General features: G+C 44.6%; 1 protein-coding gene, 1 long non-coding RNA gene and 1 pseudogene across 2 annotated transcripts; 2 read left to right on the top strand and 1 right to left on the bottom strand.

Moving 5' to 3' along the window:
* The first annotated feature begins 12,709 nt into the window (after positions 1-12,709).
* LOC103638934 (protease Do-like 9) lies at positions 12,710-40,618 on the top strand (annotated as a pseudogene).
* On the top strand, positions 25,726-26,502 carry LOC109943387 (uncharacterized). Its single transcript, XR_002266054.2, has 3 exons — positions 25,726-25,858; positions 26,008-26,066; positions 26,234-26,502. It is a non-coding gene; the product is annotated as an uncharacterized lncRNA (long non-coding RNA).
* A 1,528-nt stretch (positions 40,619-42,146) lies between the features above and the next one.
* LOC100240689 (uncharacterized) lies at positions 42,147-47,882 on the bottom strand. The gene is made up of 10 exons (NM_001144015.2): positions 47,510-47,882; positions 47,332-47,402; positions 46,894-47,004; positions 46,643-46,806; positions 46,465-46,550; positions 46,036-46,087; positions 45,881-45,946; positions 42,794-42,924; positions 42,576-42,687; positions 42,147-42,418 (listed from the first exon to the last, which is right to left on the bottom strand). Exons 1-9 carry the CDS (start codon positions 47,668-47,670, stop codon positions 42,594-42,596), a joined length of 936 nt encoding a protein of 311 aa, NP_001137487.2. The 5' UTR covers positions 47,671-47,882; the 3' UTR covers positions 42,147-42,418; positions 42,576-42,593.
* Positions 47,883-72,089: the final 24,207 nt, after the last annotated feature.

Genomic DNA, 72,089 nt, shown 5'->3' with positions numbered 1-72,089 from the left:
GTTGTAGAATTAAAATCTTGCAAACCCTCTACATCTACCATTGAGCATGTTTCCATTTGTACTAGATGTAGAGATATTGATATTAATGCTATTCATGATCACATGGCTTTAATTAAAAAACAGAATGATCATATAGCAATATTAGATGCTAAAATTGCCGAGCATAACTTAGAAAATGAAAAATTTAAATTTGCTAGAAGCATGCTTTATAATGGGAGACGCCCGAGCGTTAAGGATGGCATTGGCTTCCAAAGGGGAGACAATGTCAAAATTAGTGCCCCTCCTAAGAGATTGTCCAATTTTGTTAAGGGCAAGGCTCCCATGCCTCAGGATAACGAGGGTTACATTTTATACCCTGTCGGTTATCCCGAGGACAAAATTAAGAAAATTTATTCTAGGAAGTCTCACTCTGGCCCTAATCATGCTTTTATGTATAAGGGTGAGACATCTAGTTCTAGGCAATCAACCCGTGCTAAGTTGCCTAAGAAGAAAATTCCTAATGCATCAAATGATCATGCTATTTCATTTAAAACTTTTGATGCTTCTTATGTGTTGACTAATAAATCCGGCAAAGTAGTTGCCAAATATGTTGGGGGCAAGCACAAGGGGTCAAAGACTTGTGTTTGGGTACCCAAAGTTCTTGTGTCTAATGCCAAAGGACCCAAAACCATTTGGGTACCTAAAGTCAAGAACTAAATTTGTTTTGTAGGTTTATGCATCCGGGGGCTCAAGTTGGATACTCGACAGCGGGTGCACAAACCACATGACCGGGGAGAAAAGGATGTTCTCCTCCTACGAGAAAAACCAAGATCCCCAACGAGCTATCACATTCGGGGATGGAAATCAAGGTTTGGTCAAAGGATTGGGTAAAATTGCTATATCACCTGACCATACTATTTCCAATGTTTTTCTTGTTGATTCATTAGATTACAACTTGCTTTCTGTTTCCCAATTGTGTCAAATGGGCTACAACTGTCTTTTTACTAATGTAGGTGTCACTGTCTTTAGAAGAAGTGATGATTCAATAGCATTTAAGGGTGTGTTAGAGGGTCAGCTATACTTAGTAGATTTTGATAGAGCTGAACTCGACACATGCTTAATTGCTAAGACTAACATGGGTTGGCTCTGGCACCGCCGACTAGCCCATGTTGGAATGAAGAATCTTCATAAGCTTCTAAAGGGAGAGCACATTTTAGGATTAACGAATGTTCATTTTGAGAAAGACAGGATTTGTAGCGCATGCCAAGCAGGGAAGCAAGTTGGCAATCATCATCCACACAAGAACATAATGACGACTGACAGGCCACTGGAGCTCCTACACATGGATCTATTCGGGCCGATCGCTTACATAAGCATCGGCGGGAGTAAGTACTGTCTAGTTATTGTGGATGATTATTCTCGCTTCACTTGGGTATTCTTTTTACAGGAAAAATCTCAAACCCAAGAGACCTTAAAGGGATTCTTGAGACGGGCTCAAAATGAGTTTGACTTAAGGATCAAGAAAATAAGAAGCAACAACGGGACGGAGTTCAAGAACTCTCAAATTGAAGGCTTCCTTGAGGAGGAGGGCATCAAGCATGAGTTCTCTTCTCCCTACACGCCACAACAAAATGGTGTAGTGGAGAGGAAGAATAGAACTCTATTGGACATGGCAAGGACCATGCTTGATGAGTACAAAACTTCGGATCGATTTTGGGCCGAGGCGGTCAACACCGCCTGCTACGCCATCAACCGATTGTATCTACACCGAATCCTCAAGAAGACATCATATGAACTCCTGACCGGTAAAAAGCCCAACGTTTCATACTTTAGAGTTTTTGGTAGCAAATGCTTTATTCTTGTTAAAAGAGGTAGAAAATCTAAATTTGCTCCTAAAACTGTAGAAGGCTTTTTACTTGGTTATGACTCAAACACAAGGGCATATAGGGTCTTTAACAAGTCCACTGGACTAGTTGAAGTCTCATGTGACGTTGTGTTTGATGAAACTAACGGCTCTCAAGTAGAGCAAGTTGATCTTGATGAGATAGGTGATGAAGAGGCTCCATGCATCGCATTAAGGAACATGTCCATTGGGGATGTGTGTCCTAAGGAATCCGAAAGGCCTCCAAATGCACAAGATCAACCATCCTCCTCCATGCAAGCATCTCCACCAACTCAAGATGAGGAAGAGGCTCAAATCGATGAAGAAAAAGATCAATCAAATGAGCCACCTCAAGATGATGGCAATGATCAAGGGGGAGATGCAAATAATCAAGAAAAGGAGGATGAGCAAGAACCAAGGCCGCCACACCCAAGAGTCCACCAAGCAATCCAGCGAGATCACCCTGTCGACACCATCCTCGGCGACATTCATAAGGGGGTAACTACTCGATCTCGTGTTGCACATTTTTGTGAACATTACTCTTTTGTTTCCTCTATTGAGCCACACAGAGTAGAGGAAGCACTTCAAGATTCGGATTGGATGGTGGCGATGCAAGAGGAGCTCAACAACTTCACTAGAAATGAGGTATGGCATTTAGTTCCACGTCCTAATCAAAATGTTGTAGGAACCAAATGGGTCTTCCGCAACAAGCAAGACGAGCATGGTGTGGTGACAAGGAACAAAGCTCGACTTGTGGCCAAGGGATACTCCCAAGTCGAAGGTTTGGATTTTGGTGAAACCTATGCACCCGTAGCTAGGCTTGAGTCAATTCGCATATTATTGCCCTATGCTACTTACCATGGCTTTAAGCTTTATCAAATGGACGTGAAAAGTGCCTTCCTCAATGGACCAATCAAGGAAGAGGTCTATGTTGAGCAACCTCCCGGCTTTGAAGACAGTGAGTATCCTAACCATGTCTATAGGCTCTCTAAGGCGCTTTATGGGCTCAAGCAAGCCCCAAGAGCATCGTATGAATGCCTTAGAGATTTCCTTATTGCTAATGGCTTCAAAGTCGGCAAGGCCGATCCTACACTCTTTACTAAAACTCTTGAAAATGACTTGTTTGTATGCCAAATTTATGTTGATGATATTATATTTGGGTCTACTAACGAGTCTACATGTGAAGAGTTTAGTAGGATCATGACACAGAAATTCGAGATGTCTATGATGGGGGAGTTGAAGTATTTTCTAGGATTTCAAGTGAAGCAACTCCAAGAGGGCACCTTCATCAGCCAAACAAAGTACACTCAAGACATCCTAAGCAAGTTTGGAATGAAGGATGCCAAGCCCATCAAAACACCCATGGGAACAAATGGGCATCTCGACCTCGACACGGGAGGTAAGTCCGTGGATCAAAAGGTATACCGGTCGATGATTGGTTCATTGCTTTATTTATGTGCATCTCGACCGGACATTACGCTTTCCGTTTGCATGTGTGCAAGATTCCAATCCGACCCTAAGGAATCCCACCTTACGGCCGTAAAACGAATCTTGAGATATTTGGCTTATACACCTAAGTTTGGGCTTTGGTACCCTCGGGGATCCACGTTTGATTTGATTGGTTATTCGGATGCCGATTGGGCGGGGTGCAAAATTAATAGGAAGAGCACATCGGGGACTTGCCAGTTCTTGGGAAGATCCTTGGTGTCTTGGGCTTCAAAGAAGCAAAATTCGGTCGCTCTTTCCACCGCCGAAGCCGAGTACATTGCCGCAGGACATTGTTGCGCGCAATTGCTCTGGATGAGGCAAACCCTGCGGGACTATGGTTACAAATTAACCAAAGTCCCTTTGCTATGTGATAATGAGAGTGCAATCAAAATGGCCGACAATCCCGTCGAGCATAGCCGCACTAAGCACATAGCCATTCGGTATCATTTTCTTAGGGATCACCAACAAAAGGGGGATATCGAGATTTCTTACATTAATACTAAAGATCAATTAGCCGATATCTTTACCAAGCCACTTGATGAACAATCTTTTACCAGACTTAGGCATGAGCTCAATATTCTTGATTCTAGAAATTTCTTTTGCTAGCTTGCACACATAGCTCATTTGAATACCTTTGATCATATCTCTTTTATATGCTATGACTAATGTGTTTTCAAGTCTATTTCAAACCAAGTCATAGGTATATTGAAAGGGAATTGGAGTCTTCGGCGAAGACAAAGGCTTCCACTCTGTAACTCATCCTTCGCCATCACTCCAAGCATCTCTCTATTCTTTGGGGAGAAATGAGAATTCAAAGAAAAGGACGTCTCCTTTGGTATAATCTTAACTCATTTACTTATGACCAAAGGGGAAGAAATTACTTCGAGGGCTCTAATGATTCCGTTTTTGGCGATTCATGCCAAAAAGGGGGAGAAATGAGCCCAAAGCAAAAGGACCGCACCACCACCAATTTCAAAAACTTAGTGCTTTCCAAAAGTATTTATCAATGGGTATCCTATTGTGTTCAAAAGGGGGAGAAAGTAGTATTTCAAAAATGGTATATCAAAACCCTCTTGAACACTAAGAGGTGGATCTCTTTTAGGGGGAGTTTTGTTTAGTCAAAGGAAAAGCATTTGAAACAGGGGGAGGGAAATTTCAAATCTTGAAAATGCTTTTGCAAACTCTTATTCATTTACCTTTGACTATTTACAAAAGATCTTTGAAATGGATTTACAAAAGGATTTGCAAAAACAAAACATGAGGTGCAAACGTGGTCCAAAATGCTAAATAAGAAAGAAACATTCCATGCATATCTTGTAAGTAGTTTTATTGGCTCAATTCCAAGCAACCTTTACACTTACATTATGCAAACTAGTTCAATTATGCACTTCTATATTTGCTTTGGTTTGTGTTGGCATCAATCACCAAAAAGGGGGAGATTGAAAGGGAATTAGGCTTTCACCTAGTTCCCAAATAATTTTGGTGGTTGAATTGCCCAACGCAAATCTTTGGACTAACTAGTTTGCCCAAGTGTATAGATTATACAGGTGTTAAAGGTTCACATTCAGTCAATAAAAAGACCAAGTGTTGGATTCAACAAAGGAGCAATGAGGCAACCGAGGGCACCTCTGGCTGGAGGCACCGGACTGTCTGGTGTGCACCGGACAGTGTCCGGTGCGCCCAGAGGACACCAACTCAAACTCCTCGCCCTCGGGATTTCTCGGAAGCCGGCGCGCTATAATTCACCGGACTGTCCGGTGTGCACCGGACATGTCCGGTGCTCCAAGGAAGCGCAGTCTTCGGAACTCGTCAGCCTCGGGTTCGCGCGGCAGCCGCTCCGCTAAAATTCACCGGACTGTCCGGTGTGCACCGGACTGTCCGGTGTGCCAGCGGAGCAACGGCTCCCTGCGGCGCCAACGGCTCCCTGCGGTGCATTTAATGCGCGCGCAGCGCGCGCAGACGTCAGGCACGCCCATACCGGTGCACCGGACATCAAACAGTACATGTCCGGTGTGCACCAGACACCCAGGCGGGCCCACAAGTCAGAAGCTCCAACGGCTAGAATCCAACGGCAGTGATGACGTGGCAGGGGGCACCGGACTGTCCGGTGTGCACCGGACTGTCCGGTGCGCCATCGAACAGACAGCCTTCCAACGGCCACTTTTGGTGGTTGAGGCTATAAATACCCCAACCACCCCACCATTCATTGCATCCAAGTTTTCCACTTCTCAACTACTACAAGAGCTCTAGCATTCAATTCTAGACACACTAAAGAGATCAAATCCTCTCCAATTCCACACAAAGCCCTAGTGACTAGTGAGAGTGATTTGCCGTGTTCATTTGAGCTCTTGCGCTTGGATTGCTTCTTTTCTTTCTCACTTGTTCTTGAGATCAAAACTCCATTGTAATCAAGGCAAGAGGCACCAATTGTGTGGTGGCCCTTGCGGGGAAGTTTTGTTCCCGGCTTTGATTTGAGAAGAGAAGCTCACTCGATCCGTGGATCGTTTGAGAGAGGGAAGGGTTGAAAGAGACCCGGCCTTTGTGGCCTCCTCAACGGGGAGTAGGTTTGCAAGAACCGAACCTCGGTAAAACAAATCTCCGTGTCTCACTTGCTCATTCGCTTGGGATTTGTTTTGCGCCCTCTCTTGCGGACTCATTCCTTATTACTAACGCTAACCCCGGCTTGTAGTTGTGTTTATATTTGTAAATTTCAGTTTCGCCCTATTCACCCCCCCTCTAGGCGATTATCAGCGGCGAAATGCCCTGGGGAGGTATCAAGGATTCGGGGATAAAAGCCTCACCAGTGATCCCCCTCACCAAAATTTCCAACTGCTCCCAGGTTAGATCTGTCCCAGGCCCGCGCTGGATCCTGCCAATGTCGCTGGGGCCGGTAAACCAGCAACACAGGCGTGGCCTCCCCTGCAGCGGCATAACTCGGCGCTTCAGGAAATCTCCGAGTACGTGCATCAAGGTCAGGCCACCAACTGCCAGTTCCCTAATCCTGTCCAGGACAGGCTCAAACTTCGGCACGAGGCATGGTTTTACCCTCCATTGTTTCCGCTCGAGTCTGGGCCCATCACTCGGAAGGGCAAGGCAGTCGCTGACCTCTGCACTGGCGATCACCCAGTCATTTCGCCAGTTCTCCCACCTCGCACCGCCAAGGGAAGCGATGTAGGTCACCGTCGGATCTGTCCTTGACTGGAAGTAGTAGGCCCCGAGGTGATCCTTGCCCTTTCCAGACCTCACCAACACAAAAACCTGGCGGAAAAGGGAAGTGCAAGCCGCCACTCCCACGAACATCTCACAGAAATGGACAAAGATGGCCACCTGGAGGATGGAGTGGGGTGTGAGGTGCTGGAGTTGAAGTCCGAACTCCTCCAGCAGCAGCAGGAAGAACGGCGAAATCGGCAGCGCCAACCCACAGAAGAGATAGGAAACGAAGAGCACAAACTCCCCGGTGGCAAGATCGCCGAGGGGAGTAGTGCCGGCCCGGATCCTTCCGGCAAACGCAGGCGAGCCCCATCCGAGCAGGCGACGCACTGAGTTGAGCGCCTCCTCGGTCTGGTAATGATCAGGGCGAACCAGCATGGCCATGGCGACCGTGACGGCGAAAAACTGGGGAGCACGAACGCGGAGAGGCGTGGAAGGCTTGGAGGCGAAAGGGCAGAGCAGTTGAGGAAAGGGTGAAAGTGAAACCACTGCGCGCGGAAAACCCCCTTTTTCAAGAAGACTCCCCGCGCACCCTAGAAAAATCCGCCTGACGCACACCTAGCGTCTGAACAACTCAAGCACTGACAGAGGGGCCCGGACCCACAAGTCACGTGGCTGGGGCGCTGGCCTCCGTACGCAGGAGAGGCGAACCGCCGCACACGCTCCCACGTCGCCTCGGGGCCACCGCCGGAGGATATTCTTAACATGGGCGGGGCCAATGGGGCGCCCCACGCACGCAGGGCACGACCAAACCACCATGCGTGGGGGCCACACGCCAGTCGACCACGAAAACCGGCACGACGGTTAGTGTGACCAGTAGCAAGCTGACAACATGCGCGCGCTGGGTCAGTACGACGCGCGCTAAGAAGATGCCCCGGTCATGCTGTGCTTATGCGGGGTACAGGTTTTGGCCCCACCTGCAGGCTCGCACCCTCCCTTGAGGTGGGCCCGGGGGCCACTGTCGGTACCTTGAAACAGGGGTACCCACTTCTACAGTATGAAGACGCTACACCCGTACGACACCTCCAGGTCACACGGAGAGCGGCACCCGACCCCACCACATGAGCAGGCATAAGGGCACCACGTGGCGAGGAGGGATAATACATCCTAGGAAGCACCGTTGGGTCCGGACCTCCGCAGAGGAACACCGGACCCCTGTGAGGTACGAGTCCAGAGCTCCCGAGGAGACATGCCGGGTCCCCCGAGTGGATCCCAGGTCCCCCCGAGCGAGGTTCGGACCTTAGCAAGGTCCCGGGACGTGGAGGACCCCGGCACAGACAAGGGTCCGGTGCCGACACGTGTCCAGGCTTTGCCCTACGCTCCCCACTCAGGCGGAGACCCGCCGCGGCAGCATGGCTTGTGGCTCGTGACATAAGCCAACGGGTTGAGCCTGACGTAAGGCCCATACGGTTGTGCAGTCTTTGCATTTATTGCGGAGAGGACGCACCGCCTGCCACCACGCTGACGGGTGACGCGCCCTCTCAGCATTTAATGTGTCCTGTCTAATCCACCGGCAGACGGCGTCAGGGTCATCCAACAGACAGCGCGCCTGACCAGTCTGCTGGTGGACAGTGTGCCCGTGCCGAGCGGCGCACAGTACTCATCATCCCTTCTACAAGAAGCTTCCCCTGCACGCCGAGGATACGAAGATCTCGGGCGTCAGGGCACAGGAAGATTGCCCCAGCAGCAAACATTTGTGGCTCCAAGCGCTATATTCTTTATGTCCCTGGGCCCACCTGTCGGGGTCCAGTACCTTTGTGCATGCCCCCTTCAGCTATAAAAGGGGAGGCATGCGACGTTACACACAAGCTCAATCTTTCGGGCTCACTCAGACACTCACAAGTTCATACAAGCTCTCAAGCAATACATCACAAAGTGGAGTAGGGTATTACGCTCCGGCGGCCCGAACCACTCTAAATCCTTGTGTGCTCTTGTGTTTCTTCCCACTTTTCCAACTAACAAGCAAAATGCTTAGGCCCCTCCTTATCTTAGGATTTAGGGCGGGTGCTCTCCGCCACCCGGCCGGAGATTTGCTCTCCGACAGTGAAGCTATGGTGGACGCCCTCGTTAGGTTCATATAGGATAGTAGAGATTATATAAATATATAAAGTGATTTTACGATACAGTTTTACATCTGTCTTATTTAAATGGCAGGGGACACGCCTTTAATTTTGACGGTGATGCATGATGACTTCCTCTATGTCATTTCAAGATTAATCGGTTCAGTCTCAGTGGTACTTATAGGGTAGGGTGTCCAAAAAATTGTTACGAGCTAAGACTTTCTCGAGTAGGTAGTGTAAAATAAGGGACATAGAACTCTAGATGACATGGTTTGCAGAGTGTAATTTGAAATAGATGATAAGATAGGGGATGAAATAGGAGATCCGCTGAAGATAGCCTAAAACGTGAATACATTGTAATATATTTGATTGAAACAACTATGAAATATATCTCCGCTCTTTATCTTCTTTGAATTAGTTGTAAACTTTACGTTTGTTTCTACCTATTTGGCTATTTAGAAAAAGAAAAGGTTTAAGCCAAAAGTAGGGTCTAAGGTGTTGTCAAAATTATATCACAAGAAAGTAGCTCCTTATAGAGAATTTTAGCGTAAGACAACTAAAACACCTTATATTGGATGGAAAAGGTAATTCCTTAAAGAGTGGAGTTTGAAATATAGTATAAGATAGAAGGTGCATAGAGAGGCTGCTTGAGATAACTTTATATAGCTTAGACACTCTCTAACAACGTACTCTAAATTTTATACAGTAAAGAAATATTTCTCGTCACAATAAAATATTACATTCTCTATATCTCGTCATCTACAACATAGCAACTATATTAACAATATATTTTTTGTAACTGAACATATATATACTATTAAACAAAGACTTTTCATCAGTTTGTACATTTGTTTAGTATAGTTGGGAGCAGACTGCCGACGAGCGGCAGTCGAAAGAGAGCAGTGCGCCGAGTACGTACCGCGTGTGGACAGAGGATGCACTGGGGCATTCTCTAGTCTCTGGATGTAGCGGCTGCCCGAGAACGCGCTGTATTTTAGCGAACGATATAGCGGTTGTTGTTGTTATTGGATCTTGGATGGATTCAGGACGTCACGGAGCGCTAAATATAAGGTACCAGGATGAGTATTACGGGATCATGCCAAACAGCGCATCAAAAAATGAAACTCGATCAAGCATGTGTGCGCAGATGTTTGGATCGATGCGTGTCGTACGTTACATGCACATGATTGAGCACAACAGCGTGCACACACGCGCAGTTGTACGCACGCGCGCTTCCTCCTGCACGGATGTCTGCAGTGCGGTCGGTCCATGGAGTCGTGCAGCGCAGGCAGATCGAGAGTGGATCGGAGCCATCATTCGTTCAGAGCAAGCAAGCAAGATTGCCGGAGGCGGAGTCCGTGTGGCTGTGGAAGCATGGACGACGTCGACGTCGGCGGTAATCCTGTGGTGGTGGGCGGGCGAGAGTTACAGCACTGCTCCACGAATGAAAACGTAAAGAAAACGTCTGAGACAGTTGTCGCTACTAGTCCGATTTATGGTTTGGTACGTCAATCGAGACGCTTAGCTCCACGAATTTCTGTACCACTAACTGTCTGCAATAGCGCCGAAGCCAGCCCAGCCAGCCATCCCCGATCCTTTAGGCTATCCGCAACCGTTACCCCTAAATTTTTTTCCCTATATCACTTTTCCACCTATTTTCTCCCCTATTTTTTCATCTCCCGCAGCGGTTCCCCTAAATACTCCCCCTATACCCCACTACCACTATAAAATATCATTTTCTATACCAACTATCAATTTTTTATCTACTAACAATTACTCGTGGATCCACAGCACAGTGTTAAGGGTGATGAACAGTGACACGCTAAATCTGGGGGGAGAGAGAAGGGGACCGACACGTAGGGGGCGCTGTAGGGGGCACCGCTGCGGCTATAGGGTGCCCCCTACGCGCCGCATGCAAGGGGAGGGGGCTGCGTAGGGGGTTGCGCTGCGGTTAGTCTTATTCCCCTGTCTGTCTGAGCCGCGTCCACAAAATCTCCCGGTGGCGAGGTAGCTATACGTCGTCCACGTCGCTTTCGGCGCGCGCGGCGTTGTTTGTGTGAACCGTATCGAAAGGAGGGCGGGGGCGATGATGGACGGTCGTTCAGGAACAGCGCTGGTACGTACGTACGTCCTACGAATACCGAAGCCAGCGCTGCGACTGCGTCTGCGAGCGACGCAACGAACTGCTGCTGCCCACCCCACAGGAACAGGACCAGGACCAGGAGGCCAGCCAGTCCGCGGTGCACGTCCACCAGGTCCTCGCATCCCCCTCCGACGGCCGACCCCCCATGGCCATGCAAAAGCAAAGTAAGCGCACATTCGCCTTTGGCGCCGCGGACAGCGACGATGCTACGATTACAAGAGAAGCCCCGCGCCTGGTGGCACCGACACCGACACCGACACCGCATCGCATCAACCGAGAGCCCATGCCGTGCCGATCCTGCGGCGACCACGCGCGCGCACGTGGTGTGTGGGCCGGACCACTTACCTGGTCCGCGTCGCGCCACCGCCGCGCGGATCGGCTCCGGCTGCGAGGGGTGATCGATCTCCAGAGTACACTATACTACATTACTACTGTGTATAATATTTACTAATACAATGTCTATGACGGTATGTTAACCATATTTGATCATCGCTCACATACACATTCACACACACCGATCTAAGCACCAAATCTGAGTAGAACTAGACATTCTAGTGAGAATCTGCTTCTAATATCTGCATTTTTTTGCTCTTTGTGCTGCGTTCTACTCCTCCCTCTTTGTATTCTTGGAGTTGTTGGCTGTTGCTATTTGTACGGTTGCAAGAGACTTCGATCTATGGAGATCCTTGCGAGGAGAAAAAATATAAGAAGAAACCGTGGTCTCAAGTTGATAATTGGATCACTTGAGAAGAGTTGAGTGTAACCCTCGTCCTTTAGAACACCACAACATGGATGCAGACAAGCATTTTAGGCCCGACATATCAACTAACAATATAGTAGACATGATCATTTGAATCACAAAATCAAGTACAAAATACATATTGTGGAAACCCCATACCCCCACCAATATTGAAAGATGCTGAAATAGCATAATATCTTTGTGCTAGCATGAAAATTTTATCGAACCCAATATAATGTTATCACAAGGTCAACAACACTCAACATTAAATGGCAACATTATGCAAGTCCATGATTGAGAGAGAAAAGGTACCTTAATCCGAACCCACATGTCATATGTTAACGGATTTTCCTATCGGGTAGCGAGTATATTACAAGAGAGAACATGTCAACGCCCATCATACTCGATAGGTATAACAAATCATCTAATAAAATATTTATGGGTATCAAAATTCATCATACACATGTTCTAATATAGTCTTTAACCATCACCAAGTATCAGATTTCATCTACGTATTGCCACGCCTGCAGTGCAGGTCAGCTAGTCCATTGACACTACACGACGGTTGATATTTAGCGACCCTTATTAGGTACCAACTGTTGGTTGCTAAAGGTTATGGACTGACGGTCAGTCGCTAAATCCTTTTGTAGCAACGGTTGATTGGTCGCTAAAAGTTTAGAAATTTAACAACTTATGGTTGGTCGCTATAGATGTCGTCGGGGACTAGCGGTGGGTCGCTATAGAGCAAGGATCACTATCAAATCTTATAGCCTGAACATACCTGTAGATGTTAGTGACTAAAAATTAATTAAAACAAGTAAACATGATTTTTAGCGACCATGATTGATTCTTTTATGTGTTTGTTATGTATTTGCATTTGGAATAATTTTTTTATTGCGCATGATTGATTTTTGTTATTGAATAACATTTCTTCTTAAATAAAAATCCTAGTAAATAAAAAATATAATAATTATTAGCCCAAAAATTAATATTTTATTTATAAATAATTTTGGTTTAATTACTATAAATTGTAGGGTTATTTAAAAAACAACTGACAAAAACACTCCAGTCTGTGAAACAGTGGAACCCTGAATCAATCCAGCCCAATCCGGCCTGCACGGCCCGCCTCGAACTGAGCCGACACTCCTCATCTTCCCCGGTTCGGCACTTCGGCTCATCCTCCTCACGGCGAAACCCTAGCCCGCCCCATGGATGATCCCTCCTCCGCCTCCAACAAGCACAAGCGCGAGCGGGGGCGCAAGCCCAAGGCATCGCCGCCCTCCCCCGACCGCTCCTCCCCCTCTCCCTCGGTCGCCCCCGCTCTGGCTGGGCGCCGTGGCCGCAAGCCGCGACGTCATGAGGCCCTCGCCGACGCGGACGCCACGCGTGCTCCGTCCCCGCCCTGCCACGGGGAGCCGAAGCCGGTGGCAAACGGAGGCGATGTGGTGGCAGTGGCGGAGTCAGGCCCCGCGAGCTGGGATGAGGTGGTGAGGGTAGTGCCGTGCATGGACGCTGTGGTCAAGGTGTTCTGCGTGCACACGGAGCCCAACATCTCGCTACCGTGGCAGCGGAAGCGGCAGTACAGCTCCAACAGCAGCGGATTTATCATCAGCGGCCGCCGTGTCCTCACCAATTGAAAGGGAAATGTGCCCTTGGGCCATTTCTATAAGATTTTGGTGATTAAGTGCTCCACACAAATGCTTTGAGTAATATTTGTGCCAAAGACTCAAGAAGTGCAAATCAAGATTAAAGGTATGTTTCTAGACTTAGTACATTGTTTTGAAGACTAATGTATTGTGTCTAAGTGCTAGAAACAGGAGAAATCACTTTAGAGATAAGTTGGCTGTGTTCAGCCAAAAGGCTGCTCGGTCTGGGTGCATCGGACTGTCCGGTGGTGCACCGGACAGTGTCCGGTGTGCCAGGACCAGTCCAGATGAACAGCCTGCTCTCGAGACTCGACGGCGGCGTATGACTATAAATCACCGGACTGTTCGGTGAGTCATCTGCGGCGAAGTCGCCGCTCTCGGGAAGCAGTCAACAGCGTACGGCTAAAAATCACCGGACTGTCCGGTGGTGCACCGGACTGTCCGGTGAGCTAACGGTCGGCCGGGCCAACAGTCGGCCGCGCAATCCGCGCGTGACGCGTGACCGAGCCAACAGTCATATGGGGGCACCGGACAGTGTCCGGTGCGCCAACGGCTCCAAATCTTCAACGGTCGGTTGCGCAAGTTTAGGAAAGCAATCTGCACCGGACAGTGAACAGTGGATGTCCGGTGCGCCACCCGATAGAAGGCAAGAATTGCCTTCCTGGATTGCTTCCAACGGCTCCTAGCTGCCTTGGGGCTATAAAAGGGACCCCTAGGCGTATGGAGGAGCACACCAAGCACTCTTTGATCAACTCTAAGCACCAAGACTCCATTTCCGCGTATTTGATTCTTTGTGATAGCAACTAGAGCTCCATTTGAGTAGAGAATTCTTCGAGTTGTGTTGCAAGCTCAAGTTGTGACTTGTGTGCGTATTTGTGCTCTGATTTTGTGTCTTGTGTGCGTTGCTCTTCCCCCCTTACTTTCGTGTTTCTTTGTGATCATCATTTGTAAGGGCGAGAGGCTCCAAGTTGTGGAGATTCCTCGCAAACGGGAGATAGTAAACGAAAGCGAAACACTGTGGTATTCAAGTTGATCATTGGATCACTTGAAAGGGGTTGAGTGCAACCCTCGTCCATTGGGACGCCACAACGTGGAGTAGGCAAGTGTTGGACTTGACCGAACCAGAGGATAAACCACTGTGCCTCTCTGTGTTGATCTCTTTGTGGTTATTGTGTATCGCAAGAACTCCTCTCTAGCTACTTGGCTTTATTGCTCTAACACTTAATCAAGTTTGTGGCTTTAAGTTTTAAGTTTTTACAGGATCACCTATTCACCCCCCTCTAGGTGCTCTCAATTGGTATCAGAGCCGTTCTCTTCACGAAAGGGACTAATCACCCGAAGAGATGGATCCTAAGGGAAAGGGGATGGTGGTCAACGATAAGGAGAAGGAGTCCACCTTCAACGAGCCAAGAGACGATAAGCCCACCGACTCTGGCTCGAGTCACAAAAGGAAAGACGGGAAGAAGAAGAGGCGCATCAAGAAGATAGTCTACTAGGACAGCGATGAGTCTTCCTCTTCCCAAAAAGACGACGACGACTACGAGAAAAAGAAAACAGTCAACTCAAACTTTTCTTTTGATTATTCTCGTATTCCGCATAATTCAAATGCACATTTGCTTTCCATTCCGCTTGGTAAACCTCCACACTTTGATGGAGAGGACTACGGATTTTGGAGTCACAAAATGCGTAGCCACTTGTTCTCTCTTCATCCAAGTATATGGGAGATAGTAGAGAATGGAATGCAATTTGATAGTACGGATAATCCCTTGTTTATCAATGAACAAATTCACAAAAATGCACAAGCTACTACTGTTCTTTTAGCATCCTTGTGCAGGGAAGAATACCATAAGGTGAGCGGCTTGGATAACGCCAAGCAGATTTGGGACACCCTCAAGATCTCGCATGAGGGGAATGATGTCACCATGCTCACCAAGATGGAGTTGGTGGAGGGCGAACTAGGAAGGTTCGCAATGATCAGGGGGGAGGAGCCAACCCAAACATACAACAGGCTCAAGACCCTGGTCAACAAAATAAGGAGCTATGGAAGCACGATATGGACGGACCACGACGTAAGGTCTTTCACTGTCCTTGATCCACATCTTGTAAACTCTATTCGTGAAAATCCTTGGTACACCAAGATGTCGCCCGAGGAAATACTTGGAAAGTTCGTAAGCGGGCGAATGATGATCAAGGAGGTAAGGTATGTTGTTGAGGCGTTGAATGGCCCAATGCCAATCCACGAGCCTCAAACCGTTGCTCTCAAAGCAACAAGTAGCAGGGAGGCGCTACCTAGCAAGGTGGCGCAAGTTGAGGCGACTGGGCTAAATGAGGATGAAATGGCCCTCATCATCAAGCGCTTCAAGACGGCGCTCAAAGGTCGCAAGGAGCATCCCAACAAGAGCAAGATGAAGGGAAAGCGCTCCTGCTTCAAGTGTGGTAAGATTGGTCACTTTATTGCTAACTGTCCCGATAATGATAGTGACCAGGAAAAAGGAAAGAATGGGAAAAGAGAGAACAAGAAGGTTTACAAGAAGGCTAAGGGTGAGGCACACCTTGGAAAAGAGTGGGATTCGGATTGTTCTTCGTCTGACTCCGACGATGAAGGACTCGCCGCCACGGCCTTCAACAAATCGTCTCTCTTCCCCAACGAGCATCACACCTGCCTCATGGCAAAGGAGAAGAAGGTAAGCTCTCGAAATACTATTACATATGCTTCTTCAAGTGATGATGAATCTAGTGATGATGAAGTAGACTACGCAAGTTTATTCAAAGGTTTAGACAAAACTAAAATTGATAAGATAAATGAATTAATCGATGCTTTGAATGAGAAGAATAGATTGTTAGAAAAGCAAGAGGATCTTTTATATGAAGAGCATGATAAATTTGTAAGTGTGCAAAAGTCTCTTGCTTTAGAAGTTAAAAGAAATGAAATGCTTTCATGTGAAATTTCTGCTTGTCATGAGACTATTTCTAGTTTAAAGAGCATTAATGATAATTTAAATGCTAAATTAGTAGAAACAAATAAGACTAGTCCTCATGTGGAACATGTAGTAATTTGCAATAGGTGTAAGGATTTTAATGTTGATGCTTGCAATGAACATTTAATTTCCATTTCTAAATTAAATGATGAAGTAGCTAGTCTTAATGCCCAACTTAAGACTAGCAAAAATGAGTTTGATAAACTAAAATTTGCAAGGGATGCCTACACTATTGGTAGACATCCCTCAATTAAGGATGGGCTTGGCTTTCGAAGGGAAGCCAAGAACTTAACAAGTCAAAAGGCTCCCATTCCCAACAAAGAGAAAGGGAAGACCCCTATGACTAGTAGGAGTCAAAAGAATCATGCTTTCATGTATCATGATACAAAATATGCTAGGAATTTTCATTATAGTAGGAATTATAATGCTTATGACTCACATGCCATGATTGCTTCAAGTTCAAACTTTAATGGTAGATCTAGGAAGAATTTTGTGTCTCATGCTCCTAAGGAAGTGTATAATGGATCTACCACTGTATTTCATGCTTGCAATGCTAAATTTGTTCTTTCATATAAAAATGAAAAAGTGATTGCTAAAAAGGTGGGGGCCAAATGCAAGGGAGACAAGACTTGCTTTTGGGTCCCTAAGGCTATTGTTACTAACCTTGTAGGACCCAACAAGAGTTGGGTACCTAAAACCCAAGCCTAATTTGCCTTGCAGGTTTATGCATCCGGGGGCTCAAGCTGGATTATCAACAGCGGATGCACAAACCACATGACGGGGGAGAAGAAGATGTTCACATCCTACGTCAAGAACAAAGATTCCCAAGACTCAATCATATTCAGTGACGGGAATCAAGGCAAGGTTAAAGGACTAGGAAAAATAGCTATTTCTTCCGAGCATTCCATTTCTAATGTGTTTTTAGTAGAATCGCTTGGATATAACTTGTTGTCCGTTAGTCAATTATGTAATATGGGTTACAACTGCTTATTTACAAATGTAGATGTGTCTGTCTTTAGAAGAAATGATGGTTCATTAGCTTTTAAGGGTGTACTAGACGGCAAACTCTATTTAGTTGATTTTTCGAAGGAGGAGGCCGATCTAGATGCATGCTTAATCGCTAAGACTAGCATGGGCTGGCTGTGGCATCGCCGTCTAGCACATGTGGGGATGAAGAACCGTCACAAACTTCTAAAGGGAGAACATGTGTTAGGTCTAACAAATGTAACTTTCGAAAAAGATAGACCTTGTGCAGCTTGTCAAGCAGGTAAACAAGTGGGAAGTGCTCATCACAACAAGAATGTGATGACTACATCAAGACCTCTGGAGCTATTGCATATGGACCTCTTTGGACCCGTCACCTATCTTAGCATGGGGGGGAAGTAAGTATGGTCTTGTTATTGTTGATGTTTTTCCCGCTTCACTTGGGTATTCTTTTTGCAGGATAAATCAGAAACCCAAGGGACCCTCAAGCGCTTTCTAAGGTGAGCTCAAAACGAATTTGAGCTCAAGGTGAAAAAGGTTAGAAGTGACAACGGGTCCGAGTTCAAGAACCTTCAAGTGGAGGAGTTTCTTGAGGAGGAAGGAATCAAGCACGAGTTCTCTGCTCCCTACACACCACAGCAAAACGGTGTGGTAGAGAGGAAGAACAGGATGCTTATAGACATGGCGAGGACGATGCTTGGAGAATTCAAGACGCCCGAGCGGTTTTGGTCGGAAGCTGTGAACACAGCTTGCCACGCCATAAACCGGGTCTACCTTCATCGCCTCCTCAAGAAGACGTCGTACGAACTTCTAACCGGTAACAAACCCAACGTTTCATATTTTCGAGTTTTTGGGAGTAAATGCTACATTCTAGTGAAGAAAGGTAGGAATTCAACATTTGCTCCCAAAGCTGTAGAAGGGTTTTTGTTAGGTTATGACTCAAATACAAAGGCGTATAGAGTCTTCAACAAATCATCGGGTTTGGTTGAAGTCTCTAGCGACGTTGTATTTGATGAAACTAATGGCTCTCCGAGAGAGCAAGTTGATCTTGATGATGTAGATGAGGATGATGTTCCAATGGACGCAATACGCACCATGGCTATTGGAGATGTGCGACCACAGGAACACCAGGAGCAAGGTCAACCTTCTTCCTCAACAATGGTGCACCCCCCAACTCAAGATGACGAACAGGTCCCTCAAGAAGAGGCGTGTGATCAAGGAGGAGCACAGGATGTCCAAGTTGAGGAGGAAGAAGTACCACGGGCCCCTCCGACTCAAGTTCGAGCGATGATTCAAAGGGATCATCCCGTCGACCAGATATTTTGTGATATTAGCAAGGGAGTAACCACTCGCTCTATATTAGCTAATTTTTGTGAGCATTACTTTTTGTCTCTTCTATTGAGCCTTTTAGGGTAGAAGAGGCCTTGCTAGATCCGGACTGGGTGTTGGCCATGCAGGAAGAGCTCAACAACTTCAAGCGAAATGAAGTTTGGACACTGGTGCCGCGTCCCAAGCAAAACGTTGTGGGAACCAAGTGGGTGTTCCGCAACAAATAGGACGAGCACGGTGTGGTGACAAGGAACAAGGCTCGACTTGTGGCAAAAGGTTATGCCCAAGTCGCAGGTTTGGACTTTGAGGAGACTTTTGCTCCTATGGCTAGGCTAGGGTCGATTCGCATTTTGTTAGCCTATGTCGCTCACCATTCTTTCAGGTTGTTCCAAATGGACGTGAAGAGCGCTTTCCTCAATGGGCCAATCAAGGAGGAGGTGTACGTGGAGCAACCCCCTGGCTTTGAGGATGAACGGTACCCCGACCACGTGTGTAAGCTCCCTAAGGCGCTCTATGGACTTAAGCAAGCCCCAAGAGCATGGTATGAATGCCTAAGAGACTTTCTAATTGCTAATGCTTTCAAGGTTGGGAAAGCCGATCCAACTCTTTTTACTAAGGCTTGTGATGGTGACTTATTTGTGTGCCAAATTTATGTCGATGACATAATATTTTGTTCTACTAACCAAAAGTCTTGTGAAGAGTTTAGCAGGGTAATGACGTAGAAATTCGAGATGTCGATGATGGGTGAGTTGAACTACTTCCTTGGGTTCCAAGTGAAGCAACTCAAGGACGACACCTTCATCTCTCAAACGAAGTATACACAAGACTTGCTCAAGCGGTTTGGGATGAAGGATGCCAAGCCCGCAAAGACTCCAATGGGAACCGACGGACATGTCGACCTCAACAAAGGAGGTAAGTCCGTTGATCAAAAGGCATACCGGTCTATGATAGGGTCTTTACTTTATTTATGTGCTAGTAGACCGGATATTATGCTTAGTGTATGCATGTGTGCTAGATTTCAATCCGATCCAAGGGAGTGTCACCTTGTGACCGTTAAGCGAATTCTTAGATATTTAGTCGCTACGCCTTGCTTCGGGATCTGGTATCCAAAGGGGTCTACCTTTGACTTAATTGGATATTTAGACTCCGATTATGCTGGATGTAAGGTCGATAGGAAGAGTACATCAGGGACGTGCCAATTCCTAGGAAGGTCCCTCGTGTCGTGGAGTTCTAAGAAACAAACTTCCGTTGCCCTATCCACCGCTGAGGCCGAGTACGTTGCTGCAGGACAGTGTTGCGTGCAACTACTTTAGATGAGGCAAACCCTCTGGGACTTTGGCTACAATCTGAGCAAAGTCCCACTCCTATGTGACAAAGAGAGTGTTATCCGCATGGCGGACAATCCTGTTGAACACAACCACACAAAGCACATAGACATCCGGCATCACTTTTTGAGAGACCACCAGCAAAAGGGAGATATCGAAGTGTTTTATGTTAGCACCGAGAACCAGCTAGCTGATATCTTTACCAAGCCTTTAGATGAGAAGACCTTTTGCAGGCTACGTAGTGAGCTAAATGTCTTAGATTCGCGTAACTTGGATTGATATAGAGCATACATGTGCTTTATGCCTTTGATCATGTTCTTTTATGCATATTATTGTTTATTTGTGGTGCTCAAGTTGTACTCATGATCCCTGGACCTCACAAGTCCATTTGCAAGTGATGCACTTATTTAGGGGGAGGCATGCTACAACTTGACCCTTTAAGACTAACACTACTAGAGATATGCTTATTTAAGTCGCACATTTTAAGACGTATATCAATGCATTTTATAGAACCGTCTTTTATCATATGGTGATGAGTAAGTTAAGACGGTTTGTTGGAGATCCGTCTTTAATAAACAAGTGTTTTGAGACAGTTACATAGTAAGAAATGTCTTATATTGATTTAAGACGAATTGTTATTGAAAACCGTCTCAAATCAATATACCTTTTGAGTCATTAAGATTGCAAGAATTGTCTTAGATTTTGGTTAGTATATTAGACACTTTTGTATATGAAACCATCTCAAATAAAGATATTATTTGAGTCGTTTAGACAATAAGAATTGTCTTAGATGTTAGTGGGTGTACTAGACACTTCTAAATATGAAACTGTCTTCATATGATATTTCTAATTAGACATATTGTGAAAAAATGTAGTAAATAATGAATTCAACTTAGTTTGATGATATATCTCTTCAGGTTTTTTAAAACCTGAACCCTCCTCCCTCCATGTTAACGTTTGGCACGTACGACGATACCACATCGTGCTGACGTGTGAAAAATTATTTCTCATTTTCTTTTTGTGTCTTTAATTTCTCTCCTGACCACGAGCCCTCACTTGGCAGCTCCCAAACCCTAACCCATGGGTCCCTCCTCCCCTATGCTCCCGCATTGTTGTCGGTCCTACTGGTCGCGGCTCACCCATACTCTCGCGCGCCTGAACCCTAAGCATCCTCCTCACCGCTGGTGATTGCTGCCATGAGCCTCTACAAAGGGCATGCTACGAACATAGCCTCCTACCATGACCACATAGGGATGACAATTTTACCCATGAGTTTGAATATCCGTCAGATATCCGATCCATTAGATTCAGATTCAGGTATATAATTTGACCCACGGGTCTCGTTCGTATCTGACCAATGTTTAAAATAGCTGGATATAGCGGCCGCTATATCCAGATATAGCCGCTGGAGACGACTGGGGTTAAGATAATCATATTTTCGCGCTAAAGGATCAGAGAAGCTAATATCCGCTATTATCCAGCTAAAACAGCTAAAACCTATCACATTTAGTGCGCTAAAAGTTCTCACCACTCACTTTAGTTTCGGCTATGGGTGTGGCCATGTGGGCCGATTTGCCGAATGAAATTTGGGGCCCAAAATACTGAACCCTAGCCGACTTGCAGTTGCAGTCTTGCTCCTCTCCTCTAGTCCTCTCTATGATGCAGCGACGGCGTGATCACAGCTGGTGGGGCGAGCTCAAGGCAGCGGCTGCAAGGGCGGCTTCGGCCCTATCTACAGGGGTGCCGCCACGGAGAGCGCCAAGCCTGGACTCAAGCCATAGGAGGTCGTGAGGTCGCCGAGGCTCAGGGCTGCACAACAGATCTCTTGTTTCTCCCTTCTTTGATCCTCCCTTGTTTCTAAGGTTTCGATTCTTCCTTCTCTTGTTCTCCCCGAGCAGTCTGGCTATGGCGGCATCCATCCATTCTCTAATAGAAGCCAAGCAAACTGTTGCGTGCTCCGGCAACTCTGGTGGCGAGTGACGACTTCAATAGGCTGCTGGTGGTGACAGTCATGTCCCATCCTTATCCATAGCAATAGGCAGGCAAAGTCATTTTGAAGTATGTTTATTTGATCTACGCTTGCTACTTGTGCTACTGAAGTTCTAAACATTAAGCATTGAATGTCTAAACATTGTCTTCGATCGGTATTTGATGAATTGAACTATGTTATATGTTTGCTATCTTTGCTTGGGATTTCAGCTGAATGTATATTGTAGAGCCATCGGTTCTCCGTTACACAGGTCCTTGTAAATATGCCTCTGCGCTTTTTGAGTCTTGTCCTTTCTCTTGTGTGTTGATAGGTAGGTAATCAGGTATTTTCAGTTTTATGAAAAACCGCTAAATCATTTAGCTGCAGTTATATCTAGATATATCTTTTTGTAGTTGCTGAAAAAACTATGGATAAATACTTTAGCCCGCTATTTTAAACATTGTATCTGACACGTCTTAAATTCAGATCAGGTACAGATTGTATCTCTGCATTGTACATCCGAAATTAACGATTTCAGGTTTTCAACGCACGGGTTGCAGCCGGCCGCCTAGTGGAGTAGTGTGTCTAACCCTAGTCCACTACTCCACTCGAGTTACTCCCCTCCCCTGAATCCCTCGTCCCCTCGACGGCTTGACTCCTCTTGGTTGGGCGGCTGGCAAGCGACGACCATGACCTAGACAACCACGCCCCACACGGTCGTGCTAGCCCGCCGTCGGCATCCACCGGCCACCATGCCCTATGTCAGCGAGAGGGCCAGTAACGACCTTGGCACGGCGGCACCCTGCGGGCATCACCAGCGTCGCCTACCACCACGGCATCACCGGCACTCTGATCAGGCATATGCGTGTGAGTCTCCAGCCCCTTGTTGATACTCTCTCGTCCCAACAGTCCTGTCCCAAGCAAAATTTATCTCCTCTTCTTCCGCCCAGATGAGTCTCCACCCCCATGCGATGTGCTAACGATCGGGTATTGAGCATGCCAAGCGGCGATGCGCGTGTCTAGGGCTCACACTCGTTTTCATGGGTTGGTAAGGTCGTCTAATTAGGAGGTGGTCGAGGGATTGGTTGGCGTCATCCTGGATTTCAGTCACATTTAGCCGGAAGCTCTATCCTCTCTGTTTCTCTTCCTATCTAGTCTATGATTGATTCGACCTATTTTTGGGACAAGTTAGAGTAGTCTTCAGTGCAGGTTACTGCATTTTTCAATATATTGTTCTATGCTGCAATTTGAGTGGAGTTTTTGGTGCTTCTAGGTCAATCGGTGTGTTTGTTCAAAGGCGATGCTGCTTGTATCTATAGTGAAAAGATCTGTTTCAATCATGATAAGTTTATCACATTCACTAACAAAGGTACCATGTAAAAAAAGACCACCGCAAAAAATATTGAAATGTTAAGATTAAGATTGAATCAGAACGATACCTGCACTATTTCCTCTTCCTTATGGACTTCACCTTTAGAGAAAGAAACATACTCTTCAGCTTCAAGATCATATTCTGTAGGAAAAGAATTATATCTACCAACTCTTTTCACATGGATTTTTAAAACTTGTAGTGTTTAAAGAACGAGAAATGGATTTGCTTGTTTCTAATTCATTTTACTTGTTGTATATCGATATGCACATGCACTTTCAGGTAAATTCACTCCTACTTTACATCCTTTTTTCCTTGCAACCATTGTCTCAGATAGATAACCTTCTGCAGTCAGCTTATAATCAGGGGGACAAATGAGGATGATGCCAACTCTCCTCCATGTATGTTGACGTCACATGTCTGTCCAATAATCTTGATTTCATTTTGCTTCACTTATCTATGGATCCTTGGTTCTGTACTACAATTCTAAAACCTATTTTGGAGTTGGATCATTTAGTTGTATTCCCCAAGAGCTTTTTACTTAAGTATCTGGGATGTGAGAGAACTTAGTTTTGTTCACAATAAAGCTGCCATTATATCCTTATTTATCAAAGAAACTTGGAGACATAATGGAAATGATGTTTGGTGGGCGTTATGTAATTATGGTGATGGCGGTTTTTTCAATCTACAGAGGATTAATATACAATGAATTTTCTTTATTCTATTTGGCCTTTTCGGTAAATTGACATGATGGCGTGGAGAGTGGCAGGGAATCCTCATCGTTGTACTGACGGTACGATATACAACAGGTATGTACTGTCTTTGATTGTGCTTTCGTTTAAAAGGTAGTTTTGTCAGTTCACATTACCCTGCACCACTCTGATGAAAATTGTTCTAATTAATTTGTGTTACTCTTCTTTAAGTGATGACAATTGCTTTGCTCAAGATAGTCACATAGCAGCAGTTGACCATTCAAGTGCTCAGGTGTCTTTCTCTTTGTGGCTTACGGGCTATCATCAGCACAACACCTTATTCATCTCCTATCTTCTGTTTTAAACTACATTATGTAAACAGTGCAAAATAGTGTTTTGCACGGCCATATGCATTGTCTGCTGGTCATAGCCTTAGGCATGTTAGTGACCATCATCATGTCTCAAAGTGTACAAAAATCGAGCTTACCACTCATCAAGTTGAAGTGTCCCACAGCTGCCTTTTGCTTGCTATAACTTATTCCCACTACAACACTTATGGCCTGCTATAACTTACCACTCATCAAGTTGAAGTATCTTCACAGTTGAAATTGATAATATAACTAGTGATTGACAGATTGAACAATTAAAATTTTGTGGTAAAAAAACTGTGCCGTCACGCAATTACATGTGGTTGCATGTCCTCTAGTCAAGAACAGCTGAGAGCATGTGAGTTTGATTTCTTAGTTGTGCATTCTGTTGGACTAGCCCGCTGGTGTCTTCAAAAGAAAGTGCAGAAAATATATCCGTGTTAGTGCACAAAATATGCATAGTAAACATAATTCATATAGTTGTTTGGCCCTGTCAACATCGCACACATTGTAAGGAATTATGATAATATTCCCTTGCAGTGCCTGGATAGTTCATTGTTTTTTTACTACGGAATGAAGTTAGCCAAACTAAATTTGTGATCACCGCCTCGATGTAGTTCATCCTGTTTGATTTTGTTACCTATACTTTATCTGTGACTGGCCATGTGAACATGTACTGGCTTGGTTTCTAATGTCCACCTTCCCATCCCTGTTTTTCTCTCCTAATGTAGTTCATCCTGTTTGATTTTGTTACCTGTACTTTATCTGTGACTGGCCATGTGAACATGTACTGGCTTGGTTTCTAATGTCCACTTTCCCATCCCTGTTTTCCCCTCCTTCAGGACTTCTTCAGTGATCTTTTGGTACATCGTTGCTGATACAAACAGCCTACCCAGACTGCTTTTGTGAAGGTATGTGCATACCTATATTGCTTCTTGAGGCTGACTCATGTGATTGGTGGTGTTTGGAAGATACATTAAAGTTTAATTCGACAAATGTCTTTTGCTTAGGGCTCCTAGCTTGGTGTTTCTTGTTATGTGATACTTGTGCATGCGAAGTAGGTGAACTGCTACTTAAATGGTACATATTTAGCTTAATTACTTACTGGTGGCATTGCAGATTATATGTTTCTGTCTTAAAGATACATTAGTAGGCTGTAGTACTCACACTGCTTCTGTTCTCATATGTTCACACACTGCATCTGTTCACAGCCTGATTCAGAGGCATGCATGATGTTGTAGTAGGCGAGACCACCCAAAAGCACTCCCAACGCCTGACCACAAGAGCTAGCAGATAGCAGCCCTACTGTTGGCAATCCAATAATCACATACTAAGTTTTCCTTGAAATTTTGAGTCTTGAATTGACTTCTTCCTTAATTTATAGTTTCAACTCAAAACGAATACACTATTTTTTGTTGAACCACATTTTTCCTCTGCTCAGTTTGGCATCATTATTGTATCATAATATTATCATAATTAATCCATTTTGGTAAACTGACTCTAGAAAATTTTCTTGAATGGTTTCCTATCTTTTACAGTTAAGCTACATTATGTGCATGGAATTTTGCAATATACCTTCTGTTTCTTGCTCACATGATTGATGTGATTTTGAATTCATTTAGCACATTGCTTTCTGAGAAGCCATTTGTAGTGCAAGGATGAAACTTGGTCAGAGTGTTTACCATATGGATTGGCAGGTATCTTTCAGCTTCTTACATATTAAAGGTTATATTGTACTTTTCCGAGCTAATCTGCCTCTATTGGCATCGATAATTTACTTCTGTAGCCCCAAACAAAGCTCTGGATTGTCCTATTCCCATGACAAGGTTGTGCTCTTCTCCTGCAGTGAAACCAAAAAAGAAGGCGCGCTTCTGTTCTTCCGTATTCATGTCAATGCAACAACAGGTACAAGTAGTCTTCTTGGGAGCTACCCAGTAGTTGAGTGAGAAATTGATAAGCTATTCTAAATTAAATGTAAATATGCATTTCTGACCATAGTATGAAGTTGAAAGGTGTTTATGTTCCTTTCCTGTGTATAAGATAAACATTTTTTTCTAACCCTTCTTCCTTAGGTCGCTTAAATTGAAATTGATGTCTACAAAGTGCTTCCCATTTCATTATTAGATTACTGATATAGCTATGCCTGGTGAGTGGAGATAAGTGGAGGTGGCACTACCAATTCCTTGATGTACCAGGAATGTTTGGATTGTTGTATTCTGACATTGTTTGGTTCAACATATTCAAGGTATGTTCCAAGGCTATCTTAGAAAAAATTCCTGCAAATATTGCATTTTGATTCATCTTGTTGCCCTTTTTGTTTTCGGTTTGGACCATACTGTGATTTCTTCAAGTTTGATGTCGACAACGTGGTCATGGTGACCGGCAGGAGGAACATCGGGCGTGTAGGAGTGATCAAGAACTGGGAGAAGCACAAGGGCAGCTTCAAGGTCATCGACGTGCTGATTGGAGCTTTTTGCATGCTATGTCTAGTTTTCTCCTATTTGTTGTACAGGAAAACGTAGAATGGAATTCAAATTTGGTGGTCGCAAAAGTGTGGAGACTTGAATTCATATAAAGTTAGGCTTAACATTAGTGCAAACAGTTGTATTTTAGTTTAGATTTAGAGTACACTTATGTATGCCTTGTTTGACAATGCTTATTTATGATATATTGAATTGTACTTATTTATATTATATTAATGAAAGGGAAATGTGCCCTTGGGCCATTTCTAAGTATTTTGGTGATTGAGTGCCAACACAAGTGTTTAAGTGTAAATCTATGCCAATTGATGGACAAAGTGCAAATCAAGTCTAAAGGTATGTTTCTAGACTTAGTACATTGTTTTGAGAACTAATGTATTGTGTCTAAGTGCTGGAAACAGGAAAAATCAAATTTAAAAAGAGATGACTTTGTTCAGCCAAAGTCAGCTCGGTCTGGGTGCACCGGACTGTCCGGTGGTGCACCGGACAGTGTCCGGTGGTTCACCAGACAGTGTCCGGTGCGCCAGGTTGGCTCTGGCAAACTTGCTGCTCTCGGGGCTTTGACGGCGGTGTACGGCTATAAATCACCGGACTGTCCGGTGAGCCATTCACAGGCGAACTCATCGCTCTCGGGAGATGATTAACGGCGTACGGCTATAATTCACCGGACTGTCCGGTGGTGCACCGGACTGTCCGGTGAGCCAACGGTCAGCCGGGCCAACGGTCGGCCGAGGATTCCGCGCGTGACACATGGCCGAGCCAACGGTCACAATGGGGCACCGGACTGTCCGGTGTGCACCGGACAGTGTCCGGTGCGCCAACGTCTCTACATCTGCAACGGTCGGCTTCGCCAAATAAGGAAAGAAATCCGCACCGGACAGTGTCCGGTGGTGCACCGGACTGTCCGGTGCGCCAGGCGACAGAAGGCAAGAATTGCCTTCCTGGAATGCTCTCAACGGCTCCTAGCTGCCTTGGGGCTATAAAAGGGGCCCCTAGGCGCATGGAGAAGGCATCCAAGTATTCTCTAAGCATTCCTAAGCACCAAGACTTCGATTCCGCGCATTTGATTCTTTGTGATAGCATCTAGAGCTCTATTTGAGTTGTGAACTCGTCGGGTTGTGTTGTGAGCTCTTGTTGCGATTTGTGTGCGTGTTGTCACTCTGATTTTGTGTCTTGTGTGCGTTGCTCATCCCTCCCTTACTCTGTGCTTCTTTGTGAACATCAAAGTGTAAGGGCGAGAGGCTCCAAGTTGTGGAGATTCCTCGCGAGCGGGATATAGTGAACAAAGCAAAACACCGTGGTATTCAAGTGGGTCTTTGGACCGCTTGAGAGGGGTTGATTGCAACCCTCGTCCGTTGGGACGCCACAACGTGGAGTAGGCAAGCGTTGGACTTGGCCGAACCACGGGATAAACCATTGTGCCATCTCTGTGTTGATCTCTTTGTGGTTATTGTGTTTTGCTAAGACTCCTCTCTAGCCACTTGGCATTATTGTGCTAACGCCTAACCAAGTTTTGTGGCATTAAGTTTCAAGTTTTACAGGATCACCTATTCACCCCCCCTCTAGGTGCTCTCAATTGGTATCGGAGCCGTTCTCTTCAAGAAAGGGACTAACCGCCCGAAGAGATGGATCCTAAGGGCAAGGGGATTGTGATCAATGATAAGGAGAAGGAGTCCTTCGTCAACGAGCCGAAGGATGACAAGCCTACCGACTCAGGCTCGGGTCACAAACGTAAAGATGGGAAGAAGAAGAAGACAAGGCGCATAAAGGAAATCGTCTACTATGACGACAGCGACGAGTCCTCTTCTTCCCAAAAGGACGACGACAACGACTACGAGAAAAAGAAGACGGTTAACTCAAACTTCTCTTTCGATTATTTTCGTATTCCACATAGTTCAAATGCACATTTGCTTTCCATCCCTCTTGGCAAACCTCCACACTTTGATGGGGAGGACTATGGATTTTGGAGTCACAAAATGCGTAGTCATTTGTTCTCTCTCCATCCAAGCATATGGGAGATTGTTGAGAGTGGAATGAAATTTGATAGTACTGATAGTCCTATGTTTATAAATGAACAAATCCATAAAAATGCACAAGCTACTACTATCCTTTTAGCATCTTTGTGCAGGGAAGAGTACAATAAGGTGAGCGGCTTGGATAATGCCAAGCAGATCTGGGACACCCTTAGGATCTCACATGAGGGGAACGACGTCACCATGCTCACCAAGATGGAGTTGGTGGAGGGAGAGCTTGGGAGATTTGCAATGATAAGGGGAGAGGAGCCAACCCAAACATACAAACGGCTCAAGACCCTCATCAACAAAATAAGGAGCTATGGAAGCACGCGATGGACGGACCACGACGTTGTTCGCCTAATGCTAAGGTCTTTTATTGTCCTTGATCCACATCTTGTGAACAATATTCGTGAAAATCCTAGGTACACCAAGATGTCACCCGAAGAAGTACTTGGGAAGTTTGTGAGCGAGAGAATGATGATCAAGGAGGCGAGATACGTGGACGACGCGTTGAACGGTCCAATCCATGAGCCTCAACCCATCGCTCTCAAGGCAACGAGGAGCAAGGAGGCTCTACCTAGCAAGGTGGCACAAGTTGAGGCGGCCGGGCTCAATGATGAAGAGATGGCCCTCATCATCAAGCGCTTCAAGACGGCGCTAAAGGGACGCAAGGGGCAGCCTAACAAGAACAAGACGAAGGGGAAGTGCTCATGCTTCAAATGTGGTAAGGTTGGTCATTTTATCGCTAACTGTCCCGATAATGATAGTGACCAGGAACAAGGGAACAAGAGGGAAAAGAAGAAAGCTTACAAGAAGGCTAAGGGCGAGGCACACCTTGGCAAGGAGTGGGACTCAGATTGTTCGTTGTCCGACTCCGACAACGAAGGACTCGCCGCCACTGCCTTCAACAAATCGGCCCTCTTCCCCAACGAGCGTCACACATGCCTCATGGCGATGGAGAAGAAGGTATGTACTCGGAATACTACTTATGCTTCTTCAAGTGAGAATGAGTCTAGTGATGATGATGAAATAGATTATTCATGTTTATTCAAGGGCCTAGATAGAACCAAGGTTGATAAAATTAATGAATTAATTGATGCCTTGAATGATAAGAATAGGTTATTAGAAAAGCAAGAGGATCTTTTGTATGAAGAACATGATAAGTTTGTAGAGGCACAAAAATCCCTTGCTTTAGAAATTAAAAGGAATGAAATGCTTTCTAGTGAATTGTCTACATGTCATGACTCTATTTCTAGCTTAAAGAGCATAAATGATGATTTGAATGCTAAGTTAGAAATAGCAAATAAATCAACATCTTGTGTAGAACATGTTACAATTTGTAATAGGTGTAAAGATTTTGATGTTGATGCTTATAGTGAACACCTAGTTTCAATTTCTAAATTAAATGATTAATTGGCTAGTCTTAATGCCCAACTTAAGACTAGCAAGAGTGAAATTGATAAAATAAAATTTGCAAGGGATGCCTACACGATTGGTAGACATCCCTCAATTAAGGATGGTCTTGGCTTCAAGAGGGAAGTCAAGAACTTAACAAGCCATAAGGCTTCCATCTCCACCAAGGAGAAAGGGAAGGCCCCTATGGCTAATAGTGCTCAAAAGAACCATGCTTTCATGTATCATGATAAGAGACAATCTAGGAATATTAATAGAAGTTATGATGCTTTTAATTCTCATGCTATGATTGCTTCTAGTTCTTCCTATATGCATGGTAGAAATATGTCTAGGAGAAATGTCATTCATCATATGCCTAGGAGAAATGTTGCTCATGTTCCTAGGAATATTAATGAACCTTCTACAATTTATCATGCTTGCAATGCTTTCTTTGCAATTTGTTGAAAGGATAGAAAGGTGATTGCCAGGAAATTAGGGGCAAAATGCAAGGGAGATAAAACTTGCATTTGGGTCCCTAAGGATATTGTCACTAACCTTGTAGGACCCAACAAGTGTTGGGTACCTAAGACCCAAGCCTAAATTTGCCTTGCAGGTTTATGCATCCGGGGGTACAAGCTGGATTATCGACAGCGGATGCACAAACCACATGACGGGGGAAAAGAGGATGTTCTCTTCCTACGTCAAGAACAAGGATCCCCAAGATTCAATAATATTCGGTGATGGGAACCAAGGCAAGGTGACAGGGTTAGGAAAAATTGCTATTTCATCCAAGCACACTATTTCTAATGTGTTTTTAGTTGAGTCGCTTGGATATAACTTGTTGTCTGTAAGTCAACTCTGTAATATGGGATATAACTGTTTATTCACAAATGTAGATGTGTCTGTCTTTAGGAGAAGTGATGGTTCATTAGCTTTTAAGGATGTACTAGATGGCAAACTTTATTTAGTTGATTTTGCAAAAGAGGAGGCCAGTCTAGATGCATGCTTAATTGCTAAGACTAGCATGGGCTGGCTGTGGCATCGCCGCTTAGCACATGTGGGGATGAAGAACCTTCACATGCTTCTAAAGGGAGAACACGTGATAGGTCTAACTAATGTTACTTTTGAAAAGATAGACCTTGTGCAGCTTGTCAAGCAGGAAAACAGGTGGGAAGCTCTCATCATACCAAAAATGTGATGACCACATCAAGACCGTTGGAGATGCTTCACATGGACCTCTTCGGACCCGTCGCCTATCTAAGCATAGGAGGAAGTAAGTATGGGCTTGTTATAGTTGATGATTTTTCCCGCTTCACTTGGGTATTCTTTTTGCGGGATAAATCTGAAACCCAAGGGACCCTCAAGCGCTTCCTAAGGAGAGCTCAAAATGAGTTTGAGCTCAAGGTGAAGAAGATAAGGAGCGACAACGGGTCCGAATTCAAGAACCTTCAAGTGGAGGAGTACCTTGAGGAGGAAGGGATCAAGCACGAGTTCTCCGCTCCCTACACACCACAGCAAAATGGTGTGGTAGAGAGGAAGAACAGGACGCTCATAGACATAGCGAGGACGATGCTTGGAGAGTTCAAGACCCCCGAGCGATTTTGGTCGGAAGCCATGAACACGGCTTGCCACGCCATCAACCGGGTCTACCTTCACCGCCTCCTCAAGAAGACTTCGTATGAGCTTCTAACCGGTAACAAACCCAATGTGTCTTACTTTCGTGTATTTGGGAGCAAATGCTATATTCTAGTGAAGAAAGGTAGAAATTCTAAGTTTGCTCCCAAAGTTGTAGAAGGGTTTTTGTTAGGTTATGACTCAAATACAAAGGCGTATAGGGTCTTCAACAAATCATCGGGTTTGGTTGAAGTCTCTAGCTACGTTGTATTTGATGAGACTAATGGCTCTCCAAGAGAGCAAGTTGTTGATCTTGATGATGTAGATGAAGAAGACGTTCCAACGGCCGCAATACGCACCATGGCGATTGGCGATGTGCGACCACAGGAACAATTGGAGCAAGATCAACCTTCTTCCTCAACAATGGTGCATCCCCCAACTCAAGACGATGAACAGGTTCATCAAGGAGAGGCGTGTGATCAAGGGGGAGCACAAGATGATCATGTGATGGAGGAAGAAGCACAACCGGCACCTCCAACCCAAGTTCGAGCGACGATTTAAAGGAATCATCCCGTCGACCAAATTTTGGGTGACATTAGCAAGGGAGTAACTACTCGTTCTAGATTAGTTAATTTTTGTGAGCATTACTCCTTTGTCTCTTCTATTGAGCCTTTCAGGGTAGAAGAGGCCTTGCTAGATCCGGACTGGGTGTTGGCCATGCAGGAAGAGTTCAACAACTTCAAGCGTAATGAAGTTTGGACACTGGTGCCGCGTCCCAAGCAAAATGTTGCGGGAACCAAGTGGGTGTTCCGCAATAAACAGGACGAGCACGGGGTGGTGACGAGGAACAAGGCTCGACTTGTGGCAAAAGGTTATGCCCAAGTCGCAGGTTTGGACTTTGAGGAGACTTTTGCTCCTGTGGCTAGGCTAGAGTCTATTCGTATTTTGCTAGCATATGCCGCTCACCATTCTTTCAGGTTGTTCCAAATGGATGTGAAGAGCGCTTTCCTCAACGGGCCAATCAAGGAGGAGGTGTACGTGGAGCAACCCCCTGGCTTCGAGGATGAACGGTACCTCGACCACGTATGTAAGCACTCTAAGGCGCTCTATGGACTTAAGCAAGCCCTAAGAGCATGGTATGAATGCCTTAGAGACTTTTTAATTGCTAATGCTTTCAAGGTTGGGAAAGCCGATCCAACTTTATTCACTAAGACTTGTGATGGTGACTTATTTGTGTGCCAAATTTATGTCGATGACATAATATTTGGTTCTACTAACCAAAAGTCTTGTGAAGAGTTTAGCAGGGTGATGACTCAAAAGTTTGAGATGTCGATGATGGGCGAGTTGAACTACTTCCTTGGGTTCCAAGTGAAGCAACTCAAGGACGGCACTTTCATCTCCCAAACGAAGTACACACAAGACTTACTAAAGCGGTTTGGGATGAAGGACGCCAAGCCCGCAAAGACTCCGATGGGAACTGACGGACACACCGACCTCAACAAAGGAGGTAAGTCCGTTGATCAAAAAAACATACCGGTCCATGATAGGTTCTTTGCTTTATTTGTGTGCTAGTAGACCGGATATTATGCTTAGCGTATGCATGTGTGCTAGATTTCAATCCGATCCAAGGGAGTGTCACTTAGTGGCCGTGAAGCGAATTCTTAGATATTTAGTTGCTACGCCTTGCTTCGGGATCTGGTATCCAAAGGGGTCTACCCTTGACTTGATTGGATATTCAGACTCCGATTATGCTGGATGTAAGGTCGATAGGAAGAGTACATCGGGGACATGCCAATTCTTAGGAAGGTCCCTGGTGTCATGGAGTTCTAAGAAACAAACCTCCGTTGCCCTATCCACCGCTGAGGCCGAGTACGTTGCCGCAGGACAGTGTTGCGTGCAACTACTTTGGATGAGGCAAACCCTTAGGGACTTTGGCTACAATCTGAGCAAAGTCCCACTCCTATGTGATAATGAGAGTGCTATCCGCATAGCGGACAACCCCGTTTTGCACAGCCGCACAAAGCACATTGACATCCGGCATCACTTTTTGAGAGACCACCAGCAAAAGGGAGATATCGAAGTGTTCTATATTAGCACCGAGAACCAGCTAGCCGATATCTTTACCAAGCCTTTAGATGAGAAGACCTTTTGCAGGCTGCGTAGTGAGCTAAATGTCTTAGATTCGCGGAACTTGGATTGATTTATAGCATACATGTGTTTATGCCTTTGATCCCGTTCCTTATGCATTTTGTTGTGTATTTATGGTGCTCAAGTTGTACTCATGATCCCCGGACCTCACAAGTCCATTTGCAAGTGATGCATATGTTTAGGGGGAGACGTGCTACAACTTGACCCTTTGAGACTAACCATGTGCTTGAGTTTTCTTAATTTAGTCTCAAAGGAGGTTTGAAAGGGAAAAGGTGGACTTGGACCATGAAAGACTTCAACTGCACTCCGATGAGAGGGTAACTTATTCCAAGTTCATCTCATGTACTCTTATTGCCTTTGTATTCTTATTTGAAGATTTTGGTGAGGCAAGGGGGTTCGAGGGCCAAAAATTGATCCCGTTTTGGTGCTTGATGCCAAAGGGGGAGAAAATAAGGCCAAAGCAATAAATGGATCAGCTACCACTTGAGAAATTTTGAAAATAGTATAATAGAGCTTTTGGTTTGTCAAAACTCTCTTATTGTCTCTCTTGTCAAAAGTTGGCCTCTTGTGGGGAGAATGGTTGTTTATGGGAAAAAGGGGGAGTTTTTGAAATCTTTGATCAATTTCTCTTGGAACAACTCTCTTTATGTCTCTACAATTGTGTTTGAATTAGAGATAGAAGATTGAGGTTGATTCGCAAAAACAAAACCAAGTGGTGGCAATGGATGATCCATATATGCCAATTATGAATCAAAACAATTTTGAGTTCTCATTTGTATTGATGTTGCACTTCTTTTAGTTGCCTTTTGTTGTGTTGGCATAAATCACCAAAAAGGGGGAGATTGAAAGGGAAATATGCCCTTGGGCCATTTCTAAGTATTTTGGTGATTGAGTGCCAACACAAGTGTTTAAGTGTAAATCTATGCCAATTGATGGACAAAGTGCAAATCAAGTCTAAAGGTATGTTTCTAGACTTAGTACATTGTTTTGAGAACTAATGTATTGTGTCTAAGTGCTGGAAACAGGAAAAATCAAATTGAAAAAGAGATGACTTTGTTCAGCCAAAGTCAGCTCGGTCTGGGTGCACCGGACTGTCCGGTGGTGCACCGGACAGTGTCCGGTGGTTCACCAGACAGTGTCCGGTGCGCCAGGTTGGCTCTGGCGAACTTGCTGCTCTCGGGACTTTGACGGTGGTGTACGGCTATAAATCACCGGACTGTCCGGTGAGCCATTCACAGGCGAACTCATCGCTCTCGGGAGATGATTAACGGCGTACGACTATAATTCACCAGACTGTCCGGTGGTGCACCGGACTGTCCGGTGAGCCAACGGTCAGCCGGGCCAACGGTCGGCCGAGGATTCCGCGCGTGACACGTGGCCGAGCCAACGGTCACAATGGGGCACCGGACTGTCCGGTGTGCACCGGACAGTGTCCGGTGCGCCAACGTCTCTACATCTGCAACGGTCGGCTTCGCCAAATAAGGAAAGAAATCCGCACCGGACAGTGTCCGGTGGTGCACCGGACAGTCCGGTGCGCCAGGCGACAGAAGGCAAGAATTGCCTTCCTGGAATGCTCTCAACGGCTCCTAGCTGCCTTGGGGCTATAAAAGGGCCCCTAGGCGCATGGAGAAGACATCCAAGTATTCTCTAAGCATTCCTAAGCACCAAGACTTTGATTTCGCGCATTTGATTCTTTGTGATAGCATCTAGAGCTCTATTTGAGTTGTGAACTCGTCGGGTTGTGTTGTGAGCTCTTGTTGCGATTTGTGTGCGTGTTGTCACTCTGATTTTGTGTCTTGTGTGCGTTTCTCATCCCTCCCTTACTCCGTGCTTCTTTGTGAACATCAAAGTGTAAGGGCGAGAGGCTCCAAGTTGTGGAGATTCCTTGCGAGCGGGATATAGTGAACAAAGCAAAACACCGTTCTATTCAAGTGGGTCTTTGGACCGCTTGAGAGGGGTTGATTGCAACCCTCGTCCGTTGGGACGCCACAACGTGGAGTAGGCAAGCGTTGGACTTGGCCGAACCACGGGATAAACCACTGTGCCATCTCTGTGTTGATCTCTTTGTGGTTATTGTGTTTTGCTAAGACTCCTCTCTAGCCACTTGGCATTATTGTGCTAACGTCTAACCAAGTTTTTTGGCATTAAGTTTCAAGTTTTACAGGATCACCTATTCACCCCCCCTCTAGGTGCTCTCAATTAATTATAATGTTGTTCAATATATGTGTATATATATTTCTCTTTCAAATTATTATAACGTGATGTCTAAAAAATGATTATAAATTAAAGAATGTACTCCCGTGTAAGTCATTTCGTTTAAATATTAATAAGACGGTCACCAAAATGTCTAATATTAGTCTCCTAAATAAGACGGTTTCTAAAACGTCCATTATTAGTCACCTAAATAAGATGGTTTTCTATTGTAATCGTCTATTATTATAGGATATTCGAGACAGTTTGATAAATACTTTATGATTTATAATGTTTGTATTCTCTATGGTTCTTTAGAAGCAGTGTCTTAAATAAAAACCTAATTCAAGACGGTTTATCGGACAAAATGACTTAAGCAAATACCTTTTTCAGACGGTTATAAATTAAAAAATTGTCTTATATAATATCTTTTAAGACGGTTTTTAAACATCTTCAATGTGGGATATCTTTTATGACTCCATCAAATTTGGACACTTCATAAGCGTCTTAAGAACTGAAAATTAACCGTCTCATATAACATGTTTTGTAGTAGTGTAATCGTGTGCTTGAGTTTGCTTGATTTAGTCTCAAAGGTAGATTGAAAGGGAAAGATGGACTTGGACAATGTAAGACTTCCACTGCACTCCGATGAGAGGGTAATTTACTCCAAGTTCATCTTCGTGCTCTTATTGCCTTTTTTACTCTTAATTGAAGATTTTGGTGAGGCAATGGGGTTCAAGGGCCAAAAATGATCCCGTTTTGGTGCTTGATGCCAAAGGGGGAGAAATTAAGGCCAAAGCAATAAATGGATCAGCTACCACTTGAGAATTTTGAAAATAGTAGAGTAGAGCTTTTGTTTTGTCAAAATACTTTTATTGTCTCTTATTGTCAAAAGTTGGTCTCTTGTGGGGAGAATGTTTGATTATGGGAAAAAGAGGGAGTTTTTGAATCTTTGATCAATTTCTCTTGGAATACCTCTCTCTATGCCTCAACAAGTGAATTCAACTTAGAGATAGGAAATTGAGTTTGATTTGCAAAAACAAACCAAGTGGTGGCAAAGAATGATCCAAATATGCCAAATTTGAATCAAAAACAATTTTTGTTCTCATTTGCATTGATGTCGCACTTCTTTTAGTTGCTTTTTGTTGTGTTGGCATAAATCACCAAAAAGGGGAGATTGAAAGGGAAATGTGTCCTTGGGCCATTTCTATAAGATTTTGGTGATTAAGTGCTCCACACAAATGCTTTGAGTAATATTTGTGCCAAAGACTCAAGAAGTGCAAATCAAGATTAAAGGTATGTTTCTAGACTTAGTACATTGTTTTGAAGACTAATGTATTGTGTCTAAGTGCTAGAAACAGGAGAAATCACTTTGGAGATAAGTTGGCTGTGTTCAGCCAAAAGGCTGCTCGGTCTAGGTGCACCGGACAGTGTCCGGTGTGCCAGGACCAGTCCAAATGAACAGCCTGCTCTCGGGTCTCGACGGCGGCGTACGGCTATAAATCACCGGACTGTCCGGTGGTGCACCGGACTGTCCGAAGAGTCGTCTGCGGCGAAATCGCCGCTCTCGGGAAGCAGTCAACAGCGTACGGCTAAAAATCACCGGACTGTCCGGTGGTGCACCGGACCGGTGAGCCAACGGTCGGCCGGGCCAACGGTCGGCCGCGCAATCCGCGCGTGACGCGTGGCTGAGCCAACGGTCAGATGGGGGCACCGGACTGTCCGGTGTGCACCGGACAGTGTCCGGTGCGCCAACGGCTCCAAATCTTCAACGGTCGGCTGCGCCAGTTTAGGAAAGCAATCTGCACCGGACAGTGAACAGTGGATGTCCGGTGGTGCACCGGACTGTCCGGTGCGCCACCCGACAGAAGGCAAGAATTGCCTTCCTGGATTGCTTCCAACAGCTTCTAGCTGCCTTAGGGCTATAAAAGGGACCCCTAGGCGCATGGAGGAGCACACCAAGCACTCTTTGATCAACTCTAAGCACCAAGACTCTATTTCCGCGCATTTGATTCTTTGTGATAGCAACTAGAGCTCCATTTGAGTAGAGAATTCTTCGAGTTGTGTTGCGAGCTCAAGTTGTGACTTGTGTGCGTATTTGTGCTCTGATTTTGTGTCTTGTGTGCGTTGCTCTTCCCCCCTTACTTCTGTGTTTCTTTGTGATCATCATTTGTAAGGGCGAGAGGCTCCAAGTTGTGGAGATTCCTTACAAACGTGAGATAGTAAAAGAAAGCGAAACACCGTGGTATTCAAGTTGATCATTGGATCACTTGAGAGGGGTTGAGTGCAACCCTCGTCTGTTGGGACGCCACAACGTGGAGTAGGCAAGTGTTGGACTTGACCGAACCACGGGATAAACCACTGTGTCTCTCTGTGTTGATCTCTTTGTGGTTATTGTGTTTCGCAAGAACTCTCTAGCTACTTGGCTTTATTGCTCTAACACTTAATCAAGTTTGTGGCTTTAAGTTTTAAGTTTTTACAGGATCACCTATTCACCCCCCTCTAGGTGCTCTCACCAATGCTCACTCCGTGGAGCACTATACCCAGGTTAAGCTTAAGAAGCGCGGCTCCGACACCAAGTACCTTGCCACCGTCCTGGCCATCGACACAGAGTGCGACATTGGTGCGCCCGCTCTCCCCATCCCTGCCACTGTCTCCATTGTTTATTTCTTACTCTTAGTTTTTTCTTCTTATTGTGATGTTGGGTTTGTCCATTGTACTCATGAAAATCGGATGCATAGTAATTTCTTTATTGTTTTCTTAGAGAAATACACCAAGATCATTTTTATGGTATCTATGAAACTTCTGAGGCTATAGCATCATTTGAGTTATGGCATGGTACTTATCATACAGTTGATTTTTCATGTTGCTTATGCAATCTAATTTGATATTATTTGTTTGTTGTATCTGTCTCAGCGCTCTTAACTGTCAATGACGATGAATTCTGGGAAGAAGTTTCACCTATTGAGTTTGGAACATTACAGTCCTTCAGGATGTAGTTACTGTTGTTGGCTATCCAATTGGAGGAGATACCATATCCGTGACAAGTGGAGTGGTCTCTAGGATAGAAATACTTTCATATGTTCATGGTTCTACAGAACTTCTAGGATTGCAGGTACATTTTTTCTGAAATTATGGTAACTTCAAATAAATCTTTTTATAAAGATAGATGTTGCAAGTGAAGTAAATATTTTGAGAAATCATGACTTATCGGCTCACCGACGTGTCTAATATGGGCCTTGTCTTGTTAATAGATAGATGCAGCTATTAATTCAGGAAATTCAGGTGGCCCAGCTTTTAATGATAGGGGAAAATGTGTCGGTATAGCTTTTCAGTCTCTTAAACATGAAGATGCGGAGAACATAGGTTATGTGATACCGACTCCAGTTATTACACATTTCATTGAGGACTACAAAAAATCTGGAGAATACACATGTAATATGCTCTTTTCTGTAATTACTGGGAGTAATTGTTGGTTTTATTAGCATGATCATGCATTTGGGTCCACAGTCTACAACTGTTACAAAAACAATGGACAGATGATATTGACATTTTAGTCTGTAGTTGTACCAGTCTATGGATCTATTCTTCCAGCATTACATGGTTTATCACATGATGATTGTTTTCTCTTCTAGACTATGCCTAATATTTATATACAATATTTTAGTCTGTAGTTGTACCAGTCTATGATGATTCTTTTAAGTGTGATGATTTATATTGCTTATTGGTTTAGTTCATAGCACTTACTGTGAATGTCATAAAATATATCAGCAAATAGGAGTCTTTAGTCAAATAGAGAACGACCTAGTTATTTGAATTCTTTGTACTGTTAAGTAGCAATATGTTGATATAAAGCCTATGTTTCTTATCACTCTTCTATGTGAGTTTTGGTTGTCCTTGGTGGTCTCTATATGCAAGTAACAATATTGGTATTTATTTTGACGACATTCTTTCAGCCATGTAATGCTTAGTACTATGATGTTCATATTCTTTTTATGTACAATCCTTATCTTCGTGTCATTCAGTAATTTTTCTGCTACAGCCAGATCTTGTAGAAAACTGTAAAAAAATTGGTTGTGATGTCCTAGTTCTTATCTAGTCACTGTCTCTTCTTTTCCCTTTTTTTTTCTTTATCAATTTACTCTGTGCTACTTGATATACTGGAGGCAACAGAGTCCATATAAATTCATTGCCATATGTTGATCATGGTATTTGAATCCTATCGATGAAAATTGAAATGTCAGTACCTCTTTACTCACATGGGAATGAATCTTTCCACCTTTTGCTTCTGAATTTCTGATAGTCACTATAGTAAACTAACTATGAATATATCAATTTATGAATAGTGTAAAAGCACTTTTTCCTAACAATATGTTATTTCCCAGACTACTGCCCCTCACTTTTAACTTTCTTTCAGGCTGCAATTGAGTACATTCATTCTTTATCAAGGGCACAGCCTGCACGTTCTCTCAATGGTGTTGGCCTTTGTCCTGCTAGTAGATCACTTAGCACCCATGCCGCCACTACGTCAAGCACACCACAGTTGAAAGCACACCACGTCAAGCACCCAGGCCGCCACTACGTCAAGCAAAACAGAAGACGAGAAGAACTGATGTAGCCATGTTCATGCTTCCACTGTTGAAATGCATATTCAGCATAGCTTGCTCAGCTCTTATCTGTTGTTTCAATGTTGATTTAAAAGAAGAGCTGGTAGTTGTGGGCTTTTGAACAATAGCTGGAGTGATATGAAACATTAGTGATGTAGTTGTGGGCTTTTGAACTGCTTCAAGCTAGAGTGATATCGCTGTGGTGCTTTTGTGACTGATCATCTCTGGAGCTTTTGTGAATGATCTAGCTAGCTATCTGTAAATGATCTAGTTGTGAATGATATTATAATTGTGATGCTTTTGTGAATATATAATTGTGGTGCTTTTGTGTTTATGTGATGGATCTATGACTGTGGAATACTGATTAACTGTGTATGTCTTTATGAATTGTGTATAAAAATCTGTGATTTGTGGTGCTTAATTAAATGTATATTTTTATTAATAACAACGGTAAAAGGGCGACTTTCTGTTGGTTGCTAAATGTATAGTATGACGACTTACGGTTGGTTGCTAAATCGATAGTATAGCAATCCACGGTTGGTCGCTAAATATATAATATTAGCAACGGACGGTCGGTCGCTAAAAAGATGTCGGTCCTAAAGCCTTTAGCGACGGCACTTACAACGACCATCCTTATGTGTCGCTAAAGGTTTTTAGCGACCAACCGTAGGTCGCTGAAGACCGTTTTAGCAACCAATCATAGGTCGCTGTAAGTGAACCGTCGTTTAGTGTGATAGTCGTCAGAGAAAGCCACTGCTTGTTCAATTTGAAGGCCACTGGTATTGACATGACATGGCGAGCTCCGCCCGGCCATCGCTGCTAGTGCTAGCTAGCCTGCTACGCAAGTACTACTACCTAGCTTGGTACTGTACACGTATTACCGGTGCCGTACGGAAACGGGACAAGGTTACCACAGCCACTAGCACGACCCATCAAATCCAAACAACTAATCAAGGTGTGCCGACCTGTACGCTCCTCGTTCACTCGCTTATCAACCCTACCGTCCGTACCTGAGAATTGACTCGGCACATGTTTGCCCATCTAACCAAAAGATTTCTCATCGCTGTCTTTCACCGCACGCGTCCGGCCGCGATCAGCAAACGAGCGGCGACCGGGGCGGCACGCGGACGCGGGGGCGCGCTTGTACGGGCGAAACGCCGCGGCCAAAAGCGACGGCTCGCCTCCTGCGAACCACGCGCGCCGCGATCCAGAGCTGGCCATGAGCACGCATGTGAACGCACTGTCGCGCTCTGGTCGCATCACGCTGCACAAAGCGCGCCGACGAGATGGGGGTGGGGGGGTTCTCGTGTCGGGCGAACGACGGCGGCCGATCACGGGCAGCCGCGCGCTCATCCTTGGACTTGGAGGGGCGCTGTTCCATAGAACTCCACTGGACCAACACGTCGCGACACCATCGAAACAATAACAAAAAAAAATGATTCTACTGCTAACTACTCCGTCCCGTACTGCTCGAGTGCTGAATCGCCCATAAGATGTTACTGGATCGAAGAGACCCAATGCAACCCCAGATAATTCCTGCCCTGATCGGATGCATTATTATTGCACCAGTAGTTCCCACGCACGCCGAACGGGTTGTTGAGATTTATATTAACGAATGGATTCACAAGCTGACAGCGTCACAGAATGTACAAGATGGGTCTTGCCTTTGAGCTTTTCAGAGTTTGTTCACAAATGCAAACCGATCCAAGGAACAAGCACATATGCACAAATGTTCAACCACAAACACGCAATTCAGCCTTCTTCCTGCGCCTTCTGGTAGGGTGCTTCCTTTTCCCGAGACAAGTGACAAGCTGACAACAGGCAAACAAGCAACCGCCGTGAACGTTTTGGCAAAGTGAAGTACTGAAGTGTCAAGAAGGTAAGCCAGCCTGAGCACGTCACGTTCTACTGTTATGTACGATCGATGTGGGAAAATAAACTGCCAGATGGTAAGAGCTCATGCTTTACCTTCAAGCCAACCAATAATCAGCTTGTACTGCCAAGGTCGACGTCCATTGTATAATCGTACTCAATAGTCGGTATGACTGTCGCTATGAATTTCAAAAATATGAAAAGGTACCTGTTCAAAAGGGGAGCCAGAAGTTAGAAACTGGTGTGTGTGTGTGGGGGGGGGAGGGGGGGGGGGGGGGGGGGGGGAATAAGGGTGGTGCATAAAAGAATATTACTTGTCAACTTCTGGTTCCACTCCCCCCGACATTGGAACGTCGATGATCTTTTTCATCACAGCTGCATGTTTGCATGGGTGCACTGATGCATGCTTCCCAGCCAATAAGTGAGGATGGTCCTCAATAGTCACCTGTGCCAATGCAGTGTGGTTTCTTAGCACATTGGCCATTGTAGAAGAAAACTTCACTGTTTCGCTGGTGTTAAGAAACCTGATTCTAACTCTAAATAATCATTTTGAATGACAGTATGACACGACGTAGATAGTTTATAAATAAAGTCTTTAAATGCATGAAGCAACTATAGGGTGATATGACTGAAGAACCTATCTTCTAAGGTCCATAGCACCAGTGGCACAGCGTTACATGAAAGTGGCAAGTGTTTCACTGCTTCTATTTGCTAAATTAAGTCCCAACGCACATCGCTAATATAGATGGATTGAAAAAGAAAGAAAAAGAGACAAATAGAGGAACAGCCTTCAATGATCCAAGCACAGCAACTGAATAGAGATCTGCATTACAGCTTCAAGCAAGGTGAGCTACTTCCGTAATTTTTCAAAGGGAGAAGGGGTTGCCACATTTGGCAAGAACCTAGATCGCTATATGACGGCTCATGTCACATGACTGTTACTACACGCAGTATGACAAGATTTGGTTATTTCGTGTTGGAGTTTGCTCCTGGCAAAAGACCTTCATCACAATCCTACTAGACTCCGTGAAGGGCCACAGGGTGAGCACCCATACCAGTGAGAAAACAAAAAGGGCACCACATGTTCATCCATACATGTTTGCCTAACCTGGACGACACAGGCGGCGACCTAGCCACCGTCCTCCAGCGGTCCAGCCCCCTCCCTCCACGGACCACATTGCTGCCACTGGAGCTGGCTGCTGGAGTCCCACACAGCCGTGAGGATGGTGGTTGTGGGGCCTCTTCTCCTCTCTCAGTCTATCTACTGCTCTTTCTTGGTGGCACAGGCACGGCGGCGGCGGTGACTTGCTCCTGGCCGCCGGCACACAGATCCACAGCCTCATCGCCCGCATCCAGCCAGGTCAGACACAGATTTGGCGAGCATGGGTCGGGCTGCATCAGTGGCAGGGTCTTGCCGTGGCACTTGGCGAAGGCGTGGGACGGCCATGGGGACAGTGGACTGCATGGCGTGGCCACAGGTCGATGTGGTGCCCGCAGCCGACAGGGCATCCGGCCGTGGTGGCGCCCAACAACGGTGTGTGGTGGCCGTGAGGCACCCAGAGACAACAAGCGTGGCTGAGGGGATGCTCGGCGCAGGCGTACGGCGGCTGCAAGGACACCAGTCACGGCAAGAGGCGCATGGTCACGGGGCTGTGACCTGCATGTAGCAGGCTAGGTCGGAGCTGCGCCATTGTTGCATGTGCGAGGGGCCGATTCCGATACCATGGGATGCCCGGTTGGACAGGGTGGCGACCGACATAGTTGTGTGGCTACCTTGTGCAGCTAGTGGATGGGCTTCCATGGGGGGGGGGGGGGGGGGGGCAGGACAATGATGACGATGGTGGTGCCACGCAAGGGTGTAAGCCTTGGCGACACTGACACTTGCGGGCCGCTTTCTCTGTTGGGGGCGTCATGCTTGTTCCCCTCTAGTATTGTCCCCTAAGACCGTGTCCAGCAATTCACCTATATGGTTATCTAAAACACTGTTTTGCACTGTAGAATGCATTGTTCGCAAAGTGGAGTTTGAATATAGGTATAGGGATAGGTAAGCTGCCGGAGATAGCCTACGGGTGCAAACCCTGTCCATTTCCTTGGACAAGAAAAAAGGCACTTTTGGTGTCGTGCCCTTTTGAAGCCGTCGCTGTTGGTAATTCGTCTTGGCTTTGATGGATGTCACCTACAATGGTTGCCCTTCACTTATCGGAGCCTGCTTGACATGTGGAGGTTGGTCTTGCAACATGAAGTCCGAGCTGTTGTGTTAGGGGGGGATATGGCTCGTCAACTATGGCAAGGGGCGAACTCTCCATCATTGACGACGGCTTCGGGTTTCTGTGTGTGGTCTATCAGCCGTCGAGGGCATGGCATTGGTTTGAGATAGGAAGTCAGAGTTGCTCATTGTGACACGCTTGAGCTTAGCAAAGATGACCTATACTGGCCTTGTGCTTCTAGCCCATCTACCCGACAATGATACGGTGAGTTGTCTAGGATCTGCCATGGGAAGTCCGAGCTGTTGGCTACTCTCAACCATTCTCAACAACAATGACACATGGTAGTTTTGTGCTTTGTGGCATTGCGTGGGTGTGTTAGCCTTTCGGGTATCATGTTTTGTAGGCATCATGTGGTTTGGCTGCCTTTCTTGTACATGAAACTTCTATTTCTTGAAATGCAGAGCTACTGCCATTTGTTTTTTTAAGTCATGCAATGCCCCTTCACATTTTCTTGGCGAGGAAGGGGGGGGGGGTAGGGGTTGAAATCAAGATGGCCATAATGTGGCAGATTTTGCCACCGCCTAACCACTATGACAAAAGCTGAATTATATAAAGCCTTCTTTGGAACAAAGGAAAAATTCCTGAATCCTGTGTTTTTGAACTAATTCCTGTAAAATTCCTATACCATTCCTATGAAATTCCTGCATTCCAAAGGAGCCCTAAAATATATAGTTGTATACCCCATGAGCTGTGACACCAAATTATCTCCTCCTCTAAACAATATATATAGCTTAACTCTCAACACGAAAGGTAAGTAAAGTTAGTAAACTTTACCAATTCTAAGCATGTTGACTGAATATATGGTAGAATTTATCTTTAGACATAAATGCATGAACAGCCCCAAATTTGTCAAGGGGTGCCACTTAGGTCCACGAAATTTGAGAACACATTTCTAGGCCCCTAAACATGTTAAGTGGTGGACCGCAGTGGTCGGTACAGTCCATGAATGGACCCGCATTGCACTATTTTACAAGTTTAGGGATATAAGATGCACCACTTAACAAGTTTTGAGACCCTATGCTTTCAAAGTTTGTGGACCTAAGTGGTACCCCTTATGCATTTAACTCTTCAACTTATCCGTGCATTGCATTTGGTACATTAGAGAATCAAAGAATAAATGGAAACAAAAAATACCGTTTTTCGTGCGTGGTCTTGGCTGATGTCTTCAAACACAAGTTCAGGCATTAATGGCATTCTTGACTACAATGGCAAGGAAAAACAATCAAGTCTGGTTCCAATAAGACCACAGTAACTATATGCAAGAAGTGCTTGTTAAATACAAAATTTACCTCGTCATATCCAGTTAGCCAGACACGTGGAGTTTGGTAGTACTTGTCATACCTGCAATAGGATCATTAGTTACATGTTTCCTAATTCAAGTGTGGGTCACAAGAAGTAAGAACTGCTTTCCACACAAGATATTAATTAGATAATCTTATCCCTGAGAAACAACAACTGCCCTTCAAGGAAGCAGCAATTAACTAGTTAGAACCTAAAACATTTTGGTTGCAAAGCAGATGGGCATCATGCTTGCCAATCAACTCATCATTAAATAAGTATGTAGTTTGTATAATGTAGGTGCCAAGAGATACAGTTATTCAAAACACAAAACTTGACTGGTATAGAGCAGAACTTTAGGCAAGATGTCTGCCACAATCGACCAATCAGAAAACTAGTGTATGGTTGGATCCAATCTTGTATGCAATAAAAGAGCTTACGTTATGCTAACATCATATGTTCTGGTATGAAGAATGTTGTCATCTTCTGGTTCTTCTGCGATAAAGTATGATGGTTCAGCAGCAGCCTGCAATTAGAACAGAAAGGCAAAGCTGGAATCAGTAACTTTGGCAGCTTCGTTTAGCCCAGTTTAAGATAGAGAATTTTGATCTTCCCTACCAAATTATCCCCTGTGTCTTCATAAGTATCCATGTCAGGTATATCTTCCTCCTCTTCATCCTTGCCACCGCTAAAGTAAGAGGGGATAGACTTTATTCCATCAGATCTCCCTATGTCCAAGGTGTCCATAGAGGGAATGTCTTCCTCCTCTTCTGTCTTTGATGCTAACATGAGCAACGGACCCCAAAAAAAACAGTTAAGATCATATAATTCAGAGTGGAAAACCAAACAGCACTTATAAGGATATTGACCTTGCACTCCATGTGTTGCAAGCCAGCCTTCGCCATCCTCATCGAGAACCACCTCTGCTCCTGCTGCATCATACTCTTCCTCAACCGAGATGGCACGTCTTAAACAGGGCACTGGGAGTAATAAAAAAATCAAAAAATTTCAATGATTTGAGATAATTCGAAAACTACAAGCTTTAAACAGCAAAATAGTAAATTCAGTAGTCCAAAGGCATGAATGAATTCCCTCGAATTTTCTCTGTTTCCCCGTGTTTATGTTTCAACTACAACATGATTCTTTTTCTAAACTAAAATGTTTGATCTCATACACTACATCAGGTATGGGAAAATAAACCTAAAATTTGTCCAATTCTGCTCGCCAATAACAATAATGCAGCATTCACAATACTCAACTTGCGGATACAGGAAAATAGATAGGAACTCAGTTCAGTAGCAGCATACCATTACGGGTGACGAGGAACTGCTTATTGGCGGGGAGATACGGCTTCCTCTTGCTTGGATCGCCCGCTTCCCTGTGAACACACGAAACAAACCAGATCAATCAGTCAACCAACCAATCAGCAACCACTTAAATCGGTTAGAGGGAGGCAGAGCGAGGGGAGAGGAAAGGAGAACGCACCAGGACCAGGTGGGGCACTTGGCGACGAGGTTGTCGCCGGCGAGAATGAACTCGGGGACGGAGAGGACGCCCTTCTCGAGGAACGCGGAGACGGTGCGCGGGGCCGTGACCCGCTCCACCGTGCCTTTGTAGAACTCGTAGACCTTCTGCTTCACCTGCATCGTCGCCTCCTTCAGTCCTTCTCCTTCCGCTCGCGACACGGCGCCGGGACTAACTCTGGCTCCCTTTGTCTCGACTCCCGACGGAGACGGAGGGGAAAGCGGAGAAGGCAGGTCAGTTTACTTGCGAGGCCTACGGTGACGCTACCGGAGATGCTGTGTTCTACGCTACGCCAGCGGATTTGGAACACGCAATGGATTCTTCCCGAGTCTCGGGTCTCCCAACCTCCTGGGTTTCAATTTGAGAGGTTTTGGGCTGGTGGATGGGCCGTACGTGGGTGCAAAGGGTATCCTGGGTTTCGATTTGAGAGCTCTGTTTTGGGCTGGTGACTGGTGGCCGGGCCGTACGTGGGTGTAAAGGGCCTCGGCGGAGACATCTGCCGCTAGCCCGCTACTTTAAATATACCTCAACTCACTCTATAATAAGCTGTTTGGTTTGAGGAATGATCTAGTTCATCGTCTTCTCACTCCTCACTTTTTTGTTTGGTTTGTGGAATAGATTGAGTTGATCCATCATCACCTTATTCCTTATAGTTATTTAGTTAGTACTAATATGAGGAATGAGATCATCCCACCAAATTTGAGGAATGGACCCATGATGCACCACCACATTTTAGATGAAGTGATTCCTCAAACCAAACACCCTCTAAATATTCTACCCTTAACCCACCGATTTAAACTAAACTAACTAAACTACGTACATCCCATAAATCATCTCACGCCCTCATGTATCTAATAAAGCCACCAAACAATTTAACCCCGGATAAATTACACTATAAAAACAACTAAACTACGTACACCCCATAAACCATCCCACACACTCATGTATCGACTAAAGCCACCAAACGATTTAACCCTAGATTAATTACACTATGAAAAATCAATGCTCCAGATAATTTTATTTGTCTACTCTCTCTTACTCAGACACATCCGACGAACATTCTTTAATGGATCATCTCTCAACGCTATTCATCAATCATCTATCAAACAATCACGCCACCAATGCGCCCACAACCGCCAGCAATCAACACCTCTACCACGAGCACCCTACTCCGCGAACAACCACCACATGTGGTGTAGCGGTAGCTACTGCTCGCATTTGCGTGAGAGGTCGCGGTTGTGCAAAGTTCTTCTTTAAATACTACTCCTTCCATCCAAAAATATAATTCAAGAATCTCGGTGTTACTTATCTACTACTACGCATTGTGCAAGGTTAGTAGGGTAGGCTTGGGAGAGATGTAGTTGAAAGGGAATTAGGCTTACACCTAGTTCCTAATTGATTTTGGTGGTTGAATTGCCCAACACAAATAAATGGACTAACTAGTTTGCTCTAGTGTATAAGTTATACAGGTGCCAAAGGTTCACAACTTAGCCAATAAAAAGACCAAGAGTTGGATTCAACAAAGGAGCAAAGGGATAACCGAAGTGTGCCCTGGTCTGGCGCACCGGACTGTCCGGTGTGCCACCGGACAGTGTCCGGTGCACCAGGGGACTTCACGCTGAACTCCTCACCTTCGGGAAAATCCAGAGGCGCTCCACTATAATTCACCGGATTGTCTGGTGTACACCGGACAGTGTCCGGTGCTCCAAGGAAGAGCGGCTCTGGAACTCGCCAGCTTCGGGAATTCGCAACGGCTAGTCCGCTATAATTCACCGGACATGTCCGGTGTACACCGGACTGTCCGGTGTGACATCAAAGCAACGGATACTTCGGCGCCAACGGCTACCTGCAGCGCATTGAATGCGCGCCAGCGCGCGCAGAAGTCAGGCACGCCCATACTGGCGCACCAGACACTCTACAGTGCATGTCTGGTGCGCCACCGGACATCCAGGCGGGCCCAGAAGACAGAGCTCCAACGGTCGAAATCCAACGGCTTTGGTGACGTGGCTGGCGCACCGGACATGTCCGGTGTGCACCGGACTGTCCGGTGCACCATGCGACAGACAGCCCCACCAAACGGCTAGTTTGGTGGTTGGGGCTATAAATACCCCCAACCACCCCACATTCAAGTCATCCAAGTTTTCACACTTCCAACCACTTACAAGAGCTAGGCATTCAATACAAGACACACCCAAGTGATCAAATTCTCTCCCACATCCACAAAAGCATTAGTGACTAGTGAGAGTGATTTGTCGTGTTCTTTTGAGCTCTTGCGCTTGGATCGATTGCTTTCTTCTTTCTTTGATTCTTCATTGCGATCAAACTCACTTGTAATTGAGGCAAGAGACACCAATCTTGTGGTGGTCCTTGTGGGAACTTTGTGTTCCAATCATTTGAGAAGAGAAAGCTCACTCGGTCCGAGGGACCGTTTGAGAGAGGGAAAGGGTTGAAAGAGACCCGGTCTTTGTGACCACCTCAACGGGGAGTAGGTTTGCGAGAACCGAACCTCGGTAAAACAAATCCACGTGTCTCACTCCTTATTCGCTTGCGATTTGTTTTGCACCCTCTCTCGCGGACTCGATTATATTTCTAACGCTAATCCAGCTTGTAGTTGTGATTATTTTTGAGAATTTCAGTTTCGCCCTATTCACCACCCTCTAGGCGACTTTCAATTGGTATCAGAGCCCGGTACTTCATTAGAGCCTAACCGCTCGAAGTGATGTCGGGAGAACTCGCCAAGAAGGAGATGGAGACCGGCGACAAGCCCACTGTTGGGGACTTGTTCTCAAGTGCTAAGAGTTAAGAACAAGGCAACATAGAAAATGTTAATGGTTAACGTCCTTCGTCCTCCGAAGCATTATTTCCCTTAGGATATAATAACTTGTGGACGAAGGTTATGAAAGACATACCTTCACAAATTCATCAAACAATGACGAAGGATAAAATATAAAGAATGTAAAAGAAAAGATGAACAATCATTTATTATTACTGAACATAAACAAAAATATCATTGAATTATAAGTGTACCTTCAATCGGAAGGAAATGATAGTACAAGCGTGACGCAGAAAGCAAATGTCAAGTCAGCGTAAATAGTACGGGGATACTGTTCACCCATTTATAGACACGGGACACAGCCCTTATAAAATTACATTCATGTCCTTTACATTTGATAATAACTCTATAGTAGTCTATCGAGGTCTGAATAGCCTTTTCATCTTTAAGTCGGTTCCACTCTTTGCTGTTACGCCGAAGCTTTCCTGCTCAACACCTTCGGCTCTGTAGCAAGCTTCGTATTATTCCAGTCTACTGCAATGCCGACTTTAGTCCGAGGGTACCTGTTCACACATTGCACTACAGAAATACTGTTAAATCCTTGTTTTTGAGGACCTTCGGACTACGAAGATCCCCAACAGTAGCCCCTCGCAATATTAATTTGTTTGAAATAATAAATTTAGATTGCGATATGGACGAAGGCTTTTACGCCGAAGGTCCGAAAAAACACCTTCCCTTTGCTAGAATAGCAACATTCAATGACAAGTGGGGTCTTTCAATTTTCAACGCACCGAGCGTATATATACGGCCATACCGCAAACTCATTTTGCACGCTTTCTGGCCAACCACTCCCGCTCACTCAATTTTTAGCTCTTGTGCACTGTGTTTTGCTAAGCTTTTAGCTTTGAAGCTTCGGATTTGAAAACAGTTTTTTAGTGCTTCCGAAGATGTCTGAAGCTGCTAAGAAGGCTGCTGCTGAGATGAAGCTGAGTCTTGATGAAGAGAAGAACTTAGGATTTCTTATAGCGATGTCGAAGACCAACACAGAAAAAATCACCAATGAGATTCTGGAAGGACTGTCTGAAGATACTGGTGACAGTGAAAGTTATGATGTAGACAGCGGTGGCGAAGACTCCGAAGATCGCCCCTGGCGACCAAGTCATTCAGTTTATGGTAAATCAACTATCAAAGAGAATCATCTTGCTAATATGAGAGGAAGGTATTTCCGGGATTTGTCCGTTGTGAGGGCCGACGAAGGGGAGAAGAGTTGTCCACATCCTGAAGAGAATGAAGTCGTAGTATTCCGAAGCTTTTTGAAGGCTGGGCTGCGATTGCCCCTGAGCAGCTTCGTCGTGGAAGTGCTGAAGATTTTTGAAGTCTATCTTCACCAACTTACCCCCGAGGCCATCATAAGGCTGAACATCTTCGTATGGGCCGTGCGAAGCCAAGGTCTGAAGCCTGATGCAAAAAGTTTCTGCAATATACACGAATTATCATACGAGACAATACCTTGGGGTAAGGAACAGTATCACAATAACTTTGGCTGCTACAGTTTTGTTTCTCGGTCTGGGTCAAGCTGTCCCGTGCCAACTTTTCGGAAGAGGTGGCCTAGCGGCTGGATGACAGAATGGTTTTATGTAAAAAATGATCTGAAAGCACGGGAAGACATCAAAGGTATAATCATGCGACCTATTTGGCAAAGCTTCGGCCTTCAGAGGCCGAAGGTTGAAATGAATGAAGCCGCCGAAGAGTGCCAAAGAGCCTTCGGCGTTGTCTGCTCTTTTATAGGAACAAGGGACTTAGTACAAGAGTATATCGCCTTCAGGGTGTGGCCGCTTGCGGAGAAATGGGAAATGCCACAAGAAACCATTAAAGAGGCCGACGAAGGTGGACTTATCAGATTTAAGTACACTTTTAAATTTGGAGATAAATTTATTGAGCCAGATGATGAGTGGTTGAAAAGCATTGACAATTTAAGTGATGAGCTACTCGGGACCTACTCGAAGGCTGAAGATAACGCAATGTCAGCAGCCTTCGGAGGCCGAAAAAAGAAGAGACTGAATCGGGTATTTGATGCCATCGGGTTTGTCTACCCTGACTATTGCTATCCCATTCGGAGGCAGAAGAGAAAAAACACAACCTCTGCAAAAAAAGAAGAAGCTGCAGCTGCTCCTAGCGAGCCAGAACCGAAAAGGAAAAAGTTAAAGGTTCTTACGCATCGGCCGCGTTATATTGAACCAGCTTCGGTGCCCAAGTTTACCGGAAAAACTTCTTCGGCCACCGAAGCTGAAAAACCAACCGAGCCAGCCTTATTGCCAGAGATCGCAGAAACGGCCGAAGTGCCACCAAAGATAGAATCAGAACAATCAAACATTTTGTTGTCAGAAACAAAAGAGTAAACCGAAGCGCCGTCCACAGAAAAAATTGAAGAGGTAAAAGAAGCAACTGAGGGCTCCAAAACATCAGAAGTTTTGAGTCCTACAGCAATCATTGGGACAGCAAAAAATGAAAAAGTGCCAACCGCAACTCCGAAGAGAAAGAGAATGGCTAATGTGCTAGATGTACTGGAAACGATCAAATCTTCGAGCACACCTCCGAAGAAGGCTGCTGTTACTCCTGAAACAACAGCTGAAATTTCTGGTTCTACAGCTCCAGAGCAAGAAATTGAAGCCGAAGCTGGGCCCTCAGAGCCCGCAAAAACTTTGGAAAGTGAAGCAGAAAAAATAACAAAGCCAACTTTTAAAGAAACTGGTGTTGTTACCCCCGAAGCATCCCCCAAAATTCGTGATTATATTTTTCGTCATGCTTCAGGGAAAAAATTATCAGAAAAAGAAGAACAAGAGGCCCAGCACTATGCCCAAAAGTTGAAATATCCAAAGGGGGCGTTGATATTTAATGGCAGTGGAGAAGAAGATTTCTTGTATTGTCTCCCCGATAGCAAGGAAATTTCTGTCTGTCGGGAGATGAGCAGAAGCTTCGGATTCCCAACTTTAGAAGACGGACTTTCGGTACTGTCGAAGAACGATCTGGCTGACAGCCTAGCTTACAACAGTTTAAAGGTGCGAGAAATGGAATTCTCGTGTTTTTTGTTGAGTTAAAAAATTTTTCGTTTGTTTAAAACTATTGACACAGACATATTCCTGTTTGCAGGGCCTGATACTCAGCAATGCCCTCAGGGCACAGAAAGATGCTGAGGACGAAGGATGTACTATAGCCCTGAGCAACCTTCGTTCCGAAGTGATTGAACTGAGGAACGAAGGTCTCGAAAAAGACAAAATATTATACTCATTGATAGATAAAATAAAGGAGAACGAAGCTGCTTTTAAAAGTCAAGCTGAAGCTCAGAAACGCGAAATTGAAGACCTTCGGAAACAACTGGCCAGAGCCAAAGAAGAACGTATACTTCAAGAAACAAAGCGTGAACTCAGCGATCAATGGGCAGATCACCTAGAAGTGACTGTTGAAGAGCTTCGTTCATCCAAAAAGAGATGCTACAACAAATCTATAGATTGTGTTAGAAAATTAAAGGCTAGCTTCGCCAAGGTCGGCGCATTCTCAAGTGAGGAAAACTTTTCGAGAGGCAATCCCGAAGGTGTCATCGAATGGATTGACCACGAAGCTGAAGCCTTCGAAGAAATTTTAAATAGTCGAGGAGATATATGTGCCTTCTCTGGCGCCAGAGGGATTGCCACCATCTTAGAGAAGAAGGGCTGTGAACATGTAAAAATTCTAGCACAGTCCGAAGCTGCCTTGTCCTTTGAAGATACAAGAGATCCTACGGCCGAAGCTAGCATAATTGGTGGAAAGTTTTTTACCGATATCTGGGATAATGGTGGCCGAGAAATGGCCGGAGAAATTATTCGAAGAAGTGAGAAGGGCATTCACGATGCTAGAGCAGTAGCTGAGGCTGCTGACAAGAGCACAGAAGCCGAAGATCAACTAGGTACTAAATAATGGTTTTTATCGTGTTGTAATCTTTAGGCTTTAAGATCTGCTTGCGATTTGTAATAGCAATGTAGCCGTGTCCTGCTTCAGATCCGACTAAAGCGCCTTCGGACCCCCAGCCGAAGGGGGACGACGAAATTAAAAAGATGGCCGAAGATATTATGGATAAAGTCGTGAATCGGCTCCTGAATGAAGCTGCAGAAGTCGTTTTGAGAGAGGATTAAGCATTTTTGTAAAAAACTTCTGAAATGTAATATAATGTAACATTTTGTAACCCTGAATGTAATATATCTATTTTTGTTATTCAATTCTTTACGATGCATGAAACTTTACATACATACCGTTTTTGAGTCTTTGGCGAAAAAACACCTTCCCTTCTTTTCATGCTTCGTGAAGAAGAATTACCATTTATCACAACAATATCCGAAGTATCATGGAAAAGTGCTGAAGCTTCGTAGAAACAATCTTCAAGGCTATACTTCAGAAATCAATATTGTTTCTCCTTATGACTTGGCATAATTTGCCCCTTTTTCAAAGCGTTTTTTCCGAAGATTAATGTCATATCTCTTTCTTATGCCACATGCATTATGATGTATGATGCTTATGTTATGCAAGGATGATGTGATGATGTTATGCTATGTAAGGTGATATTCCGAAGATACACGCATATTTGCGCGATAAAACACAATCTTTTTGTGAATCAGCATTGTCTTTTCGCTATAAGCCTCCCTTAGGAGCTTCTTCGCCTTTTACTTCAGCGGAATCAGCGTTGACTTTTCGCTGTAAGCTCTGCATTCCCTTAGGAACGTCTTTGGAGCTTCTTCGCCTTTTACTTAGGCGGTATAAGCTCTGCATTCCCTTAGGAACGTCTTTGGAGCTTCTTCGCCTTTTACTTAGGCGGTATCAGCGTTGACTTTTCGCTGTATGCTCTGCATTCCTTTTGGAACGACTTTGGAGCAGAAAACTTACACTGCGCTCGCTTCGGAACGACTTTTTGTGACTTCGTCAAACTTACTCTGCGTTCCGCAGAACGACTTTTTGTTGTTTCGAAGAATTTTCGACAGTCCGAAGGTCCTTTTTATTATCACAAGCCTGTGGAGAAAACATATTTTTCTTGTAGGAATCAACGAAACTAATTACATGAAGCCTAAACGATGTCCTTTATTACAGAAAATAAAACTGAATGAAAAAGATTGCTATTAAGGTAGGATATTTGTCAATAGATGTGCTTTGATTCTGGCACTGTGCTGTTGACCGTGCGAGCTTCGGACTGTTCTCTGAAGTCCCTTTGGTGCGGAGCATATTGGCTCCCTTCTGGCTGCTGGCCTTGTTGCAACGGAGGTGGAGGCGGAGGCTGTTGCCAGGAAGCTTGAGGCTGACTCGCCGAAGCAGCAGAGACTACAGGATGGTTGCCCACATATTCTGGGATGTAGGGCGAATGATACGAAGCTGTATGCATGACCTGCTTCGGCTAGGCTTGTTGTGCTGCTGCTTCAGCTATTTCCTTTTGCTTCTGTATAGTAACATGGCACATCCTGGCAGTATGGCCTTTGTTCTCACCGCAGAATAAGCAAAAGATTCTTCTCGGTTGATCGCCAAATCTTCCTCCGAAGCCCCTGGCGCCTCTGCCTCTTGGAGCTGGTGGCCGGAAGGAGCTTTGCTGTTGTCCAGAAGCCTGTGAGGAGTATTGTGGCTTTTGCTGTTGGCTTCCTCTGTCATCATTTTGTGTAGAATTGTGAATTGATCGCACATGCCTCGGGTAAAACCTCCCTCCGAAGCCCCTGGTCATTTCAGAAAACCTGAAAGCCTCCTCCCTTCTTTGGCGAAAATCATTGTCGGCCCGAATGTATTCATCCATTTTCTGGAGAAGCTTCTCCAAAGTTTGAGGAGGCTTCCTGGCGAAGTACTGAGCTGACGGACCTGGCCGAAGCCCCTTGATCATGGCCTCGATGACAATTTCATTGGGCACCGTTGGTGCCTGTGCCCTCAGACGCAAGAACCTTCGGACATATGCCTGAAGGTATTCTTCGTGGTCCTGAGTGCACTGGAACAGAGCCTGAGCAGTGACCGGCTTCGTCTGAAATCCTTGAAAACTGGTTAACAACAAGTCCTTCAGCTTCTGCCATGAAGTGATCGTTCCTGATCGAAGGGAGGAATACCAGGTTTGAGCAACACTTCTGACAGCCATAACGAAAGATTTGGCCATGACTGAAGCATTGCCACCATACGAAGACACTGTTGCTTCGTAGCTCATCAAAAACTGCTTCGGGTCTGAATGGCCATCGAATACAGGGAGCTAAGGCGGCTTGTAGGACGGGGGCCAAGGTGTAGCCTGCAGCTCAGCGGACAGAGGAGAAGCATCATCAAAAACAAAATTCCCATGATGGAAATTGTCATACCAATCATCTTCGTTGGGAAAACCCTCCTGATGAAGATCTTGATGCTGAGGCCTTCGGTGTTGCTCGTCCTGAGCAAGATGACGAACTTCTTCAGAGGCTTCGTCTATCTGCCTCTGCAGTTCAGCTACCCTGGCCATCTTCTCCTTCTTGCGTTGAACCTGCTGCTGAAGGATTTCCAGATTTTGAATCTCCTGATCTAGATCATCCTCCGGAGGTGTTGGACTGGTAGCCTTCCTCTTCTGGCTTCGTGCCTCTCTAAGAGAAAGGACGTCTTGATTAGGGTCCAGCGGCTGCAGCGTGCCAGCCCCTGGTGCTGAAGCCTTCTTCGGTGGCATGACGAAGGTGATGCTTGTCGAAGATGTTGAAAAGCTCAAGAAATGGAAGTGAGTTCACCGGAGGTGGGCGCCAATGTTGGGGACTTGTTCTCAAGTGCTAAGAGTTAAGAACAAGGCAACATAGAAAATGTTAATGGTTAACGTCCTTCGTCCTCCGAAGCATTATTTCCCTTAGGATATAATAACTTGTGGACGAAGGTTATGAAAGACATACCTTCACAAATTCATCAAACAATGACGAAGGATAAAATATAAAGAATGTAAAAGAAAAGATGAACAATCATTTATTATTACTGAACATAAACAAAAATATCATTGAATTATAAGTGTACCTTCAATCGGAAGGAAATGATAGTACAAGCGTGACGCAGAAAGCAAATGTCAAGTCAGCGTAAATAGTACGGGGATACTGTTCACCCATTTATAGACACGGGACACAGCCCTTATAAAATTACATTCATGCCCTTTACATTTGATAATAACTCTATAGTAGTCTATCGAGGTCTGAATAGCCTTTTCATCTTTAAGTCGGTTCCACTCTTTGCTGTTACGCCGAAGCTTTCCTGCTCAACACCTTCGGCTCTGTAGCAAGCTTCGTATTATTTCAGTCTACTGCAATGCCGACTTTAGTCCGAGGGTACCTGTTCACACATTGCACTACAGAAATACTGTTAAATCCTTGTTTTTGAGGACCTTCGGACTCCGAAGGTCCCCAACACCCACTACAAGCCACGGGAAGGCTTCATCAGAAGAGTCCCGCAACAAGGAAAAGAAGAGGGAGAAGAAGGAGAAGAAGACTTCTTCTCACAAGTCGCATCGGAGTGGCGACAAAATAAAGAAGATGAGGAAGGTGGTCTACTACGAGACCGACACTTTATCGCCATCTACCTCCGGCTCCGACGCGCCCTCCATAACTTCTAAGCGCCATGAGCGCAAGAAGTTTAGTAAGATCCCCTTACATTATCCTCGTACTTCTAGACATACTCCATTACTTTTCGTTCCATTAGGCAAACTGCCAACCTTTGACGGTGAAGATTATGCTAGGTGGAGTGATTTAATGAAATTTCATCTAACCTCACTCCACAAAAGTATATGGAATGTTGTTGAGTTTGGAGCACAGGTACCATCCGTAGGAGATGAGGATTATGATGAGGACGAGGTGGCCCAAATCGAGCACTTCAACTCCCAAGCCACAACAATACTCCTCGCCTCTCTAAGTAGGGAGGAGTACAACAAGGTGCAAGGATTGAAGAGCGCCAAGGAAGTTTGGGACGTGCTCAAAACCGCGCACAAGGGTGATGAACTCACCAAGATCACCAAACGGGAAACGATCGAGGGCGAGCTCGGTCGCTTCCGTCTACGCCAAGGGGAGGAGCCACAAGACATGTACAACCGGCTCAAAACCTTGGTAAACCAAGTGCGCAACCTCGGGAGCAAAAAGTGGGATGACCACGAGGTGGTTAAGGTTATTCTAAGATCTCTTATTTTCCTTAACCCTACTCAAGTACAATTAATTCGTGGCAATCCAAGATATACACTAATGACTCCCGAGGAAGTAATCGGGAATTTTGTGAGCTTTGAATTTATGATCAAGGGCTCACGGAAGATCAACGAGCTTGACGGTCCTTCTACGTCCGAAGCTCAACCGGTCGCATTCAAAGCGACGGAGGAGAAGAGGGAGGAGTCTACGCCGAGTAGAACACCCATCGACGCCTCCAAGCTCGACAACGAGGAGATGGCTGTAATACCCAAAAAAAGTACAATGAGTATATAATTGTTATTCTTATTTTGTATGCCATATATTCATCATACCGAGAGCACACCTATAGTTAAGAATGATTAATCAAAACAAAAGGAATATGCATCATGCCGAGGCTTTATTTTGTGTGCATTTTGTGATGATATAAAAATAGAATAAAAATACATATATATATGTTAATATCCAAATTGGAATTTAATTCTAAAAGAAATTCTAGGGGTCGAAATAGAGAAGGAAAGAGAAAATACTATACATTTATAAATGGATAAATTTATTCCACAATAATCTAATCAAAGCATATATACAGAGAATTGAGTACAAATACACCACAAATTTGAAATCCAAATTGAGATTCAAAAAAAAAGAGAGAAAAGGAAATGGCGCGTTGGGCCGAATTTTGTTGGCCGGCTCTGCACCTCGGCCATTCCCCCTTCGATCCCACGCGATCGTCTCCTGCGCACGCTCCAGAATGACAGGTGGGCCCGCTATCGGGGTCCTGTAGATCTCCCACTCCCCGCATGCTACAACGGACTTGCGTTTTTGCCGCAGATTTCTTCTCCTCCCACCAGCGAGCTTTCAGCTACCCTCAGCCGTCCCCGCCAACAGCTCCGGAGGATAAATGCTTGGTCGCCTTCCTCCCCTCCTCCCTTGACCCATTAAGCGCAGGTTAATCCTAATCCCTAGAAGCCGCCACGACCCCTGGGAGGATAGAATTCGTGCCACTGTCTTGAGCCTGTGTGTGAATCGGTGCCCTGCCCTGGCGATACGATCCAGTGAAGTTACTGCGACGCATTACACCGGTATGGTGCATTCACGGGCGGGAGGCCGATAGAAGCTCAGGAATTTCCCCGTCGAAGCTGTATTGGACCGTGGGATCTCGCCTGCACATCGTCGGCTCTGCCCACACACCCGAACACTGGTATGGTTGTCCTGGCCAGTTCGCTTTCTCCTTCCATCTCTCTACAGTTAGGCTTAGTCCTAGGGGAGTTTGCGGTTCGCCAGTTGTCCAACTCCAGCCATGGCACCGCCGTCGTAGCTGCCCGCGCCGGCGGACATCTACACCGTGGAGATTGGGGGTGCACTTGAGCCGTTGGATGGGAGATGGACAGCGTAGATTAGATTCCGAGATTACGGTTCGGCCGGGAGAGTTAAGTGTCGTCCGATATTGATCCAGTGGTCGACAGGGAGTGCTCCTTTTTAAAGAATCGTGATCTAATCTTGGCCTCTGGATCTGAATCCTACGGCCGAAATTGGAGAATACCCTTTCGGTTGCGATATTTGCAAAAGAAACCTCATAGATTTAGAGATTAGAACCCGCCGTCCCTCTCCACTGTGCGCTGTGTCTTAGGAGTTTACTCCGTAGCCCCTGCACTTCTCTGTTAATGAGGCCTAGTCCAGAACTGTTTTAATTTGAGTAAATAAAGAGAAAATAGATTTTTAATAGGAAAATAATTGCTAGAACTTCAATAATTCATAGAAAATCCATTTTAAGTCCAAATGAGTCCATTCCAGTTCCTAAAATTTTGTAATTTTATTATCTAACACTTAGAGCCTCTGTTTTATCATGAAAACAGTAAGAAAATTAATCTCACACTTAATCCTATTTTAACACATAAAACCTTTGAAAATCCATAACTTAAAATTTATAACTCCAAAAATTATGATTCCTGTTCCTAGAATTTTATTTTAACATGTAGATTATTACTGTGTATTTTGTTTATATGTTTGGTGTAATGTTAATTTCTCTATATGCACTGTGCTTGTTTGTATTGTGGCGAGTAGAAGAGCACGTGACCGAGGATCCTGGTGAGCAGCAGGTTGAAGTAGCTGAGCAGGAGCTCATTGAAGGCAAGTTGTGCCCTTGACCACCTTTTTACCCAATAATGTTCTTTAATATCACTTATCCATGCATAGGTTAATTTTGATGGGACCCAATAGGTCACCCTAGATTGCTTATCTCGTTACCTTGTTTACCCCTGAATCACTTGGGTAGTTTGCTATTGCTTTACATGGTTTTGGGATAATCATTTATTATATCTATGTTCCAATTCTTTTGTTATTCTATTTATGTTCATGTCAAGATCATTAATGTTAATTGGAACATAGAGCTTAACTTGAGAACCACGTGCCACCACAAGGGTTTATGGACGCCCTTGGCTGATTAATTAGGAAAGCTAGTGGAAGACTACCTTACCCGAAAGGGGCAAGGGCAGTAGGGGAGTTGCATGCAAGGAGGTTCTCGGGTTGATTTAGCTGCGATGGCGGTCGGACGGGGGATTCTTGCAAGTGCTCTTCCCATAAACTGTAGCGGGTTTTCGGAAGCTAGTGGAACTTTGTAAAGGCCTCGTAGTGGATCCCTAGCCATTCACCTCGGTAGTGTCTAAGGGCCTAGCTAACCCTGGCGACATGGGATACACGACTTGTGGGTAAAGGGTACAACCTCTGCAGAGTGTAAAACTGGTATACTAGCCGAGCTCACGGTCATGAGCGGCTCAGGACTCTCTGATGATTAAATTATGAAACCTAAATTCAATTTTGTCATTTGCATATGCATGGGTTTATTATTGATTTTGTTCTATTATTTTATTTAAGGTTTGATATTTACTTACACTTAGTAACTGCTAATAAAAGTTTGACCAACATTAAAAGCAATGCTCAGCTTTAACCATTCCCTTTGATAAGCCTTACACTCCATGAGCTCCCACCTTTGGTGAGTTCATGTCACATTATTCCCCACGACTTGTTGAGCGATGAACGTATGTGAGCTCACTCTTGCTGTCTCACACCCCCCTCACAGGAGAAGAGCAGGTGGTTCAGGAGGAGCCACAAGGCGAGGAGTATGATCTGATCTAGGTGGCGTTTCTCAGTTGACATTGGCGCCAACGATCCTTAGTTCGTTTCATGTTTATTCTTTTATTTTGTAATAAGACTTCCGCTATGTAATAATTACTCTGATGTTTTATGACATTTATCTCTATACACTCTGTTATTATATATGTTGTCTTCTTGGCGCATGTATGAGATGCACCCGGCTTTGTTCCTTAAAACCGGGTGTTACAGAAGTGGTATCAGAGGAAATGTTGACTGTAGGACAAAACCTAGATAGAAATGGACAAAACCATTACCTACTTACCTTATTCTGATTCATTCTATACTTACCTTACTCTGATTATTCTTACCTTTTCTACTCTGAGACAAGATGGATTTCACACCTTGGAATCCTACATTTATGAACTTTTTAAGAGATAGGAGACCTAAGACAAAATTAAAATTATTTTCTCTATTAAAAATGTTGGTTGATTGTTCTGATGATCAATGTGTGATTTGCTTCTTTGATTGATTGAAATAGTATAGACGAGCATCTTAGCATGTACCACCATAAGGTAATGAATTAGCTTTAGTAGGTGACACACTAATCTACTTAGCTAATAAACCCCCCGTAGTAACATGCCTCGTAATTACTCGCCTTGTCTACAATACTTTCTGTCGTACCATGTGTTTCTAACCCAGATGGGCTACCCCTATAGTGTTAGAAGAGAGCACTATAGACGTGATACTTGGTATGTCAATTGTCATGGTTAAGAAAGGCAAAGGCAGTAGATACACTGTGCTAAGGGAACCGTAGAACTCACCAGTTCCTAAGAACAAAGATTTGAAGTTGAAGTTGCAGTAACTGCCCCCATCAGACTAGCGGCATTCTTAGTAGATGAGAAGTTTGTGGGTAACAACATCCATGCAGTTAGAGATTTTTCGGATGTTTTTCCGGAGGAGTTATCAGTGATGCCACTAGATATGGATGTTAAGTTGGTCATTGATCTCTTACCTGAGACTGCTCCTATTTCTAAACGGCCATACAAGATGTCTGTAGAAGAACTAAAGGAATTTAAGAAGCAATTAGCAGAGTTACAAGAGGCTGGGTACATTCGTTCGAATTCTTCACCTTATGGAGCGTCGGTTCTATTTGTACAGAAGAAAGATGGATCGTAAGGGATGTGTGTGGATTATAGGACCCTTAATGATGTTACTGTGAAGAACAAGTATCTGTTACCCTGTATTGAGGACCTATTTGATCAGATGAGAGGTGCAAGGGTATTCTCGAAGATTGATCTCCGATCGGGTTACCGTCAAATGAAGATTAGGCCATCGGATATTCCCAAGACAGATTTCTCGACCCGATATGGTTTATATGAGTTCACCGTTATGACATTTGGATTAACCAATGCACCAGCTTATTTTATGAACTTGATGAATAAGGTGTTTATGGAGTATTTGGACAGATTCGTCGTGGTATTCATCGACGATATCCTTGTTTATTCCCAGAGTGATAGCGATCATGAGGAACATCTAAGGTTGGTGCTACAGAAGCTACGAGATAACCAGCTATATGCCAAGTTCAGCAAGTGCGAGTTTTGGATTGGCGAGGTGCCATTTCTTGGACATATCATTTCTAATGGAGGAATATTAGTGGATCTTGCTAAGGTTGTGGAGATAATGGAGTGGAGAGTACCCACTACAGTTACGGAGATTCAAAGTTTCTTGGGGCTTGCAGGATATTATCAGAGATTTATTGAAGGGTTCTCTAAGATTGCCAAGCCTATGACCTCGCTTCTGGAGAAGGGAAGAGAATTTAAGTGGGATGAGAAATGCCAAGACAACTTTGATCAATTGAAGAAGAGATTGATGTCACCACCAGTGTTGGTTATGCCAGACCTACAGAAAGGATTTGACATTTATTGTGATGCATGTGGCCAAGGCTTAAGATGTGTGCTCATGCAAGAAGGACATGTGACCGACTACGCGTCTCGACAGTTGCGGAAACAAGAGTTGAACTACCCCACTCATGACTTAGAACTGGCAGCCGTTGTGCATGCGCTTAAGATTTGCAGACATTATATTATGGAGACCAAGTGTCAAGTGTACACGGATCATAAGAGTTTGAAGTACATATTCACTCAGAAGGATCTCAACCTTAGGCAACGCCGTTGGTTGGAGCTTATTAAGGATTATGATTTGGAGATTCACTATCACCCAGGCAAGGCAAATTTGGTTGCAGATGCCTTGAGTTGAAAGGAGCATATTCATTCAGCTGTTGTTGCCCAGCTACCCGATGAGATTGTTGAGGATTTCAGAGACTTAACCTGGGGATAGCTGCTCACACTGAAGGAATTACTATTGATGTGGAACTTACTTTGGAGCAAGAAATCCGCAAAGGACAAATTGGTGATGCTAAAATACAAGAGATTAAGGATCTGATTACCAAAGAACGAGGTCCAGAATTCATGGAGAATGAGCAAGGCACTGTGTGGTTCAAGGACAAGATATGTGTCCCTAAGATTGAAAGCCTTCGTGAGACTATATTGAAGGAGGCCCATGACTTGGGTTATTCTATTCATCCTGGTAGTACGAAGATGTATCAAGACTTGAAGCAGAAATACTGGTGGTATGGATTGCAGAGAGATATGGCTGCACATGTGGCTATGTGTGATGTGTGTCAAAGAGTTAAGGCTTAACACCAGTGGCCAGCTGGACTACTGCACCCACTGAAGGTACCTGAGTGGAAGTGGGAAGAGATCGGTATGGATTTCATTACTGGATTGCCTCGCACCGAGAAAGGATATGATTATATGGGTGATTGTAGAGAGATTGACTAAAGTTTGTTTCATTCCGGTCAAGACTACTTATAAGGATCTCAATTGGTAGAGTTATATATGGCTCGGATTGTGTCTCTACACGGTGTACCGAAGAAGATCGTTTCGGATAGAGGATCACAGTTACCTTTAGATTTTGGAAAAGTTTTCATGAGAATATGAATACGAAGTTGAATTTTAGTTCGGCCTACCATTCTCAGACTAATGGACAGATTGAAAGGACTAATCAAGTATTGGAAGGCATGTTGAGAGCTTGTGTCCTTCAGCATGGTAGTAGTTGGGACAAGAGTCTATCTTATGTTGAGTTCTCATATAACAATAGTTACCAGGCCAGTCTGAAGATGTCACCGTTCGAGACTCTGTATGATAGGAAATGCAGGTCTCCTCTATTTTGGACCAGATTAGAGGAAGACAAATCTTTGGACCTGAACTGATTCAAGAAGCAGAAGGACAAGTCCGTATAATTCGAGAGAATTTGAGGGTGGCTCAAACTAGGCAAAAGAGCTATGCTGATAATAGAAGAAGACCACTGGAATTTGAAGAAGGAGATTATGTGTACCTCAAGGTGTCACCACTTCGTGGAATGAGGAGATTCAAAGTTAAGGGCAAATTGTCCCCTCGCTATATTGGACCATTCTTGATCTTTAGGCGAGTTGGGGAGATGACATACCAACTCGAGTTACCTGCGACTCTATCAGATGTGCATAATGTGTTCCACGTGTCTCAGCTTAAGAAGTGTCTCCGTGTCCCTGAGGAACAGTTACCAATGGAAGAGCTTAGTGTTCAGGGTGATTTGACTTACACGGAGTACCCAATCAAGATTTTGGATACTTTGACTCGAGTTAGAAGGAATAAGGTGATAAAGATGTGCAAAGTGCAATGGAGTCACCACGGTGAAGATGAAGCAACGTGGGAAAGAGAAGAAGAGCTTCACATAGATTTTCCCCACCTTTTCCCTCGTTCCTCCTAAATCTCGAGGACGAGATTCTTTTAAGGGGGTAGGATTTGTAATACCCAAAAAAAAGTACAATGAGTATATAATTGTTATTCTTATTTTGTATGCCATATATTCATCATACCGAGAGCACACCTATAGTTAAGAATGATTAATCAAAACAAAAGGAATATGCATCATGCCGAGGCTTTATTTTGTGTGCATTTTGTGATGATATAAAAATAGAATAAAAATACATATATATATGTTAATATCCAAATTGGAATTTAATTCTAAAAGAAATTCTAGGGGTCGAAATAGAGAAGGAAAGAGAAAATACTATACATTTATAAATGGATAAATTTATTCCACAATAATCTAATCAAAGCATATATACAGAGAATTGAGTACAAATACACCACAAATTTGAAATCCAAATTGAGATTCAAAAAAAAAATAAAAAAAAGAGAAAAGGAAATGGCGCGTTGGGCCGAATTCTGTTAGCCGGCTCTACACCTCGGCCATTCCCCCTTCGATCCCACGCGATCGTCTCCTGCGCACGCTCCAGAATGACAGGTGGGCCCGCTATCGGGGTCCTGTAGATCTCCCACTCCCCGCATGCTACAACGGACTTGCGTTTTTGCCGCAGATTTCTTCTCCTCCCACCAGCGAGCTTTCAGCTACCCTCAGCCGTCCCCGCCAACAGCTCCGGAGGATAAATGCTTGGTCGCCTTCCTCCCCTCCTCCCTTGACCCATTAAGCGCAGGTTAATCCTAATCCCTAGAAGCCGTCACGACCCCTGGGAGGATAGAATTCGTGCCACTGTCTTGAGCCTGTGTGTGAATCGGTGCCCTGCCCTGGCGATACGATCCAGTGAAGTTACTGCGACGCATTACACCGGTATGGTGCATTCACGGGCGGGAGACCGATAGAAGCTCAGGAATTTCCCCGTCGAAGCTGTATTGGACCGTGGGATCTCGCCTGCACATCGTCGGCTCTGCCCACACACCCGAACACTGGTATGGTTGTCCTGGCCAGTTCGCTTTCTCCTTCCATCTCTCTACAGTTAGGCTTAGTCCTAGGGGAGTTTGCGGTTCGCCAGTTGTCCAACTCCAGCCATGGCACCGCCGTCGTAGCTGCCCGCGCCGGCGGACATCTACACCGTGGAGATTGGGGGTGCACTTGAGCCGTTGGATGGGAGATGGACAGCGTAGATTAGATTCCGAGATTACGGTTCGGCCGGGAGAGTTAAGTGTCGTCCGATATTGATCCAGTGGTCGACAGGGAGTGCTCCTTTTTAAAGAATCGTGATCTAATCTTGGCCTCTGGATCTGAATCCTACGGCCGAAATTGGAGAATACCCTTTCGGTTGCGATATTTGCAAAAGAAACCTCATAGATTTAGAGATTAGAACCCGCCGTCCCTCTCCACTGTGCGCTGTGTCTTAGGAGTTTACTCCGTAGCCCCTGCACTTCTCTGTTAATGAGGCCTAGTCCAGAACTGTTTTAATTTGAGTAAATAAAGAGAAAATAGATTTTTAATAGGAAAATAATTGCTAGAACTTCAATAATTCATAGAAAATCCATTTTAAGTCCAAATGAGTCCATTCCAGTTCCTAAAATTTTGTAATTTTATTATCTAACACTTAGAGCCTCTGTTTTATCATGAAAACAGTAAGAAAATTAATCTCACACTTAATCCTATTTTAACACATAAAACCTTTGAAAATCCATAACTTAAAATTTATAACTCCAAAAATTATGATTCCTGTTCCTAGAATTTTATTTTAACATGTAGATTATTACTGTGTATTTTGTTTATATGTTTGGTGTAATGTTAATTTCTCTATATGCACTGTGCTTGTTTGTATTGTGGCGAGTAGAAGAGCACGTGACCGAGGATCCTGGTGAGCAGCAGGTTGAAGTAGCTGAGCAGGAGCTCATTGAAGGCAAGTTATGCCCTTGACCACCTTTTTACCCAATAATGTTCTTTAATATCACTTATCCATGCATAGGTTAATTTTGATGGGACCCAATAGGTCACCCTAGATTGTTTATCTCGTTACCTTGTTTACCCCTGAATCACTTGGGTAGTTTGCTATTGCTTTACATGGTTTTGGGATAATCATTTATTATATCTATGTTCCAATTCTTTTGTTATTCTATTTATGTTCATGTCAAGATCATTAATGTTAATTGGAACATAGAGCTTAACTTGAGAACCACGTGCCACCACAAGGGTTTATGGACGCCCTTGGCTGATTAATTAGGAAAGCTAGTGGAAGACTACCTTACCCGAAAGGGGCAAGGGCAGTAGGGGAGTTGCATGCAAGGAGGTTCTCGGGTTGATTTAGCTGCGATGGCGGTCGGACGGGGGATTCTTGCAAGTGCTCTTCCCATAAACTGTAGCGGGTTTTCGGAAGCTAGTGGAACTTTGTAAAGGCCTCGTAGTGGATCCCTAGCCATTCACCTCGGTAGTGTCTAAGGGCCTAGCTAACCCTGGCGACATGGGATACACGACTTGTGGGTAAAGGGTACAACCTCTGCAGAGTGTAAAACTGGTATACTAGCCGAGCTCACGGTCATGAGCGGCTCAGGACTCTCTGATGATTAAATTATGAAACCTAAATTCAATTTTGTCATTTGCATATGCATGGGTTTATTATTGATTTTGTTCTATTATTTTATTTAAGGTTTGATATTTACTTACACTTAGTAACTGCTAATAAAAGTTTGACCAACATTAAAAGCAATGCTCAGCTTTAACCATTCCCTTTGATAAGCCTTACACTCCATGAGCTCCCACCTTTGGTGAGTTCATGTCACATTATTCCCCACGACTTGTTGAGCGATGAACGTATGTGAGCTCACTCTTGCTGTCTCACACCCCCCCTCACAGGAGAAGAGCAGGTGGTTCAGGAGGAGCCACAAGGCGAGGAGTATGATCTGATCTAGGTGGCGTTTCTCAGTTGACATTGGCGCCAACGATCCTTAGTTCGTTTCATGTTTATTCTTTTATTTTGTAATAAGACTTCCGCTATGTAATAATTACTCTGATGTTTTATGACATTTATCTCTATACACTCTGTTATTATATATGTTGTCTTCTTGGCGCATGTATGAGATGCACCCGGCTTTGTTCCTTAAAACCGGGTGTTACAATGGCGCTTGTCATCAAAAGCTTTCGCCAAATCCTCAAGCAAAGGAGGGGGAAGGATTACAAGCCCCGCTCCAAGAAGGTTTGCTACAAGTGTGGTAAGCCCGGCCACTTTATTGCAAAATGTCCTATTTCTAGTGATAGTGACAGGGGCGATGACAAGAAGGGGAGAAGAAAGGAGAAGAAGAGATACTACAAGAAGAAGGGCAGCGATGCCCATGTTTGTCGCGAGTGGGACTCCGACGAAAGCTCTAGCGACTCCTCCAATGACGAGGACGCCGCCAACATCGCCGTCACCAAGGGTCTTCTCTTCCCCAACGTTGGCCACAAGTGCCTCATGGCAAAGGACGACAAAAAGAAGAAGGTTAAATCTAAATCCTCCACTAGATATGAATCCTCTAGTGATGAAAATGCTAGTGATGAGGAAGATAACTTGCGCACTCTTTTTGCCAACTTAAACATGCAACAAAAAGAGAAATTAAATGAATTGATTAGTGCCATCCATGAGAAGGATGATCTCTTGGACTCCCAAGAGGACTTCCTAATCAAGGAAAACAAAAAGCATGTTAAAGTTAAAAATGCTTATGCTCTAGAAGTTGAGAAATGTGAAAAATTATCTAGTGAACTAAGCACTTGCCATGAGACAATAGACAACCTTAGAAATGAAAATGCTAATTTGTTAGCTAAGGTTGATTCAAATGTTTGTGATGTTTCAATTCCCAATCTTAGAAATGATAATGATGATTTACTTGCTAAGATTGAAGAACTAAACATGTCTCTTGCTAGCCTTAGGGTTGAGAATGAAAAATTGCTTGCTAAGGCTAAAGATTTTGATGTTTGCAATACTACTATTTCCGACCTTAGAACTAAGAATGATATATTGCATGCTAAGGTTGTAGAATTAAAATCTTGCAAACCCTCTACATCTATCGTTGAGCACACTTCTATTTGTAATAGATGTAGAGATGTTGATGTTAATGCTATACATGATCACATGGCTTTAGTTAAACAACAAAATGATCATATAGCAAAATTAGATGCTAAAATTGCCGAGCATAACTTAGAAAACGAAAAATTTAAATTTGCTAGAAGTATGCTCTATAGTGGGAGACGCCCTGGCATCAAGGATGGCATTGGCTTCCAACAGGGAGGCAATGTCAAACTTAGTGCCCCTCCTAAGAAGTTATCTAATTTTGTTAAGGGCAAGGCTCCCATGCCTTAGGATAACGAGGGTTACATTTTGTACCCTGCCGGTTATCCTGAGAGCAAAATTAGGAAAATTCACTCTAGGAAGTCTCACGCTGGCCCTAACCATGCTTTCATGTATAAGGGTGAGACATCTAGTTCTAGGCAACCAACCCATGCTAAGTTGCCTAAAAAGAAAATTCCTAATGCATCAAATGAACATAGCTTTTCATTCAAAACTTTTGATGCATCTTATGTATTAACTAACAAATCCGGCAAAGTAGTTGCCAAATATGTTGGGGGCAAGCACAAGGGGTCAAAGACTTGTGTTTGGGTACCCAAAGTTCTTGTATCTAATGCCAAAGGACCCAAAACCATTTGGGTACCTAAAGTCAAGAACTAAACATGTTTTGTAGGTTTATGCATCCGGGGGCTCAAGTTGGATCATCGACAGCGGGTGCACAAACCACATGACAGGGGAGAATAAGATGTTCTCCTCCTATGAGAAAAACCAAGATCCCCAACGAGCTATCACATTCGGGGATGGAAATCAAGGTTTGGTTAAAGGATTGGGTAAAATTGCTATATCACCTGACCATTCCATTTCCAATGTTTTTCTTGTAGATTCTTTAGATTACAATTTGCTTTCCGATTCTCAATTATGTCAAATGGGCTACAACTGTCTTTTTACTGATATAGGTGTCATTGTCTTTAGAAGAAGTGATGATTCAATAGCATTTAAGGGAGTGTTAGAGGGTCAGCTATACTTGGTAGATTTTGATAGAGCTGAACTCGACACTTGCTTAATTGCTAAGACTAACATGGGCTGGCTTTGGCACCGCCGACTAGCACATGTTGGGATGAAGAATCTTCATAAGCGTCTAAAGGGAGAACACATTTTAGGATTAACAAATGTTCATTTTGAGAAAGACAGGATTTGTAGCGCATGCCAAGCAGGGAAGCAAGTTGGCACTCATCATCCACACAAGAACATCATGACGACCGACAGGCCACTGGAGCTCCTACACATGGATCTATTCGGCCCGATCGCTTACATAAGCATCGGCGGGAGTAAGTACTGTCTAGTTATTGTGGATGATTATTCTCGCTTCACTTGGGTGTTCTTTTTGCAGGAAAAATCTCACACCCAAGAGACCTTAAAGGGATTCTTGAGACGGGCTCAAAATGAGTTCGACTTAAGGATCAAGAAAATTAGAAGCGACAACGGGACGGAGTTCAAGAACTCACAAATTGAAGGCTTCCTTGAGGAGGAGGGCATCAAGCATGAGTTCTCTTCTCCCTACACGCCACAACAAAATGGTGTAGTGGAGAGGAAGAATCAAACTCTATTGGACATGGCAAGAACCATGCTTGATGAGTACAAGACTTCGGATCGGTTTTGGGCCGAGGCGGTCAACACCGCTTGCTACGCCATCAACCGGTTATATCTACATCGAATCCTCAAGAAGACATCATACGAACTCCTAACCGGTAAAAAGCCCAATATTTCATATTTTAGAGTCTTTGGTAGCAAATGCTTTATTCTTGTTAAAAGAGGAAGAAAATCTAAATTTGCTCCTAAGACTGTAGAAGGCTTTTTACTAGGATATGATTCAAACACAAGGGCATATAGAGTCTTTAACAAGTCCTCTGGGCAAGTTGAAGTTTCTTGTGACGTTGTGTTTGATGAGACTAACGGCTCTCAAGTAGAGCAAGTTGATCTTGATGAGATAGGTATTGAAGAGGCTCCATGTATCGCGCTAAGGAACATGTCCATTGAGGATGTGTGTCCTAAGGAATTTGAAAAGCCTCCAAATGCACAAGATCAACCATCCTCCTCCACGCAAGCATCTCCACCAACTCAAAATGAGGATGAGGCTCAAGTTGATGAAGGAGAAGATTGATAGTCGCCTAGAGGGGGGGGTGAATAGGGCGAAACTGAAATTTACAAAGTTAATCACAACTACAAGCCGGGTTAGAGTTAGAAATATGATCGAGTCCGCGAGAGAGGGTGGAAAACAGATCGCAAGCAAATAAGAAGTGTGACACGCGGATTTGTTTTACCGAGGTTCGGTTTTCGCAAACCTACTCCCCGTTGAGGAGGCCACAAAGGCCGGGTCTCTTTCAACCCTTTCCCTCTCTCAAACGGTCCCTCGGACCGAGTGAGCTTTCTTTTCTCAATCACTTGGAACACAAAGTTCCCACAAGGATCACCACAAGATTGGTGTCTCTTGCCTCAATTACAAGTGAGTTTGATCGCAATGAAAGAATCAAGAAAGCACGATTGCAAAAGCCAAGCGACAAGAGCGACAAATAACACACGGATCACTTTCTCTCTCAAGCCACTAATCACTAATGATCTCTTTTCTCAATTGTGAAACTTGGAGAGATGGAGGCTTTGAATGTG

Source organism: Zea mays, chromosome 9 (assembly GCF_902167145.1).
Source record: "Zea mays cultivar B73 chromosome 9, Zm-B73-REFERENCE-NAM-5.0, whole genome shotgun sequence".
NCBI classification, from domain to species: domain Eukaryota; kingdom Viridiplantae; phylum Streptophyta; class Magnoliopsida; order Poales; family Poaceae; genus Zea; species Zea mays.
This window is presented reverse-complemented; position numbering and strand designations above follow the sequence as displayed.

Excerpts from the sequence above, each read along its gene's own strand:
- LOC100240689 (NM_001144015.2), bottom strand. The coding sequence starts at position 47,670 with ATGCAGGTGAAGCAGAAGGTCTACGAGTTCTACAAAGGCACGGTGGAG. Across the intron at positions 46,807-46,893 it reads TGCAACACATGGAGTGCAAG|CATCAAAGACAGAAGAGGAG; the intron begins GTCAATATCCTT and ends TGCTCATGTTAG. Across the intron at positions 45,947-46,035 it reads GGCTAACTGGATATGACGAG|TCAAGAATGCCATTAATGCC; the intron begins GTAAATTTTGTA and ends TTGCCATTGTAG.